The sequence below is a fragment of the Harmonia axyridis genome, chromosome 4 (assembly GCF_914767665.1).
Source record: "Harmonia axyridis chromosome 4, icHarAxyr1.1, whole genome shotgun sequence".
NCBI lineage: Eukaryota > Metazoa > Arthropoda > Insecta > Coleoptera > Coccinellidae > Harmonia > Harmonia axyridis.
In genome coordinates, this window is record NC_059504.1 from 21942248 (window position 1) to 22014336 (window position 72089).

The 72089-nt window shown below is 36.0% G+C and overlaps 2 protein-coding genes across 4 annotated transcripts; one reads left to right on the top strand and one right to left on the bottom strand.

Moving 5' to 3' along the window:
* The first annotated feature begins 205 nt into the window (after nt 1-205).
* On the top strand, nt 206-46469 carry LOC123677628 (sex-determining region Y protein-like). Of its 3 annotated transcripts, none has more exons than XM_045614272.1 (7): nt 206-354; nt 502-732; nt 11561-11718; nt 32374-32511; nt 35484-35562; nt 35619-36025; nt 46102-46469. In XM_045614272.1, the coding sequence occupies exons 1-7, from the start codon at nt 336-338 to the stop codon at nt 46423-46425; spliced, it is 1356 nt and encodes a 451-aa protein (XP_045470228.1). In that variant the 5' UTR covers nt 206-335; the 3' UTR covers nt 46426-46469. The 3 variants fall into 3 exon arrangements, with proteins under 3 accessions (XP_045470228.1, XP_045470230.1, XP_045470229.1); XM_045614274.1 differs by lacking the exon at nt 46102-46469 and adding an exon at nt 38990-40144; XM_045614273.1 differs by lacking the exons at nt 206-354; nt 502-732 and adding an exon at nt 7920-8336.
* Nucleotides 46470-50052: 3583 nt separating this feature from the next.
* On the bottom strand, nt 50053-58886 carry LOC123677638 (protein big brother-like). The gene is made up of 3 exons (XM_045614285.1): nt 58638-58886; nt 57568-57759; nt 50053-50675 (listed from the first exon to the last, which is right to left on the bottom strand). The coding sequence occupies exons 1-3, from the start codon at nt 58809-58811 to the stop codon at nt 50517-50519; spliced, it is 525 nt and encodes a 174-aa protein (XP_045470241.1). The 5' UTR covers nt 58812-58886; the 3' UTR covers nt 50053-50516.
* Nucleotides 58887-72089: the final 13203 nt, after the last annotated feature.

Below are 72089 nucleotides of genomic sequence, written 5' to 3' on the forward strand. Positions count from 1 at the left end.
TGAACTCTTGATATGAAAACATTTTTGAAGTTTTTATATTTCTATCTTCGTGAAATTTGAAACGTTTTGTTATTGAAAAATAACTACCTATATCGTCTATATCACTGGTATTTGAGATTGCTCAAATACTAGGACAATATACGAGTTCATCGCAGAAGAAAATATTTTCCATTTCAAATTTCTGATCGAAATTGTTGATAACTGAAAAATCACTTTGACAAATGTTTTGTGATTGTTTTCTACTTTGATGACATTCAGGAATCAAAATAATTTTAGACATTATTGTTAATCTCAACAATACATTTATTTGAAAGATTCTCGAGAGAGTGTTTTCAATGAACTGCTGTAAAAAAGGTATGCATCAATTGTTGAAACTCATACATTTCTTCGCAAATTGAATTCAATTAGAAAACCAGAAGAAAGGAGAAAAACCCTATTGCATTGAGGAATTGTGAATTAGTATATGTACTCTAGTTTATTTCGTTATTTTATTGACTTTAGATGAGGAAGCTGAGAACGCGTCTTTTAAAAAAATTCCACGTCCACCAAATGCCTTCATGCTATTCGCAAACGCAAATAGAAAAATAATGGCGCAGAAATATCCAACAGAGTCGAACAAAGACATCAGTAAGCGATTAGGTTGCAGTTGGAAATCCCTAGAAATCAGCGAGAAAAATAAGTATTTCGACAAGGCGAAGATAATTGATAACGAACATAAGAAGAAATATCCAAGTGAGTTAATTTACGTATTTAACAAATAAATATGGAATGTGCGGAAAGATTCGAAAAGTTTGTTACTTATTCGAATTCTGAGATTTGTAACGTAGTTTTAATTCTGTATATTTGTATCTACTAAGAAAAGAAGCGTAGCTCAAAATAAGGAACATTTAGTCTCTTTTTAATTTCTATGTAGTATTCAAAAATATGTAAGTACTTAATTCTTATTTTATTACCGAACTAATGACTAATTATTGATACGTCATAACAGGATTGATTAGGTTAGTCTTACTGGCGAAGAAATTCAAGTTTGTTGGTAATGGAAACACCCCAAATAACTATCTCCATACTTTGCTGGACATTTTTGTAAAATAAAGCGCAATAATGAAATGATCTATTCAAATATTCAGGTGCATATTTCTACTCCAAGTAACAAGAAATGATAAATGTATTTCTAATATGAAGGGAGCATTTTGGATGAGGGGGTAATCGATTTTAAGGATAGTTTTTGAATGTTAATGAGCTGATGATAATGTGTCCGGGTTTTCCTTAATAATTTTCAGTAGTTCATAAGTTATCAAATCTTGCTAACTCACTGATTAAGATTGCGAAGACAATGGACTTCTATTTCTAACTCAATTTTTCACCTACTTAACAGTTCGATTTTAAGAAGAGGATGCAGGTAACGGTACGCCTCTGTCCTTAGTGCGTGTAGGACGATGACCTACTTATCGACGGCATACGCTTTTGCAGGATAAACGCTTGCAGCCACTTTCGTAACCAGACCACGTTAGTTTCAGAAACTTCTGTTTCTATTGCTTCTTAGAGGAAAAAACGACAATTTTGCACCAGTCTAATAAAAAAAACATAAACGCGTTATTATTTATTTTCTAATCCAATGTTGGTACAACGTGGGTACGCATCTTTATTCTGAATCGAATATTCAAAATATCTCAACTTCGAAACTATTAAGAGTAAATAGAGTTAACAGCGAGTAATATTAGAGAAATTATTCTAAATCAACACTTGGAAGTCTTTACGACAATAGCCTAAATGTCTAGTTTTTGTATTATGACTTTCCTAGGCCTATGTGAGAGATATTATCGACGGCATACGCTTTTGCAGGATAAACGCTTGCAGCCACTTTCGTAACCAGACCACGTTAGTTTCAGAAACTTCTGTTTCTATTGCTTCTTAGAGGAAAAAACGACAATTTTGCACCAGTCTAATAAAAAAAACATAAACGCGTTATTATTTATTTTCTAATCCAATGTTGGTACAACGTGGGTACGCATCTTTATTCTGAATCGAATATTCAAAATATCTCAACTTCGAAACTATTAAGAGTAAATAGAGTTAACAGCGAGTAATATTAGAGAAATTATTCTAAATCAACACTTGGAAGTCTTTACGACAATAGCCTAAATGTCTAGTTTTTGTATTATGACTTTCCTAGGCCTATGTGAGACCTCTCAGGTATGCAGAGCTCATAAGTGATAAGAAAATTCGTTGTGCAGATTTTGCTACTTCTTTCGCAACCACTAAGTCCAAATGACATCATGCATGGTAATGAGGAAGTGAAATATGTTATCTCATATAGCACTCAGATATTTTAGGGCAAGCATTGACACCTTAATTCTTGGTGAGGATGCGAAATACTAAATAAGCATGGAAAATGGATAATACATAGGCGTACAACTTTGCTTCCGCCGTTTTTTCCGAAATTCGAGGATTTATTTAAAAAAACTGGTTATACATTTATGGTTCAAAGTATTGTCCATCGCTGGCCACTACTTTCTCCCTTCTATCAGACAGCGTACCAATACCGCGTTATTGAAAACACTGATCATCTTTTTGAAGCGATCCACGAATCGATCCAATTTTTACATCATCATAAGACCAGGAGTGTTGGTCAGCCATTGATTGAAAAGTGATAGCCCGAGGAAGCAATGTCTGGAGAATAGAGCGGGTGGGGTAGGACTTCCCATTTCAACGTTTCAAAGTATGTCTTGACCACTTCCGCAACATGGGGTCGAGCATTGTCATGATGTAAAATAACTTTATCATGTCTCTCGTTGTATTGCGGCCGTGTGTCTTTCAATGCTCGGCACAAACGCATTAATTGCGTTCTATAACAATCGCCTGAGATTGCTTCAGTTGGTTTTAACAACTCATATTAACTATGCCGAGCTAGTCTCGCCAAATACCGAGCATGACCTTGAAACCGTGGAAGCATGGCCGGGATATCCCTATGATTCTCTGCGCTTGGGATTATCGTAATGAACCCATTTTTCGTCTCCAGTCACAATGCGATGCAGATATCCCTTTCGTCATGCCTTGCAAGTAGTACACAAGCAAACAAACGCCGTTCAACATCTCTCGGCTTCAACTCGTACGCCACCCAATTTCCTTGTTTCTGAATCATTCCCATGCCTTTCAGGCGTTTTGAAATGACTTGTTGGGCCACTCCCAATGATCCTGCCAATTCTTGGCGCGTTTGACACGAGTGATCAAGTAATGCCTCTAATTTTGCATCTTCGAAAACCTTCTCTCTTCCACCTCTTGGCCTTCGACATCAAAATCACCGTTCCTGAAGCGTTGAAACCACTCTCGGCACGTTCTTGAAGCAAAAAATTAAAACCTCCCGCAAATGACGAGAATTTGGCTCGAAAGCTGACATGTTTAATCGAGAATAACTTTATGATGCATACACAAATCGACGAATACTTCGATGGCGTTATGTTTACAGATACCTAAGCTTATTGTTTGACATCTACGATCTATTTATTTCGACTACCATTTACCGCTACAGCCATCTATTGAAAATTGGCGAAAGCAAAGTTGTACATCTAATATACATATAACTTTTTACGTTATAAGAGATTAATTATACTGCCTGCATAATTGAAATAAAAATTAACCCTCAATAATGTTATACATAATTTTAAAAACTACGAATAATACCAGTGGCGGCGGGGGGATTTTTTCCGGGCCCCTGATATTTGGGGGCCCGTAATTTTTCGGAATCCCGTTAATAGAAGTGTACATAAAACAATTCCTTTGTGATTTATTTTTTACTTATCTCATGAAACATAACATAAGACGTTGAATATTTATTTTCATCGGGCCCTCCGCCTACCCTTAACATTATATATCGCTATTATTCAGGTCTAATGATGTTTTCAGTTCCCTACTTAATCCGATCTTTATAATGCAGACTCTGGGAATGGAAGGCAATAAGAATAGACAATTACGAAAAAATAACAATACTTGCATGCGGAATATTTCCTCGTTATCGGTACTTAGGAAATAAGGATCTGAAACATAATGCTTTTCTCAATAAAAGCATCCTTCTTTCAGAAAAATTAATTAGCGTTCTTGGGGAACCATAGAAATATTGGTTATCTCTTATAAATTGAAATGCAGTTCTTTCATTTTTATTACCCATGTTTCGATATAGGGTGTTCCGAAATGGGAGGTATAAAGGAATTTGAGAGATTGCTCGGATAATTGAAAAAAGTCCTATGAATATGGGTCCGTAAAAGCTTTGTTTTCGAGATACCGGGTGTCTTTTGATCTTATTTGTTTGTGAAGATTATACCAGTTGAAATCAATAAATAATAAGCAAGAATTAATTGAAAATAATGATTGGAATAAGAATAATGGTAGTTCATATAATTATACAAGCATTGGTATACAATTTATATGTACAGAAACGTGTTGGAGCCAAAACAATTTGTTGCACTTGGGGTTTGCTGCACCTGCTTCGGGGTCCATCGACATGTCTAGAAGAGGTGTTAAGGTGAGATTTTTCTCACTCTCCTCATCACCATCAACTTCGTAGGTATCAGGCTGAGGTCTGTTTTAGCATGCTGTGCCCAAGAGGTGCTTGAATACTTCCGAGCACATCAGACTAGCATTTCTACAGGGGCTGCCAGCGGTGGTGCACCTAGTTATGCGTACTATGCGGAGCGGTTCTGGTGTAGCATCCATTGTTGTGGTGTTGGGAACCATCATTTGATACTTCTATATAACCATCTTCTTCTCAATACCAAAGGGTGTTGAGATGCTTTAGAATCAACTTATACCGTGCAGGAAAAGTATGTCCTGAAAGCCCATGTTTGAAAGAGTGGAAAAAATAAAGTACGGTTGGCTCTTTCCACTTTTCTGGAAGTAGATTTTTTCTTTGAAAAACCCAAGCATTCAGCAACACTAGAAGATCAACGTCTTCCCCCGTAATGACTACACTGTCGTAGTCCTCGGAAGCTGAAACAGCAGTCTGTACGTTCAAAGTATCAGCGTCTTCTACTGCCTGCTTGACTTGGATTCCTTTGGTTTCCAGTTCAACCTTCACCATATAATTGTAAAATTAATCTTGTTTGTCACTGAAATACAAACTGAGTAGAGGGGATCAGCAAGGAACGCCGATAACGTTCTAATGCCTTGGTGCTTTGGTAGCTGATACCACTAGGATCACCATAAAAAAAACACTATGATATTGCCCCCAAAGTGCCTTTTGATGTAGTCCAAGTAGTTTTGGCAGACTAACTGGAATGTTGCTTCGCTTGACGTCGTCCAAACCACTCTATGTAGCAGGAACCCTGCATCGATTACATTGCAATTTTTGAAAACCAAAAATACTTCACTGGCGTTGGCAAGGAATGTATCATACAACTTCGTTTTTTGGCAATTTTTTCCATTTTGAGAAAATTCCTCTAATTTTGATTGGGTGCATCTCGGTTTAGGAAAAGTTTACAAAAATTGTGGCGAATCCGATGCTCTACAACCTATTATTATTACAATTTTATCTTTAAATTTTTTCCTGGTTAATATTTATTGATTTTAACTAGCTGATCTTGATAGTAATTTACAGTAAGGTGATAACATGCCACGATAGCACTGAAATTTCTACACTCCACAAAAACAGAAACTTAGTCAGAGCTACATCCCCTCCCTATGTGTGAGTATGTCGATATTGATTAATTTCTATAATTACCATAGAACCGATGGTAATTGATAGTTAGAAGGCCAAAACCTCCGTTTTTTGCCAATTTTTTCATTTTAAGAAAATTCCTCTAATTTTGATCGGCTGTATCTTGGTTAATATTAGGTTTAGAAAAAAGTTTATACAAACAAAATTATAAGGAATTTACTTCTCTACAACTTTGAAGAAGAATGTTTTCGTAGAAAACCAATTTGGTTAGAAGTTATGAGCAACAAACAAAACAAAAAATGAAATGCAGAAGATTTGATTCCTTTGAGAGTATCAGGAAAACGACTAGATCAAGGTTTTGATACAATGGAATTAGTGAATAAAGTGAATCGTACTATGAACCAATATATGAAACAGAAAATCGAAAATGGACATGAGGTGATGACGAAGAAAATTGAGGCACAGAGTTTTAGGAAGATGAAGAGATAATTGCTGATGTCACTGAAGAAAATTAAAGCTCTGACAATTAAGATGAAGTTGTTCAGAAAGTGCCCACTAAAGAGGCGATCATATCATTCAATTAATGTCTTTCATGGACAGAAATATATATTTTTATATGAAGTATAGCATTTTCTTTATGAAAATATGTTTGCACGCTCTAGAAATGTTTCTATAATCCGAACGATGTTCGGATGATAGATATCATTCAATATGATTCCTCTAATCCGAATGATTTGATAAACCAAACGGGTCCCAAGGGCGTAGAAATGGGGGGGGGGGGGAAATAAGGGTAATTACCGCCTCCAAGATTTTCAAAATGAAAAATTTTAGAAGATCGAAAGTTTCTCCATAAAATGAACCAATTATGATCATTTCACTTTCCTTTGAATCGACAGTCGACAGGTCAGTAAGACAAAGACGAGCTCGTGAGCTCGTCTTTGTCCGAGGTTTATTATTTTTCTTCATCTATCCGCTTTCTCGGCATCGCCTTTTTTTGCCATCTGTGATTTTTGAATTCGTCATCGATATACCTACACTTAACCGTTGTTTTCGGTTTTTTGTATCTTCTAGTCACAAAATTTCAATATGTATTAATCAAAGAACTGAACTGAGTGATTCGTATCGAAAAATTATCTGGGCTGTGTTGTACAATTTATTAGTGAAGACATCAGCTTTGAATTGACTATATCCACAGGGTATTGGAGGTACAAATAAAAATTATAGATTTCTCGGATCATTTCAAGAAAAAAGTCCTATAACATGAGTCCGCAAACGCTTTGTTTTTGAGATACAGGTGTTGAAGTTCAAGTTTTTCGCTCATAGCACCTTCTATTCACAAGAAATTTAACTAGAATTGGCATATATATTCCAATTTAAAGTTTTCATCTTGTGATATCCTAATTTCAATTGAAAACCTACAGGGTGAATTTTTTCTTGAAGGGTGCCCGCTTCTTTCCCCCAGAATTATTTTTTTCTGAAACACTGATAGTTTAGAAAAATTTGGAAAAAGCAACACTGGTTTAGCACTACACTTTTTGGCTTGTTGTAGTTTTGTCGTATCTGCAATCGATTTCGAGAAAAAAAATTCAAACAGCTCTCTATAGTTATTCTCAGGAAAATCAAAATTATTATATACAGTTAGGTAGCTGTGATAAATAAATTAATTAGTTTTGGTACTTATTAACCAACTCTGTAGCGAAGATTAATGAAGATTCGATAAACTGGTTAAGCATTATAAAAATTTAGGACTACAAGATACACCCTGTATCTCTAAAACGCTTTTGCGGGCTCATGCTTATCGGCCATTTTATTTTTAAAATTATCCAAGGAATCTCTCATTTTCCTTCGTAACTCCAATTCAGGAACACCCAGTATAAGATAAGAACAACCGAATTGGTAATAAAAAAAATATTTCGAGTAATTTGGTAAAATTTGGTTCGAACTTTGTTATCAAACCTCTATTTCTCACGTTATAGATATGAGTAAACAATGTCGTCAAAAAAATTTTTTTTTCGACCCCCCCAAGAAAAAAAAAGGTCTACGCCCTTGACGGGTCCTGCCAACTTTCTGTTCGGATTATCCATACATAACTGTATATTGAAAAATGTATGTTTGAATTTTTGGTGAAAATAAGGCACCACACTCCGGACTCTTCTCACCCCTCTGGCACGGCGCTGTCCGTTGTGTTTCGGGCGTCGTGACGCGCCTCTCCGGCTCAGGTGCACACTCCGTCCCCGGCGTCCGAATACCGTATTGATTCCAACGCCGCTCTCAGTCGGCGACGGCGTCTGGCGTCGCCAGTTGAGACGCCCGCCGTCGACGTCCTCCTCAGTCGCGATTTTGGCGCGAAACCAACGTCGCCGATGCGATGTCGACCGACACGAACCAACGTGCGGACTGTTAGTGCCAAAACTTTTTTTCGCCGAAAAATCCGTCTAAGGAAACATTTATTTTTTTATATTAATCTTCCTGATCTGCGTGCGGTCCGTTTCTTCGTAAGATTCCATCAGGATGGACTGTTGCAACTACGTGCCGTACCACCGGAGTTCGTACGGCTTTCGCACGGATTACTACGATAATAATGAGTACCATCATGGGGGAGATTATTATGGTCATGCCTTCTACCAAGGGTACTACAACTCGCAATATTACCAGCAGCATTGGCAACAAGCCCCGCAGTTTCAAGGTAAACAAGAGACCAAAAATCTGTTGCTATCTCCCTATTTTGAGAACCCGATCCACGGGTTTCGAAGGCTTAAATTTTTTATAAAATTAAACGAACCACTCTTAACAAATACAACAACGGGTAATTTATAATGATGATTTTAAATCCTTGAGAACTCAACCTATACTCCTTATCAGATATATATTTTTTGAAATTTGGAAGATGTTTTTTCGATTGATTTTCTCAACGATTGAGACTCAGCATAGTTTGTGCAGAAAACCACTGCGAAGGCTTTATTTTAGTTGGGTCATGCAGCAGATGGAAAAAAGTGATTTTTCAATATTTCGAAATTCTGAAATCGAATAACTACCGAATATAATTTGAATGAATTTAGAGATTGCAGGTTTTGTTTTCCGGTTATAAACGCGGAGACGTCTAAGTTGGATACGCCCCCTTTTGTATGGTTTGATCTTCGCATACTTCGTTAACTCTGTTTTACGTTCAGTTTATAACTATATTTTGTCTTTCTTGTTTCTTGAGGAATCTACAATAATATTTTTAGAGTGGAATCCAGAAATTAATAAAAAAAAATAATTGCGAATTCCAAAATTCCTATTATAATTGTTAAGTTGAAATGGAATTTTTCAAATCACAAAAATAATCTAAATATACCTTGGTGTTATGATACCTAAATTATACAACATTTCTGAATAATTGAGATTAGAGTTTTTAGGTAATACATTATAATTATAGTCGTAATCCTATGCCTTATGAGAAGAGCTGTGAACTCTCAAAAATTCGATTTTGGTTCATTATTTCAACATTTTTTGGAGGAAAAAAGTTACAGACCAATTTCTCCATGGTTGAACCCAGCTAAAGTAAATTTAGGTTCTTGAAGATATTTATATATACATTTCTTTTACTCATGTAGATTACGAAGTACACGATCTGAATGATTGTAATATCGTAGTGTGAAATATTTTTAATTTGCTTATGAAGGTTTCACAAAATTTGAATTAGAATTGGAAGTAGGCACACAATTTATGATTATGAATGTTGAAATTTTATCATATATATAGTTGCCAGTTTTAGTTAAAAGCAGTAACCTTACGGTGTATACTGTATAAAAATCAAAGAATTAATTCGAACTAAAAATGTTGTAAGATTGTTCCAAGCAGATAAAAATTGATTAAACCCTGTATATATCATTGATAAAGATATATTTTCTTTAAATTAGACATTCAGTTCAGAACTTGTTATTACTGACATACTCACCTCCAGTTTAGAGCTCTAAGAGTTTATGACTTGTAAATTTCTGCTCTAGTTTTGAATATCATTTCTTCAGACAAAGCAGACAGTTATGAAATTACAAATTTTTTTAGTTTTCTAGGAAATAGGTTTAGATGGATTTTTCTGTTCAATTTTTATATTTCACTCAAACCAAAATGTAAACTATGAAAATATTTGAATTTTTCTCATCTAGTACGATTTCAAAGGTTAACCATTGAAAATGACAAGCCGGAAACGATTCAAAGCATTGCTCTAAGGCATTACCTAATGGCCTGACTAGAATGAAATACAGGAAAATATTCTTCTTCAAATTTCCCCAGTTTTTGGGGTTTTTTTGATCTTTTTTTGTCGCATCTATCACCTATTTCGAATGAGGTTGAATATATTCGACGAATTTCTGCCAGTGTGGAGATTTCAAGACAACGACCATCTAAGTCTACAGTAAACTGAAATACACTAATTGCGAGTAGAATTACTTTATAGAATGATAACGCTTTCTGTACGCTGTTCAACTACATTTTATCTTCCTTTTCCAAGCTCTAACGTTCTTTTTTTCGCATCTGTATCGTATATACTAGTTGGTCCAACGAAAACTTAACATCTGGATTTTCCGACTTTAAAATGGAAATGTGGAAAACCGCTAGGACCCGTCAATTTCTGATTCGAAGGGGAACAGCTTTTCAGCTTTTTTCATCCCCGTTACTTCAACCCCCTAACGGGGTTGAGTGCAACCCCTTGATTTTGAATAGGGATGAGGATACTTCGATACTTCATTTTGAAGGTCGTATCGAGTACTATTTGACCCTAAAATTTCGCTTCAAAATATCCATCGACAATGAAATAACAGAGAAGATAGTGAAAGAGGCAATGTGGAATTCATCTCGAGAATATTATTCGTATCCGACACATTTCAAAGGTCTTTAGTAGTTTTATATTCTTCCACTATTTTACCTGTCATTTCGTTATCGATAGAAATTTTGAAGCGAAATTTCAGGATCCCATAGTACTCCATAAGATCTTCAAAATGAGATATCACAGCATCCCTCATCCTTATTCAAAATCAAGGGGTTGTACTCCCCCCCGTTAGGGGGTTTCAGTTACGAGGATGCGAAGAGCGGAAAAGTTGTTCCCCCTTGAATCAGAAATTGACGGCCCCGAGCGATTTTCCACATTTTCATTTTAAACCCCGAAAATCGAGATGTTAAGTTGTCGTTGGACCACAATGTATCCAATGTCATGACTGTCTACATGTCCATCCAGCATATTGTGGATATTTAACATTGCAATCAATCTGATATAAGAGGGCTATTCTTGGATCACGGCTTCACTGAGGGTAGTTAGGTGTGAGCTTTTTCACAATCAGTTTTTTTCGCTCATGCCTGGCTCCATTTGATTCATTTTAGGTTTTAAAATATTCTTTATTTTGAGTGTGTAATTTTTAGTTTTCATTGTTGGCATATTAATTTTCCCATTCTGTTATTGGCCTCGGCAATTATTAAATAAATAAAATAACATTTCCAGGGTCAATTGCACCATTCAAAAAATAAACATTGCTTCCACAATCAATGTTTAGTATTTACCGATGTTTATAATTTCTACCGATTTGCACCATTTGATGATTACCGGTATTTATTTGAAATTTCTCACAAAACCAAACATAGAAACACAGAATTATGTTATGATCAAAGAAAAATAATGTTTATGGTTATGTAATAAGTCATATGTTTCGACTTTTTGAGTTGCGCAGAACCCTGTTTGAAACTAATCGTCCAAATTTTTCTGTTTAGTGTAATTGGTGATTAGGCCACATTGAACGTCTTTTGAAAGATGGTGCAAGAGAAATCATGAAGTAATCAATGTCTGAATTTTTAATCAATGTTTAGGCAAACGGTGCAACTGGCCACCAGAGTAGCGAATTAAGAATCCCTGTCTTGATTGAAGTTCTCCAATTTCAGATTATGTTTATAACCCGAAAGAGGCCAGAATCCGCAAAGCGATGCGTGAAGCGAATCGAGACCGCTCAATAGGGACTTCCCCCATGCTCCCCAGACTTGGAGAACGTCTTCCACCACATTCAGAATGGACGCAGCCGCAAGAAGATCCGTTGATGTTGGTGAGTTGAAACCCTAATATTTTCGGAGCTTAAATGATCGTTGTAATTGAGGTGAATAGTTTACCTCTAAATCGTTGTAACGTTCACACGTGGTAAGCAAGCCGTGTCCAATTAAAACTTTATTGGGCTGTATGGGAATCGAAGATTCAGAGGTGAAGCTTAGTGAAAGTTGTTTCTCTAAGTTTCAAGTAGATTCGATAGGTTCTGCGTCCTCATTGGGATGATCATTCGGTATGGTGCACTGAGAATGGATCATCAAGGCAGAGGTCCACATTTATCCTTGATAATTTGACTTTATTCGTCAACGTAGAAACTTTCGAGAGTGATACATGTACTTCAACTCTTCCCTAATTCTTTTCTGTATGAAGGTTCTTCTTTGATTTAGAAATATGCTTTAACGTCGACAATCACTTCTTCATTAGAGCCAAATTTCTTATCCTGGATTCAGGAGAGTAGCGATGATTTATACAAGGTATACGTATACGTGATTCTAAGGAGAAATTTGTGCTAGTTGTCAGATGGAAGAGAATTCGCTCGTCCAAGTCTAAGATTCTCAGAGGTTCCACAGAGGCCTAGAAGAGTCGGGATAGAAAACATTGATCGAATGGTTCTTGCTAGCTCGAGGACCCGATCTATTCAAGTTAGCAAATGAAAAACCTATGGAGTATAGGTGTTTGAAAGGTGAAATTTGGGCTAGTTGCCTGATGAAAAAGATTTCGCTTGTCCAAGTCTAAGATTTTCAGCGGTTTCGCAGAGTCCTAGAACAGTCAGGATAGAAAACATTGATCAAATGGTTCTTGCTAGTTTATACGAACCTATAATTGAAAAGCCTTCAAGGCATAACTATTCGAGAGATGAAATTTGGGCTAGCCCAAGTCTAAGCTTCTGAGAGGATTCAAGGACGCCTAAGAAAGTGGGTATAGAAAATATTAATGGTTCTTGCTTGCTTCAGGACCAGTTCTTCACAAACTCGTAATTGAAAAACTTACAGGGTATACGTATTTGAGTGATGAAATTTAGGCTTGTTGCCAGATGGAAGAGAATTTGCTCGTCCAAGTCTAAGATTTCATTGTTTTCACGGAGTCCTAAAACAGTCGGGATGGAAAACATTGATCAGATGGTTCTTTCTAGTGCGAGGACCCGATTTATACAAACTCGCAATTACAAGGCATTCGAGAGATGAAATTTGGGCTAGTTGCCAGATGGAAGGGAACTCGCTAGCCCAAATCTAAGCTTCTGAGAGAATTCAAAAACGCCTAAGAGAGTCGAGATGGAAAACATTAACTGAATGGTTCTTGCTAGCTGGAGGACCAGTTTTTTAAAAGCTCGTAATTGAAAACCCCAAAGGGTATACGTGTTTGAAAGGAGAAATTTGTGCCAGTTGCCAAATGGAAGAGAATTCGCTCGTCCAAGTGTAAGATTCACAGAGGTTCCACAGAGGTTCAGAAGAGTCAGGATAGACAACATTGATCAAATGGTTCTTGCTAGATCGAGGACCTGATCTATACATGCTCGTAACTGAGAAGCTTACATGGTAATCATGGTATACGTCTTTAGAGGTGAAATTTGGGCTAGTTTCCAAATGAAAGAGAACTCGCTAGCCTAAGTCTAAGCTTCTGAGGAGATTCAAAGATGCCTAAGAGAGTCGGGATAGAAAACATTAACTGAATGGTTCTTGCTACCTCGAGAACCCATTCTTTGAAAGCTCGTAATTGAAAAACCCACACGGTATACGTGTTTGAAAGGAGAAATTTGGGCTAGTTTCCAGATGGAAAAGGATTCGCTTGTCCAAGTCTAAGATTTCAGCGTTTTCACGGAATCCTAGAACAGTCGGGATAGAAAAATTGATCAAATGATTCTTGCTCGACAACCCGAGTATTTCAAGCTAATTATTGAAAAACCTATAGGGTATACGTGTTTGAAAGGTGAACTTTGGGCTAGTTGCCAGATGGAAGAAAATTTGCTCGTCCAAGTCAAAGATTCTCAGTTTTTTCACAAAGTCCGAGAAGTTGGGAAAGAAAACATTGATCAAATAGTTCTTGCTAGATCAGGAACCTGATCCATACAAGCTCGTAATTGAAATGCCTACAAGGTATACATATTTTAGAGGTAAAATTTAGGCTAGTTGCCGGATGAAAGAAAACTCGCTTGCCAAAAGTCAAAGACGCCTAAGAGATTCGGGATAGAAAACTGAATGGTTCTTGCTAGCTCGAGGAGCCGTTTTTTGAAAGCTCCTAATTGAAAACCCCACAGGGTATACGTGTTTGAAATGAGAAATTTGGGCTAGTTGCCAGATGGAAGAGAATTCGCTCATCCAAGTCTAAGATTCACAGTGCTTTCACAGAGGCCTAGAGGAGTTGGGATAGAAATCAAATGATCAAATGGTTCTCGCTAGCCCGAAAACCTGATCTATCTAACTAGTAATTGAGAAAACCTACAGGCTATATGAGAGGAGAAATATGGGTTAGTGGTCCAGATGGAAGGGAATTCGCTCGCTCAACTTGCTCGCCCAAGTCGCGCTTCCGAGCAATTCGCTCAGTAGTTTTCAAGACGGCGATCAATCTCGAATTTCCTATACCAATTACGAAGCGCCACCCTTCGTTGCCACAAATCGAACCCCAAACAGTCGGGATAGAAAACATTGATCAAATGGTTCTTGCTAATCGAGGACTCGATCTGTACAAGCTCGCAATTGAAAAGCCTACAAGTTACACGTGTTTGAAAGAGGTAAAATTTGGGCTAATTCCCAGATGGAAGAGAATTCGCTCGTCCAAGTCTAAGAAACTCAGAGGTTCCACAGAGGTCTAGAAGAGTTGGGATAGACAACATTGATCAAATGGTTCTTGCTAGATCGAGGACCTGATCTATACAAGCTCGTAATTGAGAAGCTTACATGGTATTCGTCTTTAGAGGTAAAATTTAGGTTAGTTGCCAAATGAAGGAGAACTCGCTAGCCTAAGTCTAAAGCTTCTGAGTAGATTCAAAGAAGCCTAAGAGAGACGAGATGAAAAACATTGAGTGGATGGTTCTTACTAGCTCGAGGAGCCGTTTTTTAAAAGCTCGTAATTGAAAACCTCACAGGGTATACGTGTTTGAAAGGAGAAATTTGGGATAGTTGCCAGATGGAAGAGAATTCGCTCGTCCAAGTGTAAGATTCTCAAAGGTTCAACAGAGGTTTAGAAGAGTCGGGATAGATAACATTGATCAAATTGTTCTTGCTCGATCGAGGACCTGATCTATACAAGCTCGTAATTGAGGAGGTTACATGGTATACGTCTTTAGAGGTAAAATTTAGGCTGGTTGCCAAATGAAAGAGAACTCGCTAGCCTAAGTCTTAGATTTCAGCGTTTTCACGGAATCCTAAAACAGTCGGGATAGAAAACATTGATCAAATGATTCTTGCTCGACAACCCGATCTTTTCAAGCTAGTTATTGAAAAACCTACAGGGTATAAGTGTTTGAAAGGTGAACTTTGGGCTACTTGCCAGATGGAAGAAAATTCACTCGTCCAAGTCAAAGATTCTCAGTTTTTCCACAAAGACCTAGATGTTGGGATAGAAAACATTGATCAAATAGTTCTTGCTGGATCGAGAACCCGATCCATACAAGCTCGTAATTGAAATGCCTACAAGGTATACATATTTTAGAGGTAAAATTTGGGCTAGTTGCCAGATAAAAGAGCCCAAGTCTAAGCTTCTGAGAGGATTTAAAGACGCCTAAGAGAGTCGAGATAGAAAACATCAACTGAATGATTTTTGCTTGCTCGAGGACCTGTTTTTCAGAAGCATCGTAATTGAAAACCCCACAGGGTATACGTGTTTGAAAGGAGAAATTTGGGCTAGTTGCCAGATGGAAGAGAATTCGCTGGTCCAAGTCTAAGATTCTCAGAGGTCTAGAAGAATCGGGATAGACAACATTGATCAAATGGTTCTTGCAAGATCGAGGACCTCATCTATACGAGCTTGTAATTGAGAAGTTTACATGGTATACGTCTTTAGAGGTAAGATTTGGGCTAGTTGCTAGATGAAAGAGAACTCGCTAGCCTAAGTCTAAGCTTCTGAGTAGATTCAAAGACGCCTAAGAGAGACGAGATGAAAAACATTGAGTGAATGGTTCTTACTAGCTCGATGACCCGTTTTTTAAAAGCTCGTAATTGAAAACCTCACAGGGTATACTTGTTTGAAAGGAGAAATTTGGGCTAGTTACCAGATGGAAGAGAATTTGCTGGTCCAAGTCCAAGATTCTCAGAGGTTCCACAGAGGTCTAGAAGAATCGGGATAGACAACATTGATCAAATGGTTCTTGCAAGATCGAGGACCTCATCTATACGAGCTTGTAATTGAGAAGCTTACATGGTATACGTCTTTAGAGGAGAAATTTAGGTTAGTTGCCAAATGAAAGAGAACTCGCTAGCCTAAGTCTTAGATTTCAGCGTTTTCACGGAATCCTAAAACAGTTGGGATAGAAAACATTGATCAAATGGTTTTTGCTCTACAATCCGATCTTTTCAAGCTAGTTATTGAAAAACCTACTGGGTATACGTGTTTGAAAGGCGAACTTTGGGCTAGTTGCCAGATGGAAGAAAATTCGCTCGTCCAAGTCAAAGATTCTCAGTTTTTCCACAAAGTCCTAGAAGTTGGGATAGAAAACATTGATCAAATAGTTCTTGCTAGATCGAGAACCCGATGCATACAAGCTCGTAATTGAAATGCCTACAAGGTATACATATTTTAGAGGTTAAATTTTGGCTAGTTGCCAGATGAAAGAGCACAAGTCTAAGCTTCTGAGAGGATTCAAAGACGCCTAAGAGAGTCGAGATAGAAAACATCAACTGAATGATTTTTGCTAGCTCGAGGACCTGTTTTTCAGAAGCATCGTAATTGAAAACCCCACAGGGTATACGTGTGTGAAAGGATTAATTTGGGCTAGTTGCCAGATGGAAGAGAATTCGCTGGTCCAAGTCTAAGATTTTCAGAGGTTCCACAGAGGTCTAGAAGAATCGGGATAGACAAGATTGATCAAATGGTACTTGCAAGATCGAGGACCTCATCTATACGAGCTTGTAATTGAGAAGTTTACATGGTATACGTCTTTAGAGGTAAGATTTGGGATAGTTGCTAGATGAAAGAGAACTCGCTAGCCTAAGTCTAAGCTTCTGAGGAGATTCAAAGATGCCTAAGAGAGTCGGGATAGAAAACATTAACTGAATGGTTCTTGCTAGCTCGAGAACCCATTCTTTGAAAGCTCGTAATTGAAAAACCCACCGGTATAACTGTTTGAAAGGAGAAATTTGGGCTAGTTTCCAGATGGAAAAGGATTCGCTTGTCCAAGTCTAATATTTCAGCGTTTTCACAGAATCCTAGAACAGTCGGGATAGAAAAATTGATCAAATGATTCTTGCTCGACAACCCGATTATTTCAATCTAGTTATTGAAAAACCTATAGGGTATACGTGTTTGAAAGGTGAACTTTGGGCTAGTTGCCAGATGGAAGAAAATTTGCTCGTCCAAGTCAAAGATTCTCAGTTTTTTCACAAAGTCCTAGAAGTTGGGAAAAAAACATTAATCAAATAGTTCTTGCTAGATCAAGAACCCGATCCATACAAGCTCGTAATTGAAATGCCTACAAGGTATACATATTTAAGAGGTAAAATTTGGGCTAGTTGCCGGATGAAAGAAAACTTGCTAGCCAAAAGTCTAAGCTTCTGAGAGGATTCAAAGACGCCTAAGGTAGAAAACTGAATGGTTCTTGCTAGCTCGAGGACCCGTTTTTTAAAAGCTCGTAATTGAAAACCCCACAGGGTATACGTATTTGAAAGGAGAAAAATGGGCTAGTTGCCAGATGGAAGAGAATTCGCTCGTCCAAGTCTAAGATTCACAGTGTTTTCACAGAGGCCTAGAGGAGTTGGGATAGAAATCAAATGATCAAATGGTTCTTGCTAGCCCGAAAACCTGATCTATCTTACTAGTAATCGAGAAAACCTCCACAGAGGTCTAGAAGAGTCGGGATAGACAACATTGATCAAATGGTTCTTGCTAGATCGAGGACCTGATATATACAAGCTCGTAATTGAGAAGTATACATGGTATTCGTCTTTAGAGGTAAAATTTAGGTTAGTTGCCAAATGAAAGAGAACTCGCTAGCCTAAGTCTAAGCTTCTGAGTAGATTCAAAGACGCCTAAGAGAGACGAGATGAAAAACATTAAGTAAATGGTTCTTGATAGCTCGAGGACCCATTTTTTAAAAGCTCCTAATTGAAAACCCAACAGGGTATACGTGTTTGGATGGAGAAATTTGTGCTAGTTGCCAGATGAAAGAGAATTCGCTCGTCCAAGTCTAAGATTCTCAGAGGTTCCACAGAGGTCTAGAAGAGTCGGGATAGACAACATTGATCAAATGGTTTTTGCTAGCTTGAGAACCTGGTCTATTCAATTAGTAATTTAAAAATCTACAGGCTATATGACAGGTGAAATTTGGGTTAGTTTCAGACAGCGATCAATCTCGAATTTCCTATACTATTTACGACGCGCTACCCTCACATGCTACGAATCGAACCCCAAACAGTAGGGATTGAAAAAATTGATCAAATGGTTCTTGCTAAATCGAGGACTCGATCTATACAAACTCGCAATTGAAAAGCCTACAAGTTAAACGTATTTATAGAGGTAACATTTGGGCTAGTTCCTGGATGAAAGAGAACTCGCTTTCCCAAGTCTGAGCTTTTGAGAAGATTCAAAGACGCCTAAGAGAGTCGGGATAGAAAATATTAACTAAATTGTTCTTGCTAGCTCTAGAACCCGTTCTTTAAAAGCTCGTAATTGATAACCTTACAGGGTATACGTGTTTGAATGGAAAAATTTGGGCTAGTTGTTAGATGGAAGAGAATTCGCTCGTGCAAGTCTAAGATTCTCAGAGGTTTCTTAAAGGCCTAGAAGAGTTGGGTGAGGAAATATTGATCAAATGGTTCTTGCTAGATCGAGGACCCGACCTATAAGTTCGTTATTGAAAAGCCTACAAGGTATACGTGCTTTGGAGGTAAAATTTGGGCTAGTTGCCAGTTGAAAGAGAACTCACTAGTCTAAGCTTCTGAAAGGATTTAAAGACGTCTAATAGATTTGGGATAGAAAATATTAACTGAATGGTTCTTGTTAGCTCGTAATTGACAACTTTACAGGGTATACGTGTTTGAAAGGAGAATTTTGGGATAGTTGCTAGATGGATGAGAATTCGCTCGTCCAAGTCCAAGATTCTCAGAGGTTCTACAGAGGTCTTGAAGGGTCGAAATAGAAAACATTGATCAAAAGGTTCTTGCTAGCTAGAGGACCCGATCTTTTCAAGCTCGCAATTGAAAAGCCTACTAGGTATACGAGTTTTAAGTGGTAAAATTTGGGGTAGTTTCCATATTGAAGAGAACTTGCTAGCTCAATTCTAAGCTTCTGAGAAGATTCAAAGACGCCTAAGAGAGTGGGGTTGAATGGTTGTTGCTAGCTTGGGGACCGGTTTTTAAATACTCGTTATTGAAAACCCCACAGGGTATACGTGTTTGAAAGAAGATATTTGGGATAGTTGCCAGATGAAAGAGAATTCACTAATCCAAGTCTAAGGTTTTACAGAGGCCTAGAAGATTCGGGATGGAAAGCAAATGATCTAATGGTTTTTGATAGCTCGAGAACCTGATCTATCCAAATAGTAATCGAAAAACGTGCAGACTATATGACAGGTGAAATTTGGGTTAGTTGCCCAGAACGGAGGGAATTCGCTCGCCTAGGTTGCTCGCCCGAGTCACTCTTCCGAGCAACTCGCTTGGTAGTTTTCAATCCTCCAGACGGCGATCAATCTCGAATTTCCTATGCCAATTAGGAAGCGCCACCCTCATATGCTACGAATCGAAGCCCCAACATTCGGGATTGAAAACATTGATCAAATGGTTCTTGCTAAATCGAGGACTCGATCTGTACAAGCTCACAATTGAAAAGCCTACAAGTTATACGTGTTTTATAGAGGTAAAATTTGGGCAAGTTGCCAGATAAAAGGGAACTAGCTAGCCCAAGTCTAAGCTTTTGAGAGGATTCAAAGACGCCTGAGAGAGTCGGGATAGAAAACTGAATGCTTCTTGCTAGCTCGAGGACCCGTTTTTCAAAAGCATCGTAATTGAAAACCCCACAGGATAGACGTGTTCGAAAGGAGGAATTTGGGCTAGTTGCCAGATGAAAGACAACTCGCTAGCCAAAGTCTAAGCTTCTGAGAGGATCCAAAGACGCCTAAGAGAGTCGGGATAGAAAACATTAACTTAGTGGTTCTTGCTAGCTCGAGAACCCTTTCTTTAAAAGCTCGTTGTTGAAAAACCCACAGGGTATACGGGTTTCAAAGGAGAAATTTAGGCTAGCTGGAAGAGAATTAGCTTGTCCAAGTCTAAGAGGTTTCACAGAGGCCTAGATGAGTTAGGATATAAACCAAATGGTTCTTGCTAGCTCGAGAACCTGATCTATCCAACTAGTAATGGAAAAACCTATAACAGGCTATATGAGAGGTGAAATTTGGGTTAGTTGTCCAGATGTAAGGGAACTCGCTCGCTCAGGTCGCTCGTCCGAGTCGCTCTTCCGAGCATTCCGTTCGGTAGTTTTCAATCCTCCAGACGGCGATCAATCTCGAATTTCCTATGCCAATTACAAAGCAGCGCCACCCTACCATGCTACGAATCGAACCCCAAACCGGAAAAAAGCCGAAGCGGCGTCCAACGAACGCCTATCGATCCGACACGTCCGAAAAAGTCGAAAGTCGACGGCCAAATGAGGCTGCAACGATTTTCCCGATAGCCCGCGGTGATTAAACAGAAGTATCGGCTCCTCCGGTTTCCGTCCACACTTTTCTCTCGGATGTAAGACGGACGAGAGACGCGTTGCCAGGGAGACGGCGGCGGCGGAATCGACGACGCCTACGACGTTGCCGTGACGACGCGGCGAGTTCACCGCGCCTGACCGTCCTGCTGTCATTACACCCTTGGCGGTATCGATGAAGTCGTGTTGCGCCGCAGCGCTGGTAGGGGTCGCAGGTGGCGATTTGAATTTCGACTGGAAAAAAAATTGGGAAAAAAAAGGTCGGCACGTTTGGTCGGGTTGTGGGAGAGAGAGAGACGGGGTTTCGGGGCGAATGGGGTCGAATTTGGGAATAGGTAACTCTCTTCATTTGTCAGCGCGCCTGAATAGAATTTGTGATGTGGCAATTAAAAGACTACTGCAGGTTTCACGCGATGGTTCATTTGCGTACTCTATGACCCCCAGGATAACAGTGTAAACACAAAATGCACCAACAATTTGGTATACCCAGTACGGGGCCAGCACTGATATTAAGTTTTAAAGATTTATGGAGAGGAGAGCTAGACAGTAGGAAAAAAATATGAAATTTCATTAAAACTAGAAACGTTAAACAAATCTTCACCGACTTCTCCTGTTATTTAACTCCATCCTAATTTTTGCTATTCACGATTGTATTAAGACATTCTATAGTGATTTGAGAGGAAGCTGCGTTCAAATCTCTGATGAACCAGAATTTGCAGTTCGAGAATTGATTACTTGCACCACGACTTTTAAGTATATTGACTGAATGCCAGAACAAGTCAGAGCAGCTCGAAGAAAGCCCTTGATACAAATATTAGCCTGTGTTTGTAACACTGGAGCTATGAGAACATAACCAACTAGGCATTGATGGAGATCATTATAGATTTCATACTTCTTCATCTTGTGATAGAAGGAGTTGCCTACGAGGCCACTCTAAGACTATTCAGGGAAGGTACCTGCAATGAGAGAATAAGAAAACAGAGAACCTGGTCCTCACTGACCAGTTTCATACTATCAGCTTACCTTCCCAGTGACAAGATGATGAAGAAAATTAGCATCGAGATGAACTTCACTACGGAACTAAGTCAAAAGGAAGATTTGGAATGGGAGTCCACAATCTCAGTTCTCAAAAAGAATACCATTAAATGGTATACAGATGGTTCTGAAACCTTGACGGGGACTGGCGCTGGAGCACCAAATGCTTATTATCGTTAGGACGCTGTCTAAGTGTTTTTCAGGCAGAGATATTTGGAATAGAAAGATATGTGAATATTAACCTAGCAAGAAACTATCAGAAATATGATATAGCGATACATTCTGATAATCAGACTGCAATCAATGCATTGAGCTCACATGTTATAGATTCTAAGATGGTATTGGAGGTATTGGAGTGTCAACGAAAACTCAATGAGATAGGCAAAAATAACAAGGTCTTTTTGGTCTGGGTTCCCGGCCACTTAAGAATTAAAGGAATGGAGAGGCCACCACAATTGGCAGAAATGAAGCACAAACTTCTTAATTGGCCTGGAAACATTCTGTGGTAAAGACAACTGTACCTACAAGAATAAGTTTTAGGAGAAGAGAAAACCGAAATAGAAACTCTCTGGTGAAATCTTCCTGGAATGGATCATTTCAAAAAGTTTCTTCGAAATTTTGACACCGCGAGATTCTAGAAGTATCTAGATCTTATCAAGATAATGCTACAATACCTCAATGGATTCCTCACAGGGCATTGTTGACTCAGGAAACACCTCATGAGAATAGGTCCAGCAGAAAATGACGAGTTCAGTTTCTATGGGGAGTAGGAAGAAATTCGGGATCACCTAGTGACAGAATCTGCTTTGGACAAGAAACTTGAAGAAGTGAGGAAGTAGCCTCCTTGAAACCATCCCAGTACTGGAGTTCATTACAACTCTCGAACTGGACGGTGAGCTGTAGATCACGTAATGGCGAGAAAAGCTCTGATGGGGGATAAAATAGATCATTAGGTCGCAGAGCAACGGAACCCCCTTAATTAAATCTTGACGTCTATAGTGTCCACCCTCAGAACTGTTGTTATTGTTGCACCATCTACAGTTCGCCTCCCTGTTTCAGAATTTTGATGAACTCCAGTAACTATTATGACTTTATGGAGGTTATATCCTATATCCTACAAATTTCTAGTTTAAAGCATTTTTAGCTTTGGTTTGCAATGATGGGCCTTTCTGTGATCAAGAGATCAGAAGGTTCTTCCTCTTCCCCACATAATCTGCATAACCCTAATCCCATCAGGACGTCAGATACTTTGGAATTTGCATTATGGGACTTTTTGGAGTGATCCCTCTTTGGTTGATTCCACAAAAGTATTTTACCCTTTGGTTTTTTCTTTTTTGGAAACTCTATCTTCTAGGCGCATTATCCTACACCATAGAAAGGTGCCGGGCCAGAGAAAATCGTTGTGGTCGTGGTCCCTCCCTGCAAGTGTATTGCCTTCTCGTTACTTTTGATTTCCGATGACCGATGACCAGGAACCCATATTAAAAATACCTTATTATTCTTGCCTTCATTCATTTTACTCCAACCCTACCATATCAGTTTTAAATCAGTGACTTGAAGCATAACATAAGCATAGAGAAGGTGGAACAATATGTATATTTGGGGCATATGATTAATAATGGAAAAGAGAATCAAATATTGGACATTGGGAGAAGAATACGCTTAGCATGGGCAGCCTTCGGCAAACTGAGCTTCATCTTTAAGGACAAAAATATTCCTCTACACTTGAAACGCAAAACCTACGACAGCTGTATATTACCAGTGGCAACTTATGGTCTAGAAACTATGGCAATAACGAAAAAAATGGCAGAACAACTGAGAGTAACTCAGAGGACCATGGAAAGGATTATGCTGGGTATAAGCTTGAGGGACAGAATTCCGAACATCGAAATACGAAAAAAGACCAGGGTAACTGACATCATGAGTAGAATAGCGAAAGTTAAGTGGCAGTGGGTGACACATGTTACAAGGCAGAGTGTGGAGAGATGGTCACACAAAGTGACGTTTTGGAGACCTCGAGAGACACAGAGAAGAATAGAGAAAAAGATGGATAGACGAAATAGTCAATGTAGCCGGCAAGCAATGGATGAGAACATCAAAAGACAGAGAAGCATGGAAAAAACTGGAAGAGGTCTATGTCCGACACTGGATGAAAGAGGGCTGAAGAGGAGAAGAAGAAGAAGATTGGAAGCTTAGTGCTTCGAAAGCAAGCTTGACTATCAAAATGGATTGATATGTCACTTTTCTGATAGAAAAACTATTAGAAAAGTGAACCTAGAGAGATAATCTAGGTTCCTTTCTTCACACCTTTCGAGCATTTTTGCCTTGAAGAAGTTTGATCAGGATCCTTCTCCAGATACTCCAGCAACGCTCCTATTGTAGTTTTTCAACCATCGATGTACCGTTTCAAATGATGGGTGTTGCCTGCTTCTTTCTAGACTTTCTACATATAGGATACGTTCAGTTCAGGGTAAAAAATAGTATACTAATTCGAAAATGGATGGGGATCGGTACATTCTGTATTTTTGTATAAAAGCATCCTGATACGTGATACTGAACCTGAAATGTCAAAAATCGAATGCATTGTGGATTTGCACAAGCAGTTTTATAAGACGTCTGAGAAAACGGAAGATGATCGAAAATTTCCCATTCCTGGATTTTAAATTCACCTTCCAATTCGTTTCGTTTTACAAACTATTCAAATATACTAAGGGGAGGATGACTTACTTGGACCAACTATGTAGGTATATTCGATTATATGAATTCAAATGAATACATAAAATGAATGGGTCTCAGGGGGAGAAAAGCCGGAAACATAGAACGTGTACGAATGTCAGGGCCAAAGCCTGTTCATTTGAAAGCTGTTTGCGTCTTAAATGTGCCCAGAAATAATGGGGAAATCGCATTCACGCCAGCACAGAATTGAAATTTCACATGAATTGGAACCTAATGAGCATATCAAGAGTTTACTACTGAAATGCTGGAATTTCCGAACTTTGATAATATCTATTTCTCAAACGAGAGACACTTTAATTCGAATGAAACACAATAAACTTTCGCACTCATCAAAAATGATTGCACGGGCTGTTAAATGAATGGAAAGAACCTCTTTATATTTTTGGAAATAGAAAGACCCTTTTAGTTACTATGAATACAGAGTTGACGTTAGAGCGTTAGACGAATTCTCAGGTTTCAACCGAAGATCTTTCTTCGAGTAACTTTTCATGTCGGCAACATCAGTTAGGAAACTATTGAACTTGTTTGAAATTGTCCAGTTTACTAGCGAAAAAACTACTAGTGGCCACCAAACTGTCTTGTGTAAAACGTATGAAAGTATGATTACTTTCATAGCTTGAGCATAGTTCAAGATAGATAACTAGTCGCTGGGTGACCTGGATTCGTACCCAATACACCCTACTTCTTGCAAGATTCTTTGGAGGATATCTGAAAGTGTAGTTTACTCTAAAACTCTATAGGCTATTGTATAATTGAAAGAAAAACTTCCCCTAGTTCCACTTACCACAGATTAAAGATTTTAGAAATAAACAAGGACTATTAATTGTTGCCAATAATGATTGAAACCCCAATTTTTATGTTCCAGAATTATATGATTCTGTATTGTTTAGTCGTCATTCCAGTCTTTTTGTTTATATCCCAGTATGTTATGGTTGATCATGTTATAGTTGATCGTCTATCGAAATAGTATGTGTCGATTTGGTCACTTTCATTGCCTGAAATAGTACACGACGCCCTAATATCTCGACGAAAAAAAAAACAATCAGCTGGCTACAGCATAGTGTATTATACGTCAGCTGGTGCCTCGAATATGAAAGGAAAGAACAAATTTATATATTCAATGATTTCCTCTCAAACAGAAATTTACCGGATAATAGCTTATACAGGTTTGGAAAATTCACTCGGAACCATGGGATTTAGCGTACAAATCTCCAAGTCGCTCTGGCTCCAATGGAACAGTGGAAGAATCGAAACATGAGTGCGATGTCAGTAAGCCTGTGTTTGTATCACTGGAGCTATGAGAACATGCCCAACTAGGGCATTGGAGATCATTACAGATCTCACATCTTTTCATCTTGTGATAGATAAAGTAGCCTACGAAGCCTCTCTAAGACTATCAAGGGAAGGTATCGGCTATGAGGGAATTAGGAAACAGAGAGCCTGGTCCCTGAGCAATTACATACCATCTTTCCCAGTGACAAGATAATAAAGAAAATTAGCATAGAAAAAACCTTCACTACGGAAGTAACATTATTGATGTGGCAACAATAGATATTCATATCCTAATTATCTGAAAGAAAAGACAGCAGAATTCAATACAATCGCCTGAATATTATTTTCAACCCAAGGGTTTGAAAAGTGTGCGCCCATAGTTTATGACAGTTGCGGCATGAGATAAAATGAATATCTGGAATCTTTTTCATGGAGTAGTTCAAATAAGATTGAAAGAACTATACCTAAACAGTTCAAATTTGCGTCTGAATTTTCTTCAGACGTAAAAACGAACTCCAAAGTTCGCTGGGGCACTGGGAATCGTCTCGGATCCAGATAAAACAGATGTATACGTACGAGAGGGAATTTGGGAAAGGTCGCGGTCGTTGCCGCGAGCATAATAGAAATGAATAAACCGGCTCTCATGACGCTTTGATAAATACTCGAACTGGAAAGTGGAAACTCTCGGAAATTTATAACGCTACGTCATCGCCACCATTCCCTCCCTGATCGCACACTCCATCTCCTTCCCGTTCGTCACCCCCTCCCCCTCTGCCCCTTGGGCGACGTCACGGGAATCGATCTCGCACCTCGTCGACACGGCGCGGGTGTTCTTGCCCCCCTCGTCACCGGGTTATCTACTTTTTCTGTTCCGACTTCCTTGTGGTGGTGGTGGGGCTTAGCACGAACACCGACCGCTGGCACATTCGCCCTATGTTTTTCGAACGTTTCCTCCTATCCGTGTAGTTTTCGGCAGTTTGATCGAAAACAACTTGCAATCTTGTTTTTGTTGACCCCTTCCAGAAATCGATTTTCTTCTTGTTAGCTGGTACCCTGATTGTGAGCCGCAGCAAAAAGATTATTCCGTTGGTTATCGTTCTATATCATTGGAACTATGTATGTTTCACCCCCTTTGGAAGCCAGAGAGTCTGGTCTAGTGAATCCAATCCCGGACCAGAATATCAATCCGAAAAATCCGCGGGATAAAAATTACCAATCCCGCGGATTCGCTCGAATGCGGAATTGTTAACAATATATATTCTCTTTGTACTCAACCTATTAAACATACTCATTAAAAGGTCTTATGCTATTAAAAACATACTATAGTCTGAAATTGTTTATTTCAGGGCAACGGCTGTCAAGTTTTGCCGCGGGTAAATTGGAAAAATCTGTCGACAAGTGCTGTCTCACAGTTTTTCCAACTAGAAAGCTTATTCAAAATTGAGGGTTTGTGATTGGTGGGAAATAAGTCGAGGGTCGGAATTGTAAAAAGCTTCCAAGTATGTACCCGTAGTCCCATACCCCTATTCCGTCTGTATTAAAAAACGGTCGTTTCATGTTTTAATAACTGGTCAAAAGTTGCTCGTACTCGTGCTCGTACAGCCATAGAAGAAGCCTTTAATTCTGATACCCACAAATACTACGATTCGATTTCTCTTCTAAATTCAAAGGCGATGGTTCACTTCTCGTTGCAAGATTAGATATAGGTACTTTATCCTCATCAGCGTAAGTGAAATGGTCTTCGGTTTGGGATTGTTTTTTGTCTACTAAAGATGTATCTATTTGCAGCCTGTTAGTCAAACTCATAATTAATGTTGATTTGCTATGTACAAGTACAAATGTATCTTCTTGGCCATTTGTAGACATTGACTATTATTCCAGATATTTGCCTGGGTTTTCTAAATACAGTGAATGGTCATGGTCATTAATGAACGGCGCTCTTTTAGCCTAGAAAATAAAGCTTTAACCATTTCATTACTAAATGTCCAGTTATAATGACTTTCCAATTTGCTGATCATGAATCGTAGTGTAGTTTCAGCAGTAACTAGTGTTTCATCTTCGTCTGTAAATTATGAGTGGTTTATTCAATATTTTAATATTGAATCCCGTAGATCTCGCATGGAAAATTCCGCAATTTTGATCCCGCAGAATTGGATTGGATTCCCTTTTCTGGTCCTCTTCAACCGAGTTTATCTCATCGGCGAAACTTTCTAGTGGCTCAACTTTACTACGATACTTTTCAGAAAGAGCAATACAAAAATGTATTAACTTCAAATAATAAAACATGTGTACATAAATCTCAGTATTAGCAGGGGAAATGTGATCTGGACATCATACATTTCAACATATGATAAAAGAGCACATATAAAAATCTTAGCAAAAACTCTGTCTCCCCTTCTCGGTGTAGTGAGTTGTTTGTGTATTTGTTTACAGAATAAACTGACATATTTATATTAAAGGGCTTCTTCATTCAAAGAAAATATTTTCCATCCTTCCTTCGTACCACTAGTTGACGATGAATATATTATAATTAAATCTGAAAAAAAAGTATCGGAAAGGAGTAATAAATGTTATAGTTCCCATTCTATTGCTTTTTTAGTGTTTTCGGAAAAAGTTCACATGAACACTGATACAAATTTATACGAGAGAGTCGAGACACCTCAAACGCTACCACCAAATCACAACAAAGCGAAAACTAACCCGGTTTCCTGCTTCTCGAATAACCCGGATCGAGGCATGCCTCAAATCTATCTTTAGAAGCCGCTTTCAGGGTTCAAAGGCGTAGGAATATTTTAGATTTCTCGCGGCATCGATTTAGATAACGCGCTAGACACGAAAGCGTGAGGCATGCCTCAAACCGTTTACTTCTTAAAGAGGAAGTGAGGTGAATATACAAGAATCGGGAGATTGATCATAGATTTTATGGAACAGAGACCCAGTGCCGTACCGTATAATGTGAAATTGAGGATGAGATGGATTCATAAAATATTCGATTGATATGTTTAATTTCCAGAATTTATTTAGTGAGGCCTGCCTCATCTGCCTCATATAGGACAAGCCACCGCTGTGAAGGTTGATTGGTTTTTAAAAGAAAAACAAAGTAACCTGTAAGATTCCGATCAATAGATTTGAATCTAAGAAAAAGTAAGATATGTTACAATTCAACACATCGAATATCAATGGACTAGTTTTCATTTTTTTGTTAAGGATTAATTCTAAAAATTTAAGTAAAATGAAACAAAAATGTGGAAGAATCATTGAAATATCTCTAGAAATGAAAAAGTTATGGGACTTTGAAGTTGCGCTTGGAAGAATAATTTCATAGTACGTGTAAGTGTCGTGACGTCACACACTAGACGACTGGTATTCGCAGAGTGCTTACGAATTTATTGGTGTACAATCACTTGTGCCGTTCGTGTCGTGTTTTGTTCGTTACACGATGGCTGAAATAACTTACTATATACATACATATAAATTACTTTTTTCTCTTTTTACTTTTTACTCCTCACATAAATATGTTTTGCCATTGATAGACTTCAACAACCAGTACTCAACTACAAACTATTTATGAAACGTTTTTTAAATAAATCATCGTTATAAGTTGAACCATGATGAAGCAAACTCAAAAGTAGATAATTACTTGAAAAGTTTAACTCCTTTTATTTCTGCACTGACATAAGATGGATTTGAAGAAAAAACTCCATCACTGCGAATATATCTATTTTAGGCAAATTGTCACTTTGTCCTTTCACGAAGCTTTCTTCCATTATGGTGACATAAAACTAACTCGAATTAAAACTACACTGTACAACTACAAACGGCGCGAGATCCTTGGCGCGGCTAAGTATTTAAACGTAATTTATGGTGTAGCGATCACAGGCAAGAGCCGTGACGTCACAGACCAAAGACGTTCCGCGCTAAAATACGTAAATTTAAATAATCTATTTCTCAGTCATTTATTGATGGATTTTCAAAAATTTTTCACTGATTTATCAGTTTTGCTCTATATTTTAATTCTATCGTGTCAAATATAGTATTATCAACATCACTAAACTAGTCCATTTTTTCAACTTTATAATCATAAAGTATATAATGAGAGAAAAACAAAGTTCTCGAGACGTGAGGATTCGTTCATCATATAAGATTAGTACTTCAGTTAAATCGATAGATAGCACGTCATAAACAAAGACAACGGCTTTGGCTTCAACAAGAGTGGATATCGACGTAGTCGTCCTTCTTGGTGTCGAGGCAATTATCGATTCCGACATCATGGGTTTGATACAATGGAGGTATCGCACAAGACAGTCGCTGTACAATTCCAAGTGCTATTTGGTCGAATTGAAAAAGCCATCTAAAATCTGAAGGGCTTCTTTACAGGACAATGTCGTCTAATAGAAGAGCACATAATAGCTCAACGCCTCGTCGTTGGGCGACAAAGAAGACTGGTGCATTTCATTTATCAGAGTTCATTGAGAACGTTTTCAACCTTTGATATTTCATTAATCGCGTCCAGTTAAGCTAGGCCTATTTATATAATGGGTGTTCTTGAATTGGAGGATGAAACGGAAATGGTAGAATCCTCCGACCATTTCAAGAAAAAAAATCCTATAAATATGGGCCCGCAAGCTCTTAGTTTTTGAGTTTGATTTTTTCACAAGTTTTTCTCATAGCACCTTCCCTACACTCAAATTTGACATAGTTATTCCAATTTGAAGGTTTCATCGTGTGATAAGATCATTTTGAACGTAAATCTACAGGGTGATATTTTTTTCTGGAGCAGTATCCGATTCCTTCCTTTTTTTGTTGGACCACTGTTAAGAAAATTGTAAAAAAAAAATTTGGTCTAGTACTACACTTTCTAGTTTTCTGTAGTTTTCTCTGTCTGCCACCGATTTCAAACAATTCTTTTGTATTCCTCAGGAAAATCCAAAATATTATAAAGATCCAGTTAGTGAGCTGTGATGATGAATTAATTATAATTTTTAGTACTTATTTACGAAATAGGTGACGAAGAATCGATAAACTGGTTTAATCATCACAAAAAATCTGGACTACAGAAAACACCCTGTATCTCGAAAAGTCGTAAACAAAGTGTTTGTGGGCACATGCTTATGGGACTTTATTTCAACATATAACCGAGGAATCTCTCAAAATTTCATTTGTACCCCAAATTCAGGAACTGCATGTTCTAAACGATTCTTAGATCGGATTACATGTAAAGTTTTTACAATTTTGGCGAGAAGTTCTCGAGCCAAATTTAAGTAGGCGCGCCCTCTCCCTCAGGATTATGCGAGTTTCGTTCCGATATCGCTGGTGGACTCTTCAGTTAGACAATCCATCGATCTCTGCCTAAGACACCCTTTCATACCATCGTGGAGAGGTGACTCTGCTGCAACGCGGCGATACGAAGCCAAAGTAGAGAGTGGCGTGACACCCATAACGCCACTTCTCGAGCAGACAGAGTCACTACACAATTTTTGAGGGAAGGGGACTTATTGCACCAAACTACTTTGTAGCTTTTCACTTTGCACAAAAAGATGCGTCCAGGCCAAAATAACCTTGCATCCTTTTTTTTCTCTACTTTTCACTCCGCATTTTTCTGTTTTGAATGTTTTTCACGCTCAGTAATTTGGTCTAACAGTCTCAAGATTTCTACATTCGATTTCAATTCCAAGTCTACCGAAGGCAGAGAGGCATTATGTTCACTTTTAGGATGAAAAAAACTTTTTTCGGAAACCGTCCGGGAAGTGCTCACTTCCTGGACGCTTTTTCTCTGAGAAAGTAGCATTTCCCGGCCTAGTCCGGAAAGTACGTACTTCCCGGACTAGGCCGGAAAAGAATCATAGAATCCATAGCAACCGAGATAACGGCTGACAGTTCGTATGAAATTAGTTGTCAAAAATTTGCATGTTTTTTGATCGCAATCGCAATAAAATATGGAAAGCAGCAGCGATAGTGTTATTTTACATGGTTGCCGAAAAAATATTGTACGCAACACGCCCGAAAATGGTTTTTTTGGACTCACAGACTTCCAGGACTCGCTTACGCTCGTCCTAGAATTTTGTCTATTCGTCCAAAAAAACCTATTTTCCGGACTTGTTACGTAAATTACTATTTTGATTGTGAAATGTATGTCAGACCTTATAACGAATAACTTTGGTTTCGTTGTATGTCGGTTTTTGTGTCTATACATCTTACTCAGTTTGGGCCATAGGTAGGCCATACAAAATTTAGCTTTTCCAGAAAAAGGGTAAGCGTACTCAGATTTTCATATCTCGCGTTCTACTAATTCGATGTTGTGGAAAATTGACAAGGATATTGGGATGGGATGCATTGAGTAATTCCATAAATTTCAGCCCTTTTGAATATACGGTGTGTGTGGCCCATGCGTAATTCAATATATTTAGGGAAATCAAGGAATCATTGTGCCACACTCAATAGGGTAGCGTTTTCAATCCAAGCAATATAAAAAAAATGACATTTAGAGACGAGGGTCAAAGGATTATTTTTTTTTGCAAACAATAACTTTTAAGATGAAACGATCTTAATTTCTTCAATTGCTTATGTTCGGAGAACAAAACTATGCAATGTTTTACTGCCACTTTGTTTCAATAACATTTTTTGGCGTTAGATGTTTTCATTGTGATTGCTTTTATTTTGTGTATTGAATTTAGAGAATATTGAAGGATAACTCGTTGAAGAGACAAATATAAAATGGTATTAAAAGAATAATATTGAATTTGTAATAACTATTGAATAATACTCACACTTTCAGAGCCCAATGCATGAAATGCGACGTTTGGAAGCATCTGCTTGCAACTACTCCATGCCGAGTTCTGAAAACCATTTCGCATCTCAGTATGATGTCTACAATAAAATGAATTCTGCTCCAATGGTGCCAAATTATATGCAGGTAAGCCGATAACGAAATTATTATTTGAGGTTATTTGCTGTCCTGGGTGCTTTTTTTTTCAGTGTTTCGGTTCTGTTCCAATTAGGGCGTAGATTGAAAGGTGTTCCCATAAGAGTGCGGACATTTTTTGGGGATGATTTTTTGTCGAATAATCAAAATTTCTATATTCTAGGATATTCCATTCTGAAGTCATCGCGTTTATGACAGGCCGGGCGGACAGAATTCAATTTGATCATGTACATAAGCGTACAACTTTGTTTCGGCCGTTTTTTTCGTGGCTTTATTGTAAAATACTGGTTATACATTTATGATTCAAAGTATTGTCTATCTCTTGCCACTACTTTTTCCCATCTTTCGGGCAGCGTACGAAGCCCGCATTGAAAAAACGGGTCATCCACGAATCGATCCAATTTTGTGTGCCATTGATCGAAACGAGTGATAGTCCAAGGGAGGTCTTCTTAACGTCTCCAAGTATGTCTTGACCATTTTCGCAACATGGGGTCGAGTATTGTCATGCTGTAAAATCACTTCATCATGTCTCTCATTGTATTGCGGCTGTTTGTCTTTCAATGCTCGGCTCAAACGCATTATATGCATTCGATTACGATCGCCTTTGATTTGGTCAGTCGGTTTTAACAACTCATAATACACTTCGCCGAGGTGGGCCCACCAAATACTTATCATGACCTTGGAACCGTGGATATTCGGTTTGGCTGTCGACGTGGAAGCATGACCTGGATATCCCTATGATTTTTTGCGCTTAAGATTATCGTAATGAACCCATTGTTCATCTCCAGTCACAATACGATGTGGAAATCCCTTCCGCAAACAAAAGCAAACATTTCCATGGCTTTCAGACGTTTTTAAAATGGCCTCTCGCGTCACTCTGAATGATCCCGCCAATTTTTGTTGCGTTTGAGACGAGCCTTGATCACGAAATGCCTCCAATTCTGCATCTTCGAAAACCTTCTCTCTTCCACCGCCATGATCTCCGACGTCAAAATCACCGTCCTTGAAGCGTTGAAACCACTCTCGGCACGTTCTTTCACTAATAGCGGCCTCACCATAGGTATCTGAGAGCATTCGATGAGTCTCAGCCGCGGATTTCCTCATATTAAAGCAGAAAATCAAAACTTTCCGCAAAGGACGAGAATTTGCCTCTTAAGCTGACATGTTTAATCGAGAATAACTTTATGATGTAGGCACAAATCGACTAATATTTTGATGGCGTTATGTTTACAAATACCTAAGCTTATTGTCTGACATCTACGATCTATTTATTTCGACTATCAATTACCGCTACAGTCATCTATAGCAAAACGCAAAGCAAAGTTGTACACCTAATATATGTCCAAGTTTTATCGTTTGAGACCATTTTCGGCTCATAATTCGAAAAACATGGACATTGTGACGAAATCATGTATCGAAAAATACCTTATATTAGACGCTAAATTTAATAATAGTATAATGAAGATATGAATGACTGTCAAAGTTCCGGATAACGTAATACTCTCCTCGACATGCGACGTTATATTATTCGTATAATATTCCATTGAGAAAAACCTTTTTCCGCTTTCTCTCAGTCTTGCCATTCATGAAATGGGAACTTCAACTAACAGGCCGAAAACTTTCGCTCCAATAAACGGAATTGGCAGCGGAGTTTATTCCCTTTCTTATACATTAAGCGGATAATTTAATGTTTTCGCTTACCTGTTGCTTCCCCATTGAAATGAAAATTGTAACATGACGTTCTCTCTCTTTATTGAATAGAGACGGAGCATTCATTCATTCAGCGTTTCCGTAGTAGATATTAGCTTTTGCTGATCTTGCTCTTCAAAAGGGAATAACATCATGTGATGTGACTGCACAATTCAGAATGAAATGATAGTTTTTTTCTCTCACATTTATCGATTTATATAGAAATTTTCACATAACTTATTTAAACAATTATCTACATTGTACTACGAATCAATTCAATTTTTTTACCTCCTCATAAGACCAGAAGTGTTGGTCAGTCAGTCCAAGAATGTCTTGATCACTTTCGCAATATGATGTCGAGCAATGTCATGCTGTAAAATTACTTTATCATGCCTCTCGTTGTATTGCGGCCGTTTGTATTCCAATGCTCGGCTCAAACACATTAATTGCGTTTGATAACGATCGCCTGTAATTGTTTCAGTCGGTTTTAACAACTCATAATACACTAAGCCGAGCTGGTTCCACCAATTACTGGTCATGACCTTGGAACCGTGAATATTCGGTTTGGCCGTCGACGTCGACGAGATATTCCCATGATATTCTGCGCTTGGGATTATCGTAATGAACCCATTTTTCGTCACCAGTCACAATGCGATGCAGACGCAAAGACGGAAGTCTTTGCCTTGCAAGCAGCTATCCACAAGAAAATAAACGGCGTTCAACATCTCTCGGCAATTTCCTTGTTTCTGAATCATTCTCATGACTTTCAGGCGTTATGAAATGCCTTGTTCCGTCACTCTCAATGATCCTGCCAATTCTTGTTGCGTTTAACACGAGATGCCTCTAATTCTGCATCTTCCAAAACCTTCTCCTTTTCCTTCGCTATGCTGGTCTTCGAAGTCAAAACACCGTTCTTGAAGCGTTAAAACCATTCTCGGTACGTTCTTTCACTAATATCGGCCTCACCATAAATATTTGAGAGCTAGAATCAGCCGCAGATTTCTCAAAGCTGAAAATTAAAACCTCCTGCAAATGACGGAAATTTGGCTCGTAAGCTGACGTGTTTAATCGAGAATAACTTTATGATGCAGACACAAATCGACTTACTTTTCGATGGCGCCATGTTTCCAAATACCTCAGTTCATTGTATGACATCTACGATCTATTTATTTCGACTACCACTGACCGCTACAGCCTTCTATTGCAAAACGGCGGAAGGGAGGTTGTACACTTAATAATTTTCTGAGATATCTAATACATTTTTGATTTTACAGTCAAGCCCGTTAGCCCAATTACAACAACAGCAGTCCGAAATGTGGCATCCATACCAAAAAAACATCCCACCAAGATTAGGTAAGTATAAATATTTGGCTCAACAGGAAGAACTAAATCGATATTCACTTTCTCAGGCACACCTTTCCATCGACCTATGATGCAGGGGATGCCTCAGCCTCAATACATTCCTCACTCTGAACCGGTGCAAGAAGCTCCAACCAACCTCATCATGGATAAATCACAAGAGTCTCCTGTTTGTATACCTCAATCGCATTTAGAGCCCAGTGCTCCTCCAGTACCTGAGAAGACCATATTGACGCCTCCTCTATCTTGTGCTAACACACCAGAAGGGCCGAATAATTCAGCGCAGGTCAATCAACAGCATTTTCTCGAGAAGAGTGCTGTTGCCATGGATTGTATGCAGACAACGATAATGGAGGGTAAACAGCGTGATCAGTATAAGCCTCCTGCGGAACCTGCTGTTAATCGCAAGAGCTTCGAGCCTGCGCCCAAAGCTGATACGGTGGTGGTGACTAAAAAGGTTAGAACCTACTTGCAACACTTCACTCAATAAGTCTCGGGCCTAACCAGTGTTCATTCACATTTTTCCTTGAAAATTTTACTTCATTCGTCATTATACAGGGTGCGGCACGGAGGATGGATGGTTTTAAAAAAATAATAAAAGCGTTAATTTTTACTCAAAAACACATTCATTGACGGAATCAGATTCTCAAGGAAATAGCATTTGAGACAGTCAAGTGTGGAAAATCACATCAGGCATGTGGTGGCCGAAATCGGTGATGCAGTGCTGGAGGCGCTCTTGGAAGTTCGCGTAGACTCTCTCCAGCATCGCTCTCTCAACTTGGGCAACTTCCAAGCGAATAGCCCTTTTCAATTCGTCCAGAGTTCGGGGCTTGGTCTCGTATACTCTAGCCTTGAGGTGTCCCCATAAGAAAAAATCGCATATGGATATTTGATCGATCAGTGCTTCCATCTCACGTGCGAAGTTCATTCGTTGTGCATAATCTCCGGGGTGTAACTGTTGCACAATGGCCAATTTGTAGGGGTGAAAGCGAAGATCCATATGCAAAATTCGCCTCACCGAACGATCACTGAGGCGAAGTGCAGCAGCATGTTTCCGAGCAGATCTCGACGTACTGCGAAGAATGGCTTGTCGAACGCGTTCAACATTTTCAGGCGTTCGAACTGTTCGCACAGGTCCTCTTGGTTTTCTGTTGATCAGTTCACCACGTCTGCGAAGTGATTCAACCCAACGAAGGATGGTGTTTCGAGAGGGAATAGCTCTATTCCGATGAATGTGGAAATGGCGACGAAACTCACGCTGCACGACCGTGACTGACTCATTATTTCGGACGAAACTATCATAGGCGAAAACACGATGCTCCACCGTCCAAGGCTCCATGACGACAACTGGTAAATAAATGCTAGGAACACACGAGTCTAACGGCACCTTCCCCACTTCTCTCGTCCTCAGTGGGGGAAAGTTATGCCCATCTGAAAAACGTCCGCCCTCCGTGCCGCACCTTGTAGTTACCTTCAAGAGGGATAAATATATTCCAACGCTGCTCTAACTTTTCAATACCTTTTCTGTAGATAGATTTGTCGTTGATTCAATCTCGGCAGTTACTTCTTCTTTATTGCAGTCAATTTTCTTCACTGAAGCATTCTTTCGAGGTCTGCACAAAGGCAATAACCACCGTGGGGTGGATCCACAGAAGAAGCTGGGTGGTCAAGCAGTTGGAGCACAATTCGTTCAATTCAACCATGGTTTTCTTCGATTTGTCTTGTTGGAAGACAATTTTTTGTAGTTGGGGACGTTTTTTCTTGATTTCTTCATTGACTCGTCTCCATAATGTTCTGTAAGATTCACTGTTGATGGTTTTAATGGAAACTAAAATCATAAACATCGGCTGAACAGAAACAGAGATAGAAGAGCGAATCATTGAAGCCTTGAATTGGATATTATGGTACGTGAACGGAACTCGAATAGAACGAGTAAAGCAGGATAACTGCCTTGGTATTGTAATAAATGAGGAATGGGACAGCCCACAAGAAATAAAAAGTGGCATAGGGAAGGCTAGAAACAAAATGAATGCCATTTTCAAGAATCTTAACGAAACGAAGTTAAGACACCTAAGATGCTAAGTCTTTTCCGTACAACAGTATGGCATAGAATCTTTGACACTGACGAAAGTCATCAAGAAAAAACTGGAAGCTTTCGAAAAATGGCTTTACAGAAGAACAATCAGGATAGCTTGGAGAGCTCACGTAACAAATAGAGAAGTGCCAGAGAGAATGAAAAAAGACCTGGAAATCATTCATACAGTTAAAAGATGAATGATTGAATACCTGAGGCATATTATGAGAAATGAAGGGAGATATTCCCTACTGCCGAATATAATTGAAGGGGAAGTAGTAGGTAAAACGGGACCTGGAAGAAGAATACTATCATGGTTGCGGGACCTGATAACACCTGATTTGGAAAAAGCTCAGCAGAACTGTTTCTAGCTGCTACCAACAAGATTATGATTGCCAACATTCGAATCTGATAGGTACTTGAAGAAAAAAAGAAGATATCGAAACAGAAAAAACAGCATCTACGACACTGTATTCAGGGGTGTGGTTTAGTTTGGCTGTCAGCTAAAGTTCCGATTTTGGTCGCTTTGGACGGCTTTCCAACTGCTTTTCACTCAGCTGATTCACTCTTCGACTCAGTCTTAAACAGTCTCAAATAAGGTCCGGGTTCGACGATGCTTTGATGCTTTGTTGCTTTTGATAGCCATGAACAGGTGCAGCACTCATTCATAGCAAAGCTATGGGTGAATTTTCATGCAAAATAGTGAAAACACTTCCTTCTAATAACTTCAACTCCAATGCTATTTCACTCAACTTAAACTCATCATGCCAATGCTTTTGATTCCAAAGTATTTTTTCCATCAAAAACAGTGTTTTATCGATACACGAAACTCGATTTTATCCATTTTTCAAACGAAAAATAATGTAGCGTCATTAAACCAATATCTCGAATTTTTGAAGCATCTTCTGAAACTTGGTATTGACGAGAAAAAAGTGGTAATGCACTGGCAGTGCCATCTGTGCGCCAGGTCAAGGACATATTGAGTGATGTGTTAAAATATGTATTAGGCTAAAAAGCCTCATACTGTGCCTCCATAATTCTCTCACCTCCATTATTTTTTCATCTTGTCTGTTCTTTGGTTTAACCGATAGTTTTCTGCCAAATTGTTGTGCTTGTGTACTGCTTTTTGGGATATTATTAACTATCAATTTTACCATATCATAACTGAGCAATCCTATCCTAGTATGTAGCTTTTTTCTTGTATTTTGAAGACCTGTATGCATGTTTTCATTCTTCACTTCATTATTAAGTTACGTACCCAATTATTTTCATTCAATCCATCGCCCTATACCCAGATGCTCACCTATTTTGGCGTTCAACAACTATTTAAGTGCTTAACTCTTTCAGCCGCGTGGTAGACCACCAACGAAAAAAATTGTGCAACCGCCTCCTGCACCAAAGCCTCTACCAGATTTCAACGAGGCTTTTGGCTCGACAGAAAGGGGTCGATTCCTCAGTCCACCAGATCCGCGCTTGAACAAGAGCTATTTCGACATCATGTTCGACAATGAGAATTTCGTAAAATTCGACGAATTTTAAACTGAATTCATGACCTAGGACAATTGTTGTTATGTTTTATTGAGAGGGTTCCAAATGGTCCATCTGACCTGATGGAATTTTTGTACTTTACGATGCAGGTCTTTGAAAAGACTTGAAATATAGTTATTTTTCATGGTACTCAAACCATAGTACTTACTATGGTTTGAAGTTGAAGTGCCTACAAACTCATTCCTGAAAAGAAGACTGACAACTCTGGGGCTCATTTCATTTTAAATTATTTTCAAGAAGGCTTCTTGAAAATGTACTTTAGTCAGGAATAAATATCAAACCGGCGAATTCGCCATTTTGTAACTTCTAGATTTTGTATCAAATCAGGTCATTTCAAAGGTTGTTCTCAATGGCGTAGATGTTTTTTATCTGGGAGGATAATTGAAAAAAAATCTTCAGATTCACATCAATCATTTCACCAATCCCATCATTGAAATATTCAATAATAGAATTTTCTTTATACATTATTATATTAGTCAATGCATAGTTATGCAACTTTGGAAAGTTGTTGAGAATGCTCGTATGAAATTTTTGGGTCAGTGGAAGATTCTTAAGGGGTACATTTTCAATAAACTTTCTTGAAAATATAAGATTCTTTAGAGAGCCGTATATTTTCAAGAAGCCTAAATATTAAACCGGCGACTTCACCATTTTGCGAATTCTAGGTTTTGTATCAAATCAGGTCATTTCAAAGGTTGTTCTCAATGGCGTAGATCTTTTTTACTTGGGGAGATAATTGAAAAAAAATTCTTCAGATACACATCAATCATTTTACCAAACCCATCATCGAAATATTCGATAATAGAATTTTCCTTTTATACATTATCATATTAGTCATCGCATAGTCATAAAACTTTGGAAAGTTGTTGAGAATGCTCCTATGAAAGTTTTTGGGTCAGTGGAAGACTCTATAGAAAACAGTACATTTTCAATAAGTCTTCTTGAAAAAGTAAGTTCCTTTAGGAAGCAGTACATTTTCGAGAAGGCTTCTTGAAAATGTACCGGATTCAGGAATAAATATTAAACCGGCGACTTCACCATTTTGTATCAAATCAGGTCATTGCAAAGGTTGTTCTCAATGGCGTAGATCTTTTTTACTTGGGGAGATAATTGAAGAAAATCTTCAGATACACATCAATTATTTCACCAAACCCATTATCGAAATATTCAATAATAGAATTTTCCTTTTATACATTATCATATTAATCATCGCATGGATATAAAACTTTGGAAAGTTGTTGAGAATGCTCCTATGAAAGTTTTTGGGTCAGTCGGAGATCCTTAGAAAGCAGTACATTTTCAATAAATCTTCTTAAAAATGTAAGTTCTTTTAGGAAGCGGTACATTTTCGAGAAGGCTTCTTGAAAATGTACCGGATTCAGGAATAAATATTAAACCGGCGAATTCGCCATTTTGCAACTTATAGATTTTGTATCGAATCAGGGCATTTCAAAGGGTGTTCTCAAGGGCGTAGATCTTTTTTACTTCGAGGGTAATTGAAAAAAACTTCCTTAGATACACATTGATTATTTTATCAAACTTCAACTGCAGTTTTGAAATTGCGTGACAAGAATGATACAAAAAACCGAAAACATGGGTTAAGTGTATACAGATGACGAATACAAAAATCACATATGGCAAAATAAGGGGCGACAAAGCGGATAGATAAGTCTTGGGGGGGTAAGTACCACCAGTACTCTCCCCATTCCCAATATCTACGTCCTTGGTTCAATCAGAAAAAGAATAAGTTTCATCACAAAGAATAAAATACATTTTATCATAACGAGTATACTCCAATTTCCTTCTGCGATAAGACGAGAGTACGACGTTAAGTTGGTTTTCTAATAAAAATTCTTTGAATGGATCCAAAAATAAGGAGATTAATAGACATAAATTATGGTAAAATGAGCTCAAGAATAGTCAGTTTTTTTACGTGAGTTAGCGGACACCCTTCAATGATGAGGAGTAAACTTCTCAGTATTTTAATTCTCCATCAAATTATTTGCAGAAAACTTGACATATTTTCGGGGACCAAATTACTTAGTTGATTTTGGTTTGTATCTCAATGGAAAATTAGGTTTTCATTGACGTTTTACGATATCAGAATAATAAGAAATTCGAAAAAAGTTCTTTGACCAATTTATCAGAATATTTTCACTTGTTATAAGGTGAATTGAATTTTAAAACTCCAGTTATTAAGAACCATTGAAATTATTGAAGATGTTGCATATTGATGCATTTATTGATTGAGTACCTTCATTCGCATTGAAATGTAATTTATAGTTGATCGTTACTCAAGCAAAAATAGTATATTGATGCACCACGAGGCTTTAGTGATTCTTTCGATCCGTAAATGGATTTGTGGTCACTTTAGTCCTTTTATTTCTTGCACTTTCGAGGAAAATAATACTGATATTAGTACTGAGAAAACCAGCGTTTGTACGTTTAGTCAGTACCTATCGAGGCTATTTATTCTCTTGAATTTTGATTCACAGAGACTAAAAAACTTTCTCGCAAGTGCAAAAATATTTTTATTCTGGTCATATTGTTGACTTTATTCATACTACTTTATTTCGAATATTTTAATTCATAACTCGAATTGTTATTTATATCGCCACGTAAAAATTCGAATGTATGAACATTTTTATTAATGATAGTGAATCGAAACTTCTTCATTACATAATTTATAATTATAGATTCATTTTGCTTAATAGTGGGGTTAATTATCTCTCTTATCCATACCTGCTATGTCAAAAGAATTGCTTCAGTTTTCTATGGACGAAATTCACGTGAATGCGTAGTTTGAGATACAATTTGAATATTTTTTCAAATTTTCGCAAAAATTCGAGTTATGCTGAGATATAGGATGAAGACCCTCAAAGTAAGAAGATCTAATAAGAACAGGGACGTTCCTATTAACATCTAGAAAACGAAAGGGAGATTTTTGTTAAGATTTACTGATCACTTTATAAATAATTCTTGAAGCCTCTCGTCGAAAATATATCGTTGCATGTTTTGCGATACGGACACCACTGATATTAGTAGATGTTATATCTAATTATGGACTCTTACATTATGTTTATATTTAAAAAAATAATAAATACAAAATAATCCACATATTGCAAAATTATTTTCTGTTAAAATCTGTCTTAAAAATTTAATTTTTCTACTTGAAAAAAATGTATTCACCTAAAATTCGAAATTGAATTGTAAATTTGTGATGATTTTCCCTCATATTTCGCCAGAGCAGGGTATATTATAAGAGAGAAAATTAACGATGATCCATTGGTCACATTGTATATATGAAATTATTGTAATTTTATTTTAAGTATATTTTGTGCCAAAACATTATACATTCGATAAGAACAATTTTCCACTCATTTCACTAGCAAAACAAGTGTAAGTGAGATGGAATGTTCGTATAAGATATGTTACTTGAAAAATTTGAGGTTGTGCCTTAGTAGATAATTCCAAATTTATCAAAATCAAAATATTGTCGTAGAGCTTCCCACTATCTGGGGTTATTGGCGAATATTGTACATAGGAAATTTATCCGATTCTTGAGAAATAGAATTTCAGTTGTTCTCCAGTGAAAAACGAAGGTTCACATTACATTTATTTATTTTTATTTATTTCTTATCTCACCGGAAAAACAACTCAGCCACCTAAAATTTTGCTGTAAAAATCGAAGATAAATTCTTTGGTATTGAAAAAAACTCCAGAAAACTTTTCCTTAAATTTTAATAGCTTATGCAGGGTGAAAAAAAAAAGTATTTCTAGTCTAATTTCTCAACACCCTGTGGAACGGTTCAGGAAATTTGTCGAGTTATGTTCAATTTAATAAAAGACCATACTTTTGCCATCTTTCAGTCTTTATATCATCTTGATATCTTCATTTCTTTTCAAGATACATGTATTCAAATAAAAGCAAAATTTTAGGTGGCCGAGTTTTTTTTGCCGGTGAGTGTAGTTTGGCGAGGCATTCTCAGCCAATTTTTTAAGTGCGCCCTCTCTTAGAGGATTGCGGTGATTCATCCCGGGAGCACTCAGTGTTCCCTGCCATATACACCTTTCATCTACAATGCGGAGCATGGGACTTTGCCTTAGGACTTTTAATCAAGGATTTATCACATGAGAATATTACGAAACTTTTAACGATGCTGAACAAATCTGACTAAACAAGAAATATTTAGATAATTCAGTCGAGACCATTAGTTTTTAGCATATAGAAAAAAGTGCACCATAATTAGGAGCTCGATTTTTTTTCGAAATTGATCAGATTTATGTAATATATAATTTCTAATAGGAATGATACAATTAGAAATGGTTTATTTAGGGGATGAGTAAAATTGAAGAACTGTATTTTATTTTTGGAGACCAGCTCAAATTCTATGCTTCGAGGTGAGGCTAAACAGTTTCCATAATAAAAACAGCGGTATATTCTAAATCTTCCTTTAGTCTTCGTGCAGTGTCATGCTGAGAACATTGTAGCTGAATACGAAAAGAGAGGAATATCGAAGGATCTTTGTTGAGTAATTATTCACCTGGTGGTCCATTATTAAAACGTAGAGATCTCATTATTGAATAAATTTGAGAGTAATTTGTGATCGTGCATTAGAATTTAGTGTTGAATTATTAAAATAGGAAACAATTAAAACACCAGATTATATTGTACAAATATATTATATTGCAGTTAACATAAGAGAATTTCAGGAGAATTGTACGAAATTTTCTGATGAATGATGCTAATATATTTTTGTGATGAAAAGGAGGAAAAATCGAATGAATGTTTTTTCTTTAGTTTCTTGATAAACTTTCGAAATTATTTTTATAATATTCACAACACCCTATTGAAAGATAGAACTATGAAATTCCATTCTTTCATTCTTCTTCGTTGTTTTTTATTTCTTATTTGAATATTGAAATGAAGTTTGAAATACGAAACATTTTTATCTCAACACATTCGAAACAAATTAAGACTTATTGTCTTAAATTAACTCAAAAAGGTTCATAAAATCTTCATGAGACTGACTTATGAAATTATAACAAATCCGTAACAAATCCACTTCACAACAATATATTTCATTTGGAGGATGGTCATCTTTCAATTTAAAGAATGTCATTATGTCGACTGAAGTGAGTACAATTCTTCCTGAAAAATATATATCTATATCTATCTATTATCTATATTACTACTGTATGTTGTATTTAGGATCATTGCTTAGATGAATTGTCTGAAGTAGAAATATTTTGCGTTTATTTTTCACTTGATGATTTTCTGATGGTGATAGCTTGAAGAATAGAAATTGTTGATTGTTTATTGGCTTATTGGTGATTCAAGAAAGCTACATGAAACCATATTATCATTTTCACTAAGTGACTTTTTTTCGTATGAAATTCAAATCTTCAAAAGAGAGTCACTAGAAATTTTCACCCAAGAAAAAATCATTCATTGAATCGATAACTCAGTATTGTTGTCGAAAACGACTCATAACATTGGAATGATTCATTTCAATATGCAAAACAAGGTTCATTCGAATGAATTGAAATCATATCTGGTCTTCACCCGATTCTTTTTCTAGACATCGATAGAGAATTCAATGGGAGTGAAACTCGAGGATTTAGATCGAAAATATCATTTGTTGAAAATTATTATCATATCACAACAATATATGCGACAGATAAATTAAATATAAAAACTGTTTTTTATTTTTTATTGTACTACCTAACTCGGTTCCCCATAATATGAAGGAATAAAACAAAAGAATAGTACCTATATTCGAAAACAAGTTGCAAAATCGGCTCCTATTCCAACACATATGCGAAATTATAATATTATAAATATAAATAAATATTTAATAAATAATAAACATAAATATAAATTATAATACTTATATAACGCATGAGTGTTGAAATTGCCTTTTGCAACGAGTATTAGACTATATTTTCTCTATTTCAGTCAAGTTTTGTGAAATATTGTCGAAATTCAATGAAAAATTCAGATTATTTATCCTAGTGAGTTTTGTACTGTATCTTGTCAGTTGGTGTGACTGTTACGGAATTTAATTTGACTCCTACATTTTGAAATAATTTATAATTGCGCATAAATTCCTGAATTATGTCTGACAAAATCGATTTAACACCACCAGAATTAAGAGAAATTGCGAATTATGTTGCAAATCATGTCACCCTATCCAAATTATATTATATTGACCATTGGCGTGTGTTGAAATTTGATAGGATCGGAAATCAGTGTAAACAACCACAAAACGAAAAATATAACTGAAAATATAATGTAATGAGTTCATTACAGCACTGTTTTTAGTACTGTAATGAATTCAATTAGGTTACTGAAATAGGGAAACTATATTTTTGAATGAAGCGCTCTATGTTGTCATATAGATATTGTCACTTACCTAACCTATCTCATAATAAAAAAATCAACAATATCAGCGGAAAGAATTAAGAATTATTGATCCATAAATTTATGAAGATCCTAAGGGATTGTGTGGGTACTGTCAACATAGAGCGTTTCGATGTATTATTTTTTTTCACACCACCGTTACTTTCCAATGCAATACAAGCTGTCAACTTTTTAGGCAGAAGAGAGATAATTGGTCACCTCCCTGACCAGATTTGACACCAATGAATATTTTCTTGAGGTTTAATATCTTCTCATTAAAGTCCCTATTAGCAACACAACAATATTGAAGAAGAAATAAACAAGACTAGATTTATGTATATGCAAAGAACGACAACCTATTTCGTAAAACTGTTAATTACCAGCTGAATTCTTGGAGGATGACTGATACGATTTGTATGCTATAGTCTCATTTATTTTCCTTCGTATTTTCTTCAGAGTTTGAAAGCCATTTTCACATAAATTAAATCTCGAAAATTTTATTTTTCAGAAAATGTCAACGACTTCGAACAGCACAACTGATGATGAAAAACAGAGCGGTACAGTTATGACGTGCTTTTGCCCACCGAAAAATTTTTTCACGGACGAATATCGAATGGAATACATAACGAAACACTTTTCTTCTTTGCCTGATTATACTCTCACGACTGTACACACAGCCGATGGATTGAGTTTTCCTTACGCTAGTTTGTCACCAAAGGGGTATAAATCTGTTGAAACTTTCTTGGAAGTATCTGCAATTGATGGTGAACCGCTCCTTATACCAACAGACTATGGATATATACCCGTTTTGGAGATTGATTCTTTGAATTGAATTTCTTATTGATTATCGAATGAATAGAGTTGAAGTGAATTATATAACGTTAATTTTGAAAGAAAATGATGTTAATTTTTACATATTTCATTCGAGGGGGATGATAAATGAATTAATAATTTGGCGCATCCGCCATTTCAGCATCAATTTATTGATCATCATTATATGTATATGCTTATTTTTCCATTCACTTGTAATTAAATAAGAAATTAAAAAAACTTCAGAGTTCGAAAGCAGTTTACCTTAGACGCAAAATGTTCTGGAGTTTCCCTGGTTCATCAACTTGAAATTTTACACTTTGCTAAAATAAGCTCTATATTTTGGCGGGTGCTGCTATAAGGATGGAGTTTCTAGAAAACCAACTATCCATTCTAAGGATCAAAAGTATTGAAATTTGAAATTTTGTAGATTTTAAAATGCGGTACTATGATAGAACCAATGAAGAATAAGAAATTCTATGAAAAAGTTAAATAAGCGTAGAATTTAAATTTGGTAAACCTTAGAAAATTAGGATACTTCTCTTGAGAGGTGAAAAAAGAAAAACCTCTAGATATTTGAGATATATCTTAAATCAATAAAGACTAATATTTTAGATCATATTTCAAGGACCAAGGAACGAATTCTTAATATTATGAGAGTCGATGTTGGAGCTTAGTTCATTAACCTCTGTATAGATGTCGCCAAAGAATACTTCTCTTCAAGTCTTTACAGTATTTTGGTACAAGTTGTTTTTATTCAATAGAAGTACTTCTATTGAAAGGTGAAAAAAAGAGACCTGCAGATGTTTGAAAAATCATAAATCAATAAATTCTATTTCAGCTTAGATATCAAAGACAGAATTCTTACTATATGGTTTGATTTTCCAGCTTAGTTCATTAATCTCGGTATAGATGCCGCCATGTTAATATTATCTGAAAATGTTTTTCTTACACCCTTTTCCCGCACGCATTTTCAGTCACACAGTGTCATTACTGGCATAAAAAGGTTTATTCCACAATATATTTTTGAAAAAATCGTACGAAAAAGAAAAAAAGGCTTTCCTTTTTTCTCCGACCGAGCGAACCATTATAGGGTAAAATTTGACACTTCGAAGGATGTATTTTGGGTTGCCTTAAAAAACGTAGATGATTGAATTGGAAACGAAAATGATTCTTTCTTATATTATATTGAGGATTCTGGACATAGTGCAAACGCATTTAAGATCACGTAATGATGTTAAGTCAGAGAATAAATTGTCGAACATATAGTATTTTGTTCAATTTTTTTCCATTAGTTACACCATCCGTTCGAAGTCGGGGCGGACAGCTAGTTTTTGATATTTTAGAGTTATTAACTATTGACACGAATCACCAGATTCTCTGGTGGGGTTCTAATTTTTTTCTTAATTGGTTGTCATTTGAGCAGGGCCGCACGAGTAATTTTGGTGCTTGAAACAAAGAATTTTTAGACGCCTCTGCTGAAAATGCATCAAAAATAACGTTCAAGCTTATGCAATGTTTTATTTATTAGCGTTTTTGCTAATAGTTCCTTTCTAAATTCGTTTTCACTATGGGTTGCTTTATATTCTTCTGACATTTTTACCTACAATATTGAAGTAACTAATTTTTAGATGCACCTGCTGAAAAAGCATCAATAACAACAATCAACATTCAAAGCTTATGCAATTTTTTATTACTCTAGCGTTTTTGCTAATCGTTTCTTTCTAAAGTCGTTTCCACTGGGTTTCTTCATTTTTTTTCTGACAGTTCCACCTACAATATAGAAGCAACGAATTTTTAGACGCCCCTGCTGAAAAAGCATCAATAACAAACAACTATCAAAGCTTCTGCAATTTTCGATTTCTCTAGCGTTTTTGCTAACCGTTTCTTTCTAAAGTCGTTTCCACTGGGTTTCTTCATTTTTTTCTGACATTTTCACCTACAATCCTGAAGCAACGAATTTTTAGACGCCCTTGTTACGGCCTTGGACCTTGGTGTCATTTGGGATTACAAACATGTGTTTCACTCAAAACATAAATTTGGCATCAAACTAGTTTCGAATACAACAAAATCCTAGAATGTGTGAACATGAGCGTCCAAATAATTGGAAAACAAAGGTAGGATTGTTTTTCGTCTTTGTGAAATAATAATGATTTTATCCAAGTTTCAGTGAGGGTAATAGGGAATTCTGCTTATTGGTTGGGCTGCCATGTTTTATTTACGGCTTAGTGAATCCGTTTTGGTGATTTTTATTGCAGGGAATTTTGATGAATGCAACGGAGCGGAACAACCTTATGCTGTTTTTAAGAATTCAAGATGAAATATGAAAAAGCGACCGGCAAACTGGGACGAATTGCCGCCACTCAAAGAGAGGCGAACACGGTCGCTTCATTGTTTCACCACTAAGGCCGGCCTTGCATTTGAGAAAAAATTACTCTCAAAAACTTTCACAACTATTTATATGAAATTATGTATATAAATCGTTTAATATACCGCATTCATCCTCATTTTTGGAGCACCTGATACATGAATTTCATAGAATGGAGATCAGTAATCGAAATGATAAATTGAAGAAAACCACTTACTGCACTGATTTGGTGACGGGAAGGCCACAGAACGGTATGTATGAGGTGTGATTTATTACGATGTCAATGCTGGCGGTTAATTTCTCTAGGCCGTGATCAGGGGGGCCCAATGGGGTCCGGACCTCCTCCGAATTTTTTTCAGAAATATAGTATTCTAACTTTACCGAAATACTCCCAACTTTTTCAAATCGAATGGCACACTTTCTATTTTATTGCATATTCAGAGGTCTTTCATAATTAATACGTTCATGTGTACATTTTTAAGCTATTTTGAGTAGTTCTCGAGTTATTTGCCATTTCACCGGAAAAATAACTAACGTAGCTCCATAAGAAATTGTGTATTTCTCGAGTTCAATGTATGAAATCAGATCTGCTTTTTGGAATCGTTTATTCACTTATCAACCTTATCCTCTATATACAGGGTGAGTCAATAATGCTCACTCGGTCGATAACTCTTGTAAATTTTGGGCTAGGAGGATGATTCAAATTTCAACGGAATCGGCATCAGCACTCAGCGCATAAAAAACTCAAATTACTTTTGACTCTGCAAGTTGATCCGAAAGTGGTCAAACACGATACCAACTTTTTTTAATGGGTATGCCCAATTTGTATACCCCATCATTTATCTGTGGTACTTTTTGACATTGGCCACTAATTTCGATAAATGTCATGGTTTTAATGGTTTAAACTGAAGATCATATCTTGAAAATCGTAGGATTTATTTGTTATCGAATTCCTCAAAAGTTTTTAAATCTTAAGCAAATTTACGCATCACTCTACAAGTGGTCCGAAAGACAATATTAATTTTAAAGATCCAACCTCCATCGATTTAGAATTACGAATATTTTAATATTTTCGGTGCTCGGAAAATGATTATCGAAATATAATTCTAATTATTTATCAATACTAATAATTTCTTCTGATTTGCATAGTATTGACTCGACTCTTATCACCACAACGTGCTTATATCATTATATATTTCTTCATCATACAACTGAAACTTTGATCAATTCATAAGTCCATTTTGGAAATCCTTGAGATGGATTGAAAATCAAACATAGATGTAACAATTTTTACCATTAATTTTCATTAAAATTATGGATGATTTTTTACACTTTCACATTTATTAAATTGAAGCATAACTAAATCAAATATCACATACACGAGATATATTTACATTATTACAAAAGAAACAAGAGTTCCTCATACAGTCATACACATGGCTATAAAGAGCATATTCAATCGGTACAAAATTAAAAAAACAATACTTGTTTATCACAGACTATCAGTACCATAACACTCACATAATCAAAATATATTGCCAAATGAAATCTTGAAATCAATTAGATTCAACTCGGTTTGACAAGAATATTTTCAATATCTACAAAAATGTAAAAAAGAAAATAGTTTTATCGGCGATATAATATGCAACCTTTGTCAAAAATATTCTTGTGTTGTTTTGGAATGGACGACGCGAAGATATGCAGTTATTTCAAATCGAAATAAACTGAGGGCAAGTCGGAAATTTTCATCTCATCTTCATGTAGCTATCTCTTCTGGCCTCTTCTTTAGCGCCCAATTCTTCGTCATATTCGAGGCAGCCGATGCCGTCGAGACGCTCCAGATCGATCCAACCCCTCCATCTGACGCAGACGCCGTTCATTATTAAGGAGGATTTGATGTGAACCTGCAATAGAAATTTTTTTTTAGTATATCTAATACTAATAATAACACTATTGTTTATTATTTTCTCGTATCATAAAGAATATTTCAAATCGATGAAATAAAAAAAAATTGAGAAAAGCACTGACTTGGCCTCGGGAGCTTTTGAGATCTCGTTCAGTAATGCTCTTTTTGCGCCTTTAGAGACCACAAAACTGTATACATAATCTAAAAATGTAACATACTACAGGGTGTTACATTCAAACCAATTGCCGCTAGACAATAATTATTTTTGATAATATTGTTAATTTAACTAATGAAGAATGTTAGGTGTTGCTTTATAGCACACACAAAACTATTGTATTTTTGTACCACTTGGAATCAACATGTGATACATTTTAGGAATCAGCTCAGCTATATAATGGGAAAATTGAGACAAAATGGGGGTGTTCCATTAAAAAAAAAGACGCTGACGTCATTACTCGAAAGTAATTCACACTGTATATTTGATTATTATTTTTAAATTACGGTAAATTAAAATAAAAAATCGACGTGTTTCAGGATTATTTCTTGAAATGGTCTATTTAGCTAAAAATGAATTTGTTCCATACTTTACGGGCACAGTGTATAGGTATAATGAGATGCGATCATTTTATGAAGTTATTGTTTGTCATTTGTTTTGTCTAGATCAGAGGCTGTGGTGATAGTTTTTCTCCTGAAATTCGCCATGAACTTCGTAAGTCTGATCTGACGTCACCGAAATATTTTTTTATCGTGTTCATGATTCTTTATCAGTGAGTCGAACCTTATTGTTTGAGAACATTCTAGGCCAAAACTTCGAAAAACATAGAAATCTTGATGCACTGTTCGAGGAACGAGCGCTTGAACATAGGTAACTTAAGATGTAGTTACATTAATTGGAAAACATTGGGTAAGAAATATTAAAAAATTCATGACTAGAAAACTAATAGGTATACATATAGTTAATTCATTTGGCGGTAGTAACAAAGAACTGTTACTACTTATAATGATTATATATGCCATGATTTTTAACCTTCAACTTTAATGGATCGAGCTCTCGTACCAGAATTGATGCAAATAGATAGTTCTAATAGTTTCCGAGAAAAGCTCTGGACGGCGAACAGATAAATTTTTCGTTCTATTTCCGAATTCTACAGATTTCAATGTTTCCTTTTTTTGTGAATTTTTTATGTACTGTATTATTTGTTATACCTAGAGGATAAGTACATTTTTCCTTGTGTCAATGGCCTAGCTGCTGAGGCACGTTAATTTAAATAAAAAAAAAAGAAAAAAAAACACAAAATGGAAATATCATCCTGGTTGAAAATCCCAAACGATTATTATTGAAAATGAAGGACCAAAATATCTTATTCCTTATTATGAGAAGAAATTCTGAGATTGTGGTATGGAAGGGTTCACGTTCTTTCTACATAACGGACAATATTTAAAAAGTTATATAATTTATATATCAGAAACATTCAAGAAAAGATCGCAATATGAATTTGTTAACATAATCAACACCTATCATATTGAATAATCGGTAAGAACTTAGTTTCAATTTTGCGCAGTGATTCATGGTATAATATTTGACACTCCTTGCAGAAGAAATACACAATTTCTCATAGACTTCTTCGTCAGTTATTTTTCTGCAAATAACTCGGAAACTATTCAAGACAGCTCAGGAAATGTACCTAATTCAAATGAACATAAAAATTAAGAAATACCTCTGAATTAATACGCAATAAGATAGAAGATGCTCCATTCAATTTGTTGTTTTGCTGTTTTTTTCTGAAAAATTTCTGGGGGGTGGGACCCTATTGGATCCCCCCTGTCCACGACCTTGAGCTCTTTTTGAATTGGCAATTGAAATTTCTCTTAATTCAAACATTCGGTTTTGGCTATGAAAATTCATGGAAACATTTTTGGAATCCGATCAATGTTCAGAATTTTAGAATTTCAATTGAAAACAATTTCTCCATCATCAGAGATTTCCTATTTCAGAAAACCATTAAATTTAGATATCGACTGAAATCTATTTTTTGCTAGATCACCTTTTGCACAATGCAATAAAAGATGTAACACTTTGTTATGGCAATAAAGTATTATTGTTATTATTAATATTCTTATCAGAACTATTTAAATCGATTAAAACACCAATTAATATCTAAATGACAGAACCTCCTCATCACCTAAATGATAGACCTTTATAAAATAGTATATTACTAAAATAAGTTACCGAATGGGCTTCTATTCAAACACATATGAGTGTTGAAATTGCCTTCTGCAACGAGTATTGGACGATATTTTCTCTATTTCAGTCAAGTTTTATGAAATATTGTCAAAATTCAATGAAAAATTCAGATTATATATCCTAGTTTTTTTTGTTTTGTATTTTGGCAGTTGTTGCGACTGTTACGAAAATTGACAGAATACGGTATTTCAACTTGAATTGTACGTTTCGAATTTCAAAATCATTTACCTAGAATTACGCATTAAATTCGTGAATTATGTCTGGCAAAATCGATTCAACACCACGCATTGAGAGAAATGCGAATAATGATGCAAATCATATCACTATATCCAAAGTAAATTGACAATGGACTTGTGTCGAAATTTGATGGGATTGGAAGTCAGTGGAGACAATCACAAAACAAAAAATAAAACTAAAAACAATGCTGTAATGAGTTCATTATAGCACTGTTTTTAGTACTATGATAAACTTATTACGATACTGAAATAGAGAAAATCTATAGTGAGTTTGCAATTTTCTATGAGAGAACCGAGTAGAGCTGCTCACATTTTAGGGGCTCCCTAAGCGGATAAACAAAACCTGTAGCATCATTTCAGTTAACCGCTGTTGAACGGAAGCAGTACAGTACCAGCCGAAACATAAAATCCTACGAAGAATAAACAATTCCGATATTTCTAACCACTGAAAATGCCTTTCCTACCAAAAAGCGACGTCTATTTCAACTGAAAGTAGCGCAGAGAAGGCGCCTCAGATGTTATAAAACGTTTATAGTTATTTACAATGGATATACAATATGGCGAGTTACAATAAACAGGGGTTTTATGACAGCCAATTCTGTTTTGAAAGTGCCGACTTTTATTGGGCCTGTTTAGGTAAAGATCAGGACAGTTGGAGAAGTCGATCCCTTAGTTAAAAGGGCAATTTTGTGGAATTCGGAGTAGTTTAGTTGGACTTGAGATTTACGATAGGTACGATATTTCAAATGACGGTTCAATCTACCTGAGGTCTATTGCACTGAACTACTTGGTAATTTTTCATTTTTCAAATAAATTACGTCGAAAGAAAAACGTACAGCATTGAAAATTGCTGTAGTGAAAGGTCAAGTGAAAGTTGCAAAGTAGTTTGGTGCTCATAATTTCAGTCACTAAATCTGCTCATTTCTTATGAATCACCCTATAGCAGCCAGGAAATTAGCTTCCAGGTTTGTACAAAATAAGAAATTTGAAAAAAACAACAAGGAGTGTTTCATCGTATTTATAGGCGATTTGAATTGGCTAGTCCGCTTTTTCAAAAACTATGGCCTCTTGCAATGTTTTTCTGAAAAAAAATCAATTTAGTGCTTTCTCAACCACCCTCGCAACCACCATGAAGAGCGTCAATTGGCATGATTTTCAATATCGTTAATCATAACTTTTTAAACATCTTCAATTTGAGGAACAAAGGAATATGAGAGGTTCCTTGCATGATTTTAAGAAAAAAAATTCTATAAACATTCGTTCGCTCACGTTTTGTTTTCGAGATACAGGGTGTTTCTGTAGTTCTACTTTTTAGTGGTGATTATACCAGTTTATCGAATCTTTATTAATATTCACTACAGAATGGGTAAATAAGTACCAAAAATTATAATTAATGCATACATAACTGCTTACTAACTGGATTTACATAAAAATTTGGATTTTCCTGAGGATTACTGCAGAATTGTTGGAAATTTTTCTTCTCGCAATCGGTAGTAGATACGACAAAACCACAAGACACCAAAAAGTGTAGCTCTAGACAATATAGTTTTTTTTTACATTTTTTTAATTAACCAGTGGTCCACCATAAAAGTTCTATTACTTCTTTAAAATACAATTTTTGAATTGTTCCATGAAAAACAAAATTGTAACCGCTCTGGAAATTTTCGCTTTTTTCTATGAATTTGATCATCGTATATTTAAGGTAGGTAAGTATATTTAGAATTTTCCATCAAAATTGCACAAATCATCACTTGCTTATGTTTGCCAATTAAAAGTTGAGTCATTCTACATAAAAAATCATAGTGATATAATGGGCTGTTTTGCAATTTGAAAAGAGAAGTTATGTTGCCCTACCCTATTTTTACGAATAGTCAAGTCATGCTTTTTTTTTGTAGTATAGGGTATCGGAAGGGTTGCTAATTAAATCAAAATTTTAAAAAGGGTAAGTCAATTGAATAGTAGGTGAATATGATTAGTCATTCTAAAATCATATTTTCAGATTGACTTATTCGATTTGTGCACTTGACTTAATTGATGTTCAATTAATATCTATATCCTTTCAGTTGATCACTCATTTATATCACCAATAAACTATTCAGATTTCATGTTCAGGAGAATTTTTTTTCTTTGAATCGCAGAAGAGATGGAGGAAATGTTCCCATAAGATTTTTTCGATTCCATTAACAGAAAGTCCTTTTATACAGAATGTTGTGTTTTATGTTTTCATTAGGTAACTGCTTTGACGGACGCAACGAAAAGGATTGAAACTTGAAACACATTTAAGAATAATGTTTCTTTAAAAAGTTCTTGTAAAAAATGCAATTGAGGTTACGCGTTTCACCCCTTTAACATATCACAGCAAAACAGAAAAAGTATTCTAGGTTGCTTTTTATTGGTAAAACATGCCCATCAAATGCCTTTCCTTCAACTTCAAAAACAGATTTTTTTCAAAATTTGAATTGTGTTCAAATTGATTTTTCATTCTAATTCTGAATTGAACTATACCCAAAAAGTCTTTCATGTTAAAATAAACCCATATTTTCTCGTTCATCTTAAGAAGGGTCAAGTAATAGGAGCATGAAGAATAGCGCAAGGTGTCTAATGGCCATTTTACTGACATGTAGGTATCCTTTTCAATTTTCTGTGAATTCAACTGACAAACAAAAGGTTTCCTGGTGATTTTTAAATGGGGCTATTCAGACGTCAACTGCAGAGCAATTTGGGGAGAAACTAAACTACCATGAAATTTCGGACAGGGCAATTATGCATTGAACATCTGTACTGTTGCCTGAGGCACTTTGCAGAAGAATTTGTGTGAAGTCAGGTTGAACACGTTTCTGTTTTTGTATGTAGATATCGAAATAAAATTGTTCTAATTATTTTGCGAACGGTGAATTTTCCAAAACTTTCATTATGGTAATTATTGTCATAATCAGAAAATTTCTTTGTTCAAGGTATATGTTTATTGGCACACTACTGAAAGAGCGCTCGAAAGCATCTAACTTCGCGTCAATGTTTTCCTCATATTATTTCGATATTCTTCTTGAATTATTATTTACATAGGTATCAGAAAATGCCAAATGTTTAAATTATTATTCTTTATTCAGGGTGAGTCTTTTCTTACATAGATTTCAAGATTCCTGAGGTCAAAGGAAACACTTTTTTCCTATACTATTTCCTTCGATTCTGCTCCGTTGAAAAGATATAGGCTGTTGAAAGTTCCTTGAAAACTGTAATTTTCAGGTACCTATATCTCGCAAATGGAATGGAATCGAAAAAAATATTTTCGGAATATGGTGTTTTATTGATTCAAAGTCCGGTTAACTTCAGAATGTCCGCTATACTAAGTGAGAAAAAAATTGAATCGGAAAAAAGTGTTTTTTTCTGACCTTAGGAATCTTTGGTTGAAATATATGGACAAGTCAAAGATTCACCCTGTATACACAAAAATTTCAACTCGGTCGGATCTCTTGTCACTAAATTAAATTGATAAATTAGGTTTGTTTTTCGATATCCTTATAGATTTTTCTATGATTCTAATGAAGCTATCTATAAGAAATTTCGCACGAATCTTGACATGGTTATTCTTTATACAAAAACGCATCAATATTAGGCGTTTCTTCTCCAATATTCTTCTCGAATTATCTATGGCTTTCATTATATTATCAGGTTGAAGTTTTGCCCGAATCTTAATATTGTTTTTTCAAATTAACGACAAAAATCTCAAGTTCTTTATTCTTCTTGAATTTTCTATGGTGCCGATTATGTGATCAACAGGAAATTTTGCAGGAGGTTTTACATAATCATTCTACATCCAGATACAAATTTTTATTTCGATCAAATTTGCAGTTTTTAAATCAAGAACAAAATTTCTAACGGCTATATTTATGGAACTCCTAGTCAGATTTTGCATATTGAAGGACTTAATACTGAATCGCGTCATCCGAGTGTAACCTGCAAATTTAAAGTTTCTATTGTTTCTAGTTTCTTTCGTTCGAAAGAATTTTGGGAACATTATAGTTCGAGACCATTTCTGGCTCAAAATTCGAAAAATACAGACGTTGTGACGAAATGATTGAACGAACGGTTTAGAGACGAGCGCTCAAAAATGAGTGAAGCACTGTCATGAAGTCGGAAGCTTTTGAGCGCTCGTCCTTCATATATGGCATTCTCTCTCTTGGAGAACACAGAACTGAATATAGTTAAATGTCAATTGGAGCACTAATGAACGAGCGTCAATGCTTTTATCCTTTTTGTTTGTTATATACCAATTTTGATTTCTTACTGAAAATAAAATAATATTTAATGTACCAAAAAGTGAAAATTGTTTTCGCAATAGAATTATGACACTGATTATGAAATATTTTTCCATTCGAATCATATAGGATTATTATAGCATGAATGCTTACTTTTCCAGGTTCTCTATCGAAATCACATTGTTTATCTTTCTTGTTATATTCTTGAGTTGGTGGTGTGAAAGCTAATTGGATAGACATTCCATTGGTGATGAAAGAAACTTCAGTGCGACCTTCATGAAGTTCACGTTGAAATTTGCTCTGTCTTTCTTCCTTTCCCCTTTCTCGACATCCTGTGTATCTGACCTGAAAAAAAAAATTTTTTTACCCTAATGTTTTCAATACAAAATCTAGTTTCATATAATTTCCGAAAAGGTAGTTTATATACTGTGAGCTTAGGTCTTCAAATATTCTCGATTTTGTATAATTTCCTTTATATTCATCGTATCCACATACCTACATTCTATAGAATAATTTAAGAAATTCAATAGGAATGGTGTCTTTACATTAATTGATTGAAAAGCTATGAATGATTTTATTTAAAACTACTGTAACTTGAAAATGTCAGACAGATACATTTGAAACGAAGATGTTTGAAGGCTTAGAACGAGCGCGTCATAAAATTCTGAAGTGTTTCTTGGAATAATTATGAAATATTGAATTCAGATCAGGCACTACCTACTAGTTACTACAATTATGATTATGAATATTTGGGAGATCTGAAAATTAGACGACAACTCAACTTGTACCTACACACATGAGTTATTGAAAACTTTCGAAACCTTAGAAAAATAAAGTTGAAACATGTCTTCATATAACACATTGATATTAGATATTATTACATGCTAGAATTTTTATGAAAATAATACATGTTCATAAGGAAGGTATCATTTAAATTTCAAGTCACAAGGTGAACAAGTTCAATAAAACGGAGAAACTATAAACGAATTCAAACCTAACAATATCAAAAATAATAATTTCAAACTGACAGAAATTAGTTATTTTTATTCAAAACAAGATTAATGGAGAAATTTCATGAAAATAAAAGAGTATGTATGATTTTCAACAGCACATAGAAACTTAGTTGTTACACAAACATCAGAAAAACGAATATAAACATGACTCGACAATCAAAATAAATAATGGAACAAAAAAAAAGAAATAAAAAAAGAGAAATTTCCTACCTCACTCTCTCTACTCAACCTCCTGAATAGTTCATCACTTTCAAACTTGGATTTTTGATCTGGAACAACTCTCGGCACCCTGAAGAAAAATTTCTGCTTCGGTTTTTCGTACATCGCGTAATGCATCATGCCAGGATCACCCATGTGATGGTGCATCGGGTTACCGTAGTTCATCTTCAAAACACTAAAGGGATCACAACAAACGAAAACGAACAGCACGAAGATCGGACGTGAACTAAAATAAAATCGGTGACGCAGGCACAGAATTAACTGAACGAAAAAGACTGCCTGAAGGGGCGGAGTTAGGGTCCTTTGAGCCAATGGGAGATGGATAAGGGGTGTTGAATTTGTGAGTCGCCCTCCGTATATTTTGGGATCATTGTATATGGTTCGGGATGTGAGGGATAGATGGCACTGATCGTTATTCCTATTATTGGGGAAGGTTTTCTAGGAATATTTAATATTTGTTGAGCTCTTCTGTAAGCATTAAACAAATAATAAATGTACTATGTACAGGGTGGGCAAATTTCGATGTTTTAGCACTACAACTTTTAAACCAGAGGTGATAGATAAAATCTGATACCCACTTCTCGATCTCTTTTTCTGAGAAACTATCAAAGGTAGTATTCATTTTGGCCATTTTTGGCCTACTTCTGTTTTCGAGTTATAAGCGAAAATTGGAAAAATGGCGATATCGAAAAACATTAATATCTCCGTTGATATTGAAGATAGAGCTCTGAAATTTAAACATTATACAGGCACTTTTTAACGTAGAATCCAGTGGCGTACTCGTCTTTTCAAAAGGGTTTTTAATTACGAAGCTATGACCCAAAGTTATGTTTTTTTAAATGGGAACACTATATTTCTGTGACATTTTTTGAAAGCTTAATTTTTCCTGATTTCAAAAATATATAACATCGTATAGTTTGTATCAATATAAATAATGGAAAATGGTCAAAAACTTTTCTCACCTAAGTGTCTCAATATTTCTATGGTTTCAAATGTTGATGAGCTCAGAAAAATTTAGCATTGTATCATTGCCACAGTCTCCTTCTATTAGTTTCTTCATTTTTATGCTTTTTACTCAATTTCTCACAGAATAATGGACTGCTATCATCGAGATTCGAGCTTTGACTGTCAAATCATCAATTTATATCATTCGAAATCAAATCAGCGCTACGAGTATCATTGTTTCGAAATACTTGTATATTTTTCTATTTCAAAATGAATTATGGAAATAACGAAAAGTTCAATATGCTCGAATGTTACATTAGGTGCAATTATAATGAGGATGCAGCATCACATCACTATTTGAATAGTTTTCCAGAAAGAAGTCAACCGCACAAATCAATATTTGAACGTATTCATTCTAGAGACCGATAGAAATAATTTATCAATGCATTCATCTCATTACACCTATCTCGATTGAAACAGTCGATAATGTGGATCGATTAATTTTAGTTTATAAAAACTACGCTCTGTACTAGATACATACATAGGCGGCGTAAAAAAAATTCCGAGGACTAGGACACACGGCTTCCTCTAACTTGATATCGTGGTGAATATACCCCACGAAAATGAAGATTGTGCAGGCATCATATCAGCTATCATGCGAATTCCATGCTTCAGATCCATTCCAATAAATCCAACAATATATATTTTCCTCATCAAGAAGTGCCTTTTGCGATTTAGGATTTAGTTTGTGGATGTAGAAGAGAAATTCAAAAGTATATCTATTTTAAGTTTTCATCGAATTATTGCCTTAATTATCAAGAATTAAAAATATGAATTTTACTTCCGATATCATATTTCAAGTTTTTCCATATAACTATTTCAATCGCATGTTGGATGGAATCGACCTGGAAGAAATAATCATATTTCGTATTTCTTCGGGAACAGTGGTATACAGGGTGTCCCGTAAAGACCACGTCAAACCGAGGGAGAATGTAGATCAAAGGATAACCCACCTGCTATGACAAAATTCCCATTATAAAAGTCTTACCGTTTTCGAGATATTTTTTTTTTGAAAATAATGAATTTTTGTCCCTTTCAATAGTTTTGTTCTTACGGTTGGTACAATTTTACATCTTTTTGGTTAATTTTTTCAGTAAAATATTGCTGAAGAATGATTTTAACGTTTACGTTAAAAACATCCTCCGAACATTTTAAAGGGGGGCTATGAGAAATATTTTTATTGGAAATTTTGGTAGTGGATTATTTTGTTCATGAAGTTTAGCCCATCGTAGTGGAAAAAAAATGTACCGAGCTACTGCTGCACATTACACTAATAAATTGTCTATTTTATAGTGATTTCAAAGAGGTATCACACAAGTCATTTGTTATTCAAAGAAAAAAGATATAGCTGTTTTTATCCAAATGGGTACGTTTCTAACAAAATCAAGTTTGTCAATTCTGTTAAGAAATCTTCGATATTGCATCACTTAGTGAACAATGGCAATTGTTTACGTGCGAAAATATTACTCGCATAATTATTCACCTCAACGAAATTCAATTTTGCCGACAAATTTTGCGAAAACATCATGCAGATCCAGATTTTTTCAATAAGATCATTTGGAGCGAAGAGTCTCCCTGTACCAAGGATGGGTACATAAAGACCTAAATCCTCTGGACTTTTAATATTGGGGCTGCCTAAAAGACAAAGTATACGCAACACCCATACGTGATGAAGCCGAATTGCGGATGCGTTCTCTCAATTCGGCTTCATCACGCATGGGTGTTGCGTATACTTTGTCTTTTAGGCAGCCCCAATAAAAAAAAGTCCATAGGATATAGGTCGGGTGAACGGGGAGAACACAAAATTTCACCTTCTCTTCCAATCCACCGGTGGCGATAAGTTCTATTTAAATGAGCGGTAACTTTGAATCCGTAATGTGTTGGGCATTCATCATGTTGAAACCACAGAATACGTCGCAGCGCCAGTGGCACATCTTCCAATAAAATGGGCAGCTGGTTGGTTGAAAATTCCAAATAATTGTTTGCGTTCAGTGATGGCGGCAGTTCGATCGGGCTCAAAATTGCACCATTTAATATTCCAGTCCATAAATTGATCTAGAATCAATATTGTGATCTATCTTCTCTCACATCGTGTGGATTTATGATATTCCAGACATGCAAATTGTGGAGATTCATGTACCCATCCTTGGTACAGGAAGACTCGTCGCTCCTAATGATCTTATTAAAAAAATCTGGATCTGCAAAAATTTTCCGGCAAAATTGAATTTCGTTGAGGTGAATAATTATGCGAGTAATATTTTCGCACGTAAACATTTTCCATTGTTCACTAAGTAATGCAATATCGAAGATTTCTTAACAGAATTGACAAACTTGATTTTGTCAGAAACGTACCCATTTGGATAAAAACAGCCATATCTTTTTTCTTTGAATAACAAATGACTTGTGTGATACCTCTTTGAAATCACTATAAAATAGACAATTTATTGGTGTGATGTGCAGCAGTAGCTCGGTACATTTTTTTTCCACTACGATGGGCTAAACTTCATGAACAAAATAATCCACTTCCAAAATTTCCAATAAAAATATTTCTCATAGCCCCCCTTCAGAATGTTCGGAGGATGTTTTTAACGTAAACGTTAAAATCATTCTTCAGCAATATTTTACTGAAAAAATTAACCAAAAAGATGTAAAATTGTACCAACCGTAAGGATAAAACTATTTAAAGGGGAAAAAATTCATTATTTTCAAAAAAAAAAAAATATCTCGAAAACGGTGAGACTTTTATAATGGGAATTTTGTCATAGCAGATGGGTTATCCTTTGATCTACATTCTCCCTCAGTTTGACGTGGTCTTTACGGGACACCCTGTATAATCGAATAAATAAATTTTATCGATTTTATTGAGTCTATTCCATAATCCGATGCCCGAAGCTTCAACGTAGAGAGGTTACCTATTTCAACATAATTTAAAGACCTTGAATCCGAAACCCTATTCAAACTTCAGATTATGAGAACACTCACTTTGCACATACAACACACAACAATATTATAATATAATGGTATCTGGTATGATATAAAGGAACTTCTTATATTTCTTATTTTTTAAGAAGGATAAGTTCCAAATTGTGAAATGGAATCGTTCCTCGTATATTCTGCATTCCATTCTGAGGAATTAACATTCTGATTGGAGATTTGAAAAGAAAAATAATACAGAAGTCGCCCCAAAGAGGCAATAGAATTCGGCAACGTTTCGGCCGACAAGCCTGATGAGTAAGGTAGGTATGTGGTTTTTTTTAACGTCAATAACTCATAAATGACACTATGAGAGCCGGGACAATGCGAAATGTGGATTTAATGCATAATGCGGCACCTTTGATGGTTTTTGATGTCAATTGGATTTATCCTTCATCGTATATCTTGTCGTTACTGACCGAATTAAATTAATTACAGGACCGATATACAGGATCTAAGACAGGTATAGGTAACTATGATAATTAATTTATCGTCCGTTCTTGTACTTGGAAACGAATTGAAATATTACTTTCTTTTACTGCATTAAATTCGATTGAACCATAATAGAATGCAAAAAGGAAGGAAATAAAGATGAGGAATAAAACACTGCAAAACTCATACAATCGTTTAGAATTCTCTTTTTATTGATATTGATGCAATTGTAGATTTATTTGTTCCGAATCAAATTTTGAAAAAATCTTCAGCATAAAAATAATTCATTATTATCATTATGTCATAAGAAACACATTTTGAATTAATTAATAATATTCTATGCCCTCTCGAAATGAAAGGAAATTCCCTGATAAATAAACCGAAGAAAATATTCAAGGTAAGCCTAAACGATTTTTTTATTATGAACGAAAATAGTTATTTATGCAACAAGTGCAAAAAGTGAATGTTTATTGCACTCGACGTGAAATTGTCCGACGAGGCCGTTAGGCCGAATTGGACAACACGTCGAGTGCAATAAACAATTTTTGCACGAGTTGCATACAACATTTTTTCTACGTTCATGAGAAAAGCAAAAAATGATTTATTGAGGTGCGGCAGTACAGACAGTTTGCTCTATGGAGGTAGACGGTTACAAATCGGATCAGTTTTGATTAAGGAGTTATTCTCGGGAAGGCATTGTTTGTTTATCTCTGGCTGCTAAAAGTAATATAAAATATGTAACTGTTTAAAACGTATTGCCAATCTCACAGCATATCTGATAAATATGTAGTGGGTTTGAACGTTTATGTTTGTCATGATGACAGCACGTTGAAGTAGAATGACAGATGAGTGCAATAAAAACTTTATTGCAGTAGTGCAATAAAGAACTTCTTTTTCCACTAAATATAGTTCAATGAAGTTTTGCTTTTTACATGAATGTAGAAAAAATTTATTATTGCTAATAAACAGAAATAAAAAAGTGAAAATCCTTGTCGATAACAGGTTGCAATTGTTGCTGTTTTTACGGGTGCACCAACCGTAAAAATATAATTGATTAACCTATTTTACGCCACTTGCCGAACATAATGCAGCCCCATTATTCATAATTTCCTAATCATAAAAGTTCAAAACATTGGTTCTGTCTAATTTTTTACTGAACTGAAAGCGTCAGCTGGGCCACTTATGTATAGGAACAGGCGGAAGTCGATCGTTTGTTAACGAATAGATCACCTTTTTCTCTGCTGGCGCTTGGTCACGGAATGGTATAATTAAAACACAAATGTTATGGTAGACACGAAAGAGTTTAAGGTTTGAAATTTATCTTAGGGAGAAAATGTTAGGTGTTTCATGGGATAACATTTGTTCATTCAAGCTTGTGAAAAAAAACGAATAACGGAATATATTTCATCAGAAGGGGTTTTACAGATTTGCCGCCTATTCAACTTTTGCCGCCTCTGAATTTTGACGCCTTAGTTCACAATCATATCAATTACATTTTCTATCATTGAAATTCTAACTTTATGATTTGTGCTCTATTATCCAAATTCGTTGTCTAGTGAGAACCTCTCAGTATCCCTTGGATCTAGAAAAAATGAAAGGCACATTTTCGGGCTCGATTTTTGAGAAAATTGATTTGGTGAAAACCACAACCTTATAAGTTCAACTGTTTTCAACCTATAAGAGAAAATTGAAAAATGGCGTGAAAAGAAAAGTTCTCTTAACTTCTTTATTCTTGGTGCTATATTAACATGAAACAAAAACATCCTACAGACACTTTTTTATTAAAATCCAATGGTGTAAAAATTCTTTTTTTGCCATTAGTTTTAAAGTATAATACAAACTTGTGGTTTTTTCGATGTAAACCATAACAATTTCTAGTTTCAGTTTCACACGGCAAATCAACCAAGTGCCTATCTATAATAATTTGTAAACTTCGGTGGACACCAAGGTCTCTGGATTTAACATCGTTAGATATTTTCATTTGGTCTCATTTAAAAAACAACATTGATTAATTTGAAAATTTTGAAAAAATCTGTCCAGAATTCTTGTTGCCACCGAATATATTAATTATCTGAAGTTCACAAATTATTACCTATAGATAGGCACTTGGTTGATTTGCCGTGTGAAACTGAAACTTTTGATGATTTTAATAGTTTGATAAGAAATTTATATATCATGTTATATATTTTTGAAGAGGGGATTTTATTCTACTACAAAAAGTTCCTTCAGAATGTTTTTGTTGAATGTTAATAGAATCAATGATAAAGAAGTTATGAGAACTTTTAATTTCATGCCATTTTCCAATTTTCTCTTTTATTACTCGAAAACAATTGAACTTATAAGGTTGCGGTTTCCACCAAATTAATTTTCTCAGAAATTGAGCTCGAAGATGTGGCATTCATTTTTCTCTAGCTCAAAGGGATTCAGAGATTCTCTCAATGGACAACGAAATACATTGAAATTCCAACCCATGTTTAAAGTCCGACTGATATTATTATTGAATAATAAGCTATTATAGAACAAAATGCGAAGTGTCCTTCAGTGTGTACATGAGTAGCAAGGGCAGTATACCAAGTTGTATTCACGAAAAATTTTGTAAAATACAAGCATAATAATATATTGTGCAACCAGTGGGGAAAGTCCAACTTTTCTCGCGAGTGTGGAAGTTTGTGGCACGACCCTGAAAGGCGAGTGCTTACTCGCCTACTCGCCACTTTTTATAGCATTTGTAGGAAAATATTTTCTCGGTGTTGTATTCTTATTGTATAATTATGGAATTCTTTTCGCCTTGAGAGCCATGCACACAGCTAGTAGTAGTAAATTCTATAGTTTGAAAGCTGTTTGTGGAAAAAATTGCATGTTACATTTGGAGAAAAGTACTCCTAGTCCTAATGAAATATTTCGGTGTCCAAAAGAGGTAAGTATTTATGTATAATCTGTATTAAAAACAGGACAAAAACTGGAAGAAACAAATTGGAAGTGCAAAACATTCAGTACAGAAGCAATAATTTCAAAACGGTTCACCACTTGGTCTGGAAACAACGCTTCTTGTTTGGAGATTCTGCAGACCTTATCGATCGGTGTCGTATTGCTCAGAGCAAGCCAACAACAATGTACCTCTTGTCCTTTTCTAGGGTCTCTTCAGAGTTGTGACATCGAGTACACTAGATGTCATTTGAATACGATTGATGCAGTTATTCGATATATGCAAACATTATTATAATTTGTCACAGTGTGATGAAGATCACACCTTTTATGATAATGGTCCTCATCTTATGGAAATTTAGAAAGGGATCGTTCACCGGTAAACTAAGTTTCGATTTTTTTTTGAGTAGGGGAAGTTAAAGGGATGTATCAAATAGGTTTTGTCATAGGTATTTATATGAAGGGTGAATCGTGATGTTGAGAAACTGCATAATTCAAATTGATAATTGCATAATGCCATTAAATACCTATATAAGTTTTGTTATTTTCCAGAAAAACAATTTTGTTTTGGCAGCTGAGGACAATGTAGAACTACTATTCATCACCAAATACTTTGCGATTCAATGAGTTACATATACAGGGTGTTCCACCATTGACGTGAAGCCTTATTACGATTGAAATCTGAAATTTTCGAGCTTGAGAAATTTGTCATAATATTATGAGACATTTGTCAATGCCCGAAGTATATTCGGCGGAAAATTCTTGAAAAAAATTTTTTTTTTACGAAAATTTATGATTTGATTAAAAATTAATTGAAAATTAGTTTCGTTGCTGTTTTCTAACATCAAATCTTCTAAACTCCTATGTTTATTCAGTTCATATTCTCGTTCGCAGCAAAAATCCACAAATAATTCCCAAATATATTTGTGACTGTTTGTTGTATTTCTGAGAATTTATCTTCAATTAATACTCTTTTATACTCTGAAGATACGCATTGCCAAAACGTAACGTTTCGAAATTTATTTGAAATGAAGTTGAATTTGAAATTTTCAGTTTAATCTTGACATGATTGGGTGAAATTGTTTCATAATTGAAAAAACTTTATTGGTTTTTAGAACTACTGCATAGAAGACTAACAGACTTTGTAGAAGAAAAACAAATAATTCCAGATCACCAGTTTGGGTTTCGCACGAAGCATTAATAAATTCACCAGCTGGTACTACTAACTGAAAATATAAAGGAGGAAATGAACCCCTCTACAGATACTGGTGCAATTTTCTTGGATATAGAAAAAACATTTGATAAAATGAGGCATCAAGGTTTGATATTCAAAATGGAGTTGATGAAATTTCCAACCAAACTTACCAGATTAATACAATCGTACTCGGCAAATGGGAAATTTACAGTGAATAGTATCAGGTCGACGATCAGATAAATTGAAGCCGGAGTTCCCCAAGGATCGGTGATAAGACCGCCGCTGTGCAACTTGTATATGGCAGATATACCAAAAATGAATAGATGAAAGATTGCCCAGATTGCAGATGACACCGCTATTTACTATCACAGTAGAATGAGGAAAATAAGTACCAGACAGTTACAGATAGACCTATAATAAATGGAAAGAATACTTCAAGAAATGGAGATTCAAAGTGAATACCTCGAAAACAGTTGCAATGTACTTCGGAGGAACAACAGAAAAGAAAGAGAAAGCAGGAAACGTCAAAATAGAAACTCAGACGATAGAATGGAAAAAGGAAGCAAAATATCTGGAGTAATTGTAAATTAAAGAATGGACAGAAAGAAGAAAAAAAGAAAAAAGGCAAGACAATTGCACCGGAATCACGGGATACTGTACCAATCCTGCTCAATCCAAAATGTAAACTTTCCTTAGAACATAAGATGAAGCTAATGCCAAGCATTACTTATGCAGGAGTAACCTGGTATAATATGAAATAATAAAGACAAGTTGCAAAGTACACTAAATACAGTAATCAGAACAGCGGTTGGCGCCCCATGGTATAATAGTTATTTATAATACAAGTGCAGAAGGCATTGATATTCTTCCACGAGTTCAAAATTCAAAAACGAGCCACGAAGTGGCGAGTTTTGGAATGAACGAGTGGTAGAATGAGCCTTCTGTACGAGTATTATACATTATTTTCTCTAATTCATTGCATTTTCATTGAAATTAATGAAATATTTCCATAAATATAATTTAGTGATTTTTGCATTGAAAAATGTTGGTTGGCCGAACTGATTTCTTTAAAGCAGATTGATGAATTGACAGATAGAGCCGTGGCGGAAAGTTCGGAGTGCCAACATAGAATAATAAAATATAACCATGAAAACTGTGCGTTTCTGATATATTCTCGCACGATTTTGTTCTACAAGATGTGGAAGAATGAACGGAATAACCACAGAATTAGAGAAAACCAATTAACTAATCAGAGAAGAATTGTAAATTGAAACTATTGAAGAAATAAGTAACAAACAAAGAAAGAAGACAACTGACGCTGAAAGAGCATGAGAATAAGGAATTAAGAAAGATACTACAGATTAAAATAAGAATGAAAAATAAGAGGAAATACCTCTTTCAAAGAACCAAATAGCAGATAAAATGACATGCAGTAGGGCGAAAACGCTCCCATTTAGACAAAAGTAGGAAATCGGAGAAATGAAAGTAGAGGTGTAGGGAATAAAATTCCTGTCCTGGAAAAAGGAGACCTGAGGTTGTTAAAACTGTCAAAAATTTTCAGGAAAATAACCTGCTATGAACTATCCTTATCTGATCCGTATCGAATTGTTCCGAACTACTAAAATTAGCTGTACATATACTACGAGCTCAAAATTTTTTTCTCACAATAAAACGGCCCTCTTATCGAATCGCTAAAACCCAAGGCGTGCTCAGTCCCCAAACGATAAATGCCCGATGACCAATTCGTCCGTACAATTTTTTTCGCAACCCTACCGGAATCGATTACGGACCTAACTGTGAAATTATGACGTAACTCTTTGTCGGAAAAGTGTCTCGAATCGATTCCGACGCTTGGCACCGAATACGGTCCGTCCGCCGTCCGGGACGGAAGTTATTGTTCCGGAATTGTCCTAACAAGACTGTCGCCTGTCGGTGTCATATTATATTTTCATAGTTTTCGCCGTTGGGGGCCCTCTCTTTAGAACGCTGGGCCGATCAATTATTCATTTCGTGAATAAAGTCCGCGTGCTTATTCAAATCGTTTTCGATGTGTTAAATGAGGCTCGTATTCGATTCTTTCAATGGGACGTCGTTCCGTCGCGACGGCGTGCCCCTTTTGAACGTAATGAGTTGATGTGTAGATTGGAGGGTTGTCTAGGTGGTGATAGGTTATCGTGGAATCATCTATTTAACATAGTCCATTCAGGAGTTATTGACATCGACAAGTAGGCCTTGAACGTCCAGTCGCGGCCTTATTTCTGGTTGCAAAAATATCCCTGAAAACTGCTGTTATTTTATCATAGAAATAACCAGTTGGGAAAGCTCTGGAATTTTAGATCATAGTAAACTCGGACCTGTGTTTTTCCGAATAATGAGTTAATTCATATTGAATTAATTTAATTCCTGAGTAAAATGACTTAAGGCAGCAGTTCTAACCCGTGGTGGAGCCCCCTAAGGCAGTGCGAGGGAAAAATTTTAGAAATTTCAACAAATTAAAAACTGGCTGAAATCAGACACACGCATACAAAACGAAATACTTTTCGACATCTTATATGCACTTTCGCAAATACATTTTTTTATTCCACTTCCCCCATCAACTTTCGTATGTCTTTTGTTCTCGAAAATTTCCTTTTTTTTCGACACCTGCTAGCTCTTGTATTGAATGTTCTGCAGCTTCCATTAGCCTTTCTTTCTGGTCCACTATTTATCTTCTCACATGCTGCTTGAATCGATCCGAAGCTTAAGATATCATTTACTTTCAATGCTATGTGAAAGATCACAGAAGAAATTCGTTTGCTTTGAATTCAACCCATTTCAAAATCTAATTGGCTCATGCTAGAAAACGCAATTTACATCATTTTTCTAAAATATTTGGTGTGAAATTTACAATAATCGATTTATTGGGTCATATATTCTTTGACACAGGCTGAATGGAGTGACATATCTAACATTTTCAATCGAGCATTTGCTAGGGCTCTTGAATAATGGAAGCAATATTTCAAGAGGAAATTTTCGAGAACAAAACACATACGAAAATTGATGGGGGAAGGGTTATGAAAGAATTTATTGGCGAAAGTGTAAATAAAATGTCGAAAAGTATTTCGTTTTGTATGCGTGTCAGATTTCAGCCAATTTTTTAATTTTTTAAATTTCTGAAATTTTTTCCTTCGATATGCTCGCATCCCCTTAGGAGGCTCCCCTACGATTAGAAATGCTGCCTTAAGTCATTTTACTCAGAAATTAAATTCATTCAATATGAATTAACGCATAATTGGGAAAAACACAGGTCCGCGTTTACTATATGAATCGAAAACTCCAGATATTCAATAGCTCATAAAATATTGATGCGAAGTATGCCATTATTTCAAATGAGCTTGTTTGAAAGATTATCCATCGCAGATTCTGAAGAAAATTTCAATTTTCGAAAATTCGGTGTACAGGGTGTTTTACAAGATGCGGAATAAAGAATATAATTTTCTCAGTCCGGACCCGCGCTATAGATAAGTCATCAGGTGCAAATATTAGGCATTGGCCTATACTCATTCCCTCAAATTTTCATGAAGATCCATTCAGGCGTTCAAAAGTTATGACGATTGAAAGTTTTTGATAAATATCTGTATCTCACGAACTAATTTAGTTAGGACATGTTTCGAGCACTGATTCAGACTCACCAAAATGTCCTGCATCTGCCCTGAAAACCTGTACAATCATTCGTGAAACACCCTGTATATAGTCCTATTTTTTTTGGTAGAATTGAATTTTTTATCGATTTATTTTTCGAAGCGGTGTACATCATATAAGGAAATAATCACAGACAAATCTATTTCCAAAACTTATAGCTTTACCGTTTCATCTCATTCTCACCATAACGCTTATTATTCTGAATCACTCTCACAAACAGAATGACTTCGAGTTTATAAGCTCCAATAATGTTTCAGAATGCGAGGGTATGTCAATCATGACCCCCAAATGTTTATATTGACGTTTGTTAGAACGAAGGCAAAGACTGCTATTGACAGTGAATGGTAAATACCGTATTCCACCCACCCATTTCATTTACGGGACAAGGGTAATTAGAGTTGAATGCAGTAATCAATATATAATTACAGGTGCCCTATGAAAGGGGATAAACTGAAGGTACACGATCTCATTTTATTAGTCAATGGATAACATATGGGTTTGATTGTATTATACAATTTTGAACGAAGAGAAATTTTTGAAATCAACAAAATCTACAAAAGATAAAAATTATGAAGAGCACCTAATAAGTATTATCTTTTTGGTTTTGTTCAAGAGGCTATTCGTTTCGAAATCTCAATTAAATATTGAAGAATGAGCTAATCGACAGATTTTTCAAATCTTTTCAACTTATTCAGTGATTTTTATTCAGCATATGAGTGGATATTTTCTCTTGGCAATAATACTTATCATATAAAAGTAATCAAATCTAATAAGTAACCGGCAAAGCGTTTGTAAAAATGACATTTGATGCAACTGACGTCACTTGGAACTATAAACAATCAAATGACATTTACGAATGCGTTTATTTTCATTATTGATTCAAAGGTTTGCTGTTGGAAAGATCATATTGATGTAAGTAATAAACTTATTATTATTTGGAAGTATTTTATGGTAAAGAAAATTTTGTTCCATCATATTCTTACAACCTGGCAACCAGTAATTCAATTAACAATGCACTACGTTTCCAATGTAGTGCAAAACGTCAAAACGAAAGAAATATACCTATATCTAAAATCATAATTAACTTTGAAATTCCTCTAAATCGTAAGGCTCCAATTTAAAAAAAAAATTTATATATGAAATATTTTCTTGAAAAAATTTTTCATCTCTTATATTTTTAATATTATTCGGTATGGGGTTATATATTTTAACTTGTCTCTGGGATGTTGCTA

What these genes read in the sequence shown, in the direction of transcription:
- LOC123677638 (XM_045614285.1), bottom strand. Translation starts at nt 58,811, where the DNA reads ATGAACTACGGTAACCCGATGCACCATCACATGGGTGATCCTGGCATG. An exon ending in GGTTGAGTAGAGAGAGTGAG is followed by an intron (nt 57,760 to 58,637) that starts GTAGGAAATTTC and finishes TTTTTTTTTCAG; the next exon opens with GTCAGATACACAGGATGTCG. An exon ending in TCGATAGAGAACCTGGAAAA is followed by an intron (nt 50,676 to 57,567) that starts GTAAGCATTCAT and finishes TTTCTATTGCAG; the next exon opens with GTTCACATCAAATCCTCCTT.
- LOC123677628 (XM_045614272.1), top strand. An exon ending in AAGAAGATCCGTTGATGTTG is followed by an intron (nt 11,719 to 32,373) that starts GTGAGTTGAAAC and finishes TCACACTTTCAG; the next exon opens with AGCCCAATGCATGAAATGCG. An exon ending in CGGTGGTGGTGACTAAAAAG is followed by an intron (nt 36,026 to 46,101) that starts GTTAGAACCTAC and finishes TTTATTTTTCAG; the next exon opens with AAAATGTCAACGACTTCGAA.